The sequence below is a fragment of the Strongylocentrotus purpuratus genome, unplaced genomic scaffold (genome assembly GCF_000002235.5).
Source record: "Strongylocentrotus purpuratus isolate Spur 01 unplaced genomic scaffold, Spur_5.0 spur5_scaffold_2, whole genome shotgun sequence".
NCBI classification, from domain to species: domain Eukaryota; kingdom Metazoa; phylum Echinodermata; class Echinoidea; order Camarodonta; family Strongylocentrotidae; genus Strongylocentrotus; species Strongylocentrotus purpuratus.
Genome location: NW_022145605.1, coordinates 42,093,863 through 42,145,887, shown reverse-complemented (window position 1 = coordinate 42,145,887; position 52,025 = coordinate 42,093,863). Strand labels below are relative to the sequence as shown.

The following is a 52,025-nucleotide window of genomic DNA, read 5'->3' as shown; positions in this document are numbered from 1 at the left end:
TTCCCCCTCCCGCTTGAAGCGCGGAAGTTTTGACGTTTCCTCATATTATTAGAGAAAGAACACGATTCGTCGTACCGTTTTCGACTCTAAATAAGCCCTATTAATTTTGTCTGAATTCAGTTTCCCCCCTCTCGCGCGAAGCGCGGAAGCTTTGACGTTTCCTTAAATTATTAGAGAAAGAAGACGATTCGTTGTACCGTTCTCGACTCGTCTAAATGAAGTTTTCCCCTTCCGCGCGAAGCGCGGAATTTTTGGCGTTTCATCACAATATAGAGAAAGGAAGACGATTCATCGTACCGTTTTCGACTCTTATTAAGCCCTATTCATCTGAATTCAGTTTCCCCATCTCGCGCAAAGCGCGAAAGCTTTGACGTTTCCTCAAATTATTAGAGAAAGAACACGATTCGTTGTACCGTTCTCGACTCGTCTAAATGAAGTTTTCCCCTTCCGGGCGAAGCACGGAATTTTTGGCGTTTCTTCACAATATAGAGAAAGGAAGACGATTCATCGTACCGTTTTCGACTCTTATTAAGCCCTATTCATCTGAATTCAGTTTCCCCAGCTTGCGCGAAGCGCGAAAGCTTTGACGTTTCCTCAAATTATTAGAGAAAGAACACGATTCGTTGTACTGTTCTCGACTCTTAATCCTTGTCTGAATTCAGTTTCTCCCCCACCCGCGCGAAGCGCGGAAGCTTTGACGTTTCATTAAATTATGAGAATTAAAAGCAGACAATTCGGTGTACTGTTCTCGACTCTTAATCCTTATCTGAATGAAGCTTCCCCCTCCCGCTTGAAGCGCGGAAGTTTTGACGTTTCCTCATATTATTAGAGAAAGAACACGATTCGTCGTACCGTTTTCGACTCTAAATAAGCCCTATTAATTTTGTCTGAATTCAGTTTCCCCCCTCTCGCGCGAAGCGCGGAAGCTTTGACGTTTCCTTAAATTATTAGAGAAAGAAGACGATTCGTTGTACCGTTCTCGACTCGTCTAAATGAAGTTTTCCCCTTCCGCGCGAAGCGCGGAATTTTTGGCGTTTCATCACAATATAGAGAAAGGAAGACGATTCATCGTACCGTTTTCGACTCTTATTAAGCCCTATTCATCTGAATTCAGTTTCCCCATCTCGCGCAAAGCGCGAAAGCTTTGACGTTTCCTCAAATTATTAGAGAAAGAACACGATTCGTTGTACCGTTCTCGACTCGTCTAAATGAAGTTTTCCCCTTCCGGGCGAAGCGCGGAATTTTTGGCGTTTCTTCACAATATAGAGAAAGGAAGACGATTCATCGTACCGTTTTCGACTCTTATTAAGCCCTATTCATCTGAATTCAGTTTCCCCAGCTTGCGCGAAGCGCGAAAGCTTTGACGTTTCCTCAAATTATTAGAGAAAGAACACGATTCGTTGTACCGTTTTCGACTCTAAATAAGCCCTATTAATTTTGTCTGAATTCAGTTTCCCCCTCTCGCGCGAAGCGCGGAAGCTTTGACGTTTCCTTAAATTATTAGAGAAAGAAGACGATTCGTTGTACCGTTTTCGACTCGTCTAAATGAAGTTTCCCCTTCCGCGCGAAGCGCGGAATTTTTGGCGTTTCATCACAATATAAAGAAAGGAAGACGATTCGTCGTACCGTTGTTGACTCTTAAACCTTGTTTGAATTTAGTTTCCCCGAAAATTTTAGGCCTCTGATTTCTTTAGCTGATATTATAGGAAAGTGAAACTTCGAGAAAATACAAGTATTGTAGTCACTCTCGAAGTCTTCACAGCGGATAAGAAGTCACAGTTCGTAGGGAAAAAAACTTGTCGGCCGACCGACAATATACATCTCACCGACTTCAAACTTCTGCATTGATATAGTACACGAGGATCGAGCAAGAATACCGACACAGCTGACCCGACACAACAACATATTTACCTGTGTCTTTCTTGCTCCCTCGACGAGACGACTCCACCTAACAACCCCCTTTTCTCTTTTACTCCCACTCCTCCTCTCTCAGACTCTTACCTCCCCTCTCTCTCCTCTCTTTCATCCCCCGTTTCTTTTGTTTCCCTCTCACTCTTTTTTCTTCTTTTTTCCTTTTCTTCCTTTTCTTTCTTTTCCTTTCTTTCCTCTCCTCCCTCTTCTTCTTTTTTCTCTTTCTTTCTGCTCTTTTCTTTCCTTTCTTTTCCTTTCTTTCCTTTCTTTCTTTTCTTTTCCTTTTCTTTTTTTCTTTTCTTTCCCTTTCCCTCTCTTTTTTTCCCTCTCTTTTTTTCCCTCTCTTTTTTTCCCTCTCTTTTTTTCCCTCCCCCTTTTCTCTTTTTCCCGACGGCAGCGCAATTTTACCGACAATATCCTGACAGGTGGGGGGGTGTCGCACCCCCCCACACCCCCCCCCCCCTTTGGCGACGCCCCTGCGTGGGTGTGGGGAGGGGGATACTGTGCCCTTTTAACTGTACCTTTCGGGTATTTGCGGGCTGGCATTTATCCGATTAACGATTGATTTTCAACAAGTTTTCAGCGTTGATGGACAATCTGTAATTACACATTCTATAGGTCAAAAGGACTAAAAAGTGATAAATACAAACAAAATTTGCCCAATGCATTGTTACTCTTTATAGAGAAAAGAACGACAGACAAATAGACACAAAACTCGCTGTTTGTTTTGTATTGGGTCTACTTGGTTTCATGGCCATGTAGTGTGCATGTATTTGAAACAGAAATCTATTTTCCTATAAGCTCCCGAGAATAGCTACCGCATCGCCTTCCTCATTATAGTCCTTCCTCTCAAATCTCCGATTTAGAATGATGATTTGTCATGTGAAATACTCTCCGGTGCTTCTATGCCATAAATCCTCGATTTAAAGGTACTATTTCAACATTTGCTATATATTATGCACTGTCGATGAAGGCTATTCGGAAGCTTATTGGGAAAATGATCTCGTTAGTGCTTTATAATCCCTGTTAGAGAGTTAAGTTTTTTTGTCAACAGATTTCTTCCTTTCTACAGGAATAAATTGTTTTTCACTCGGGGCTGTTTTTTTAATGTCTGTATAACCAGTTGAATTAGTTTGGATGATGCTGTTAAGTTGTTAGTTGTAGACGTCGTACCTTGACAGAAAAAAATAAATCCAAAAGTGGTCTTTGATAAACTATGTCACAGATCCTTGTTCTCAATGAACCTGTGTTGCACCACCTCTCGAATAGATATACTAGTCCCCGATATGCATGTCTTTCCAGAGATTAGTTTACTTAGAGCATGGCCTTACGGCTCAGAGTCACATCAGCCCAAGTTTTGTTAGAGGCTTAGAGCACAATTTTTTTTTTATTCCGTTTAGGCCTGGTGATAATGGATAACACGTATAGTTTCATGGACCAACCTGACCGATGAACGATTTAAAATAACCAGTGGCCATGTATATAGTATATGCTTCAAATTACAAATAGTTTCAACTATAGACGTATCAAATTAATGACCGATTTTAGTCTGATCGAGAGATCGAGAGAGTGAAGCATCCAGTGACATCGTGGGGTCAAACGAGAGCTCATCCTCCTCTGATGATGGACTTATGCATGTATAGAATAGAATTATAATGCAGGCTAATGATAAATGTATAATATCATCAACTGTTCATTTGATAATCACTAAATATAAGGTTCCGGTGACTGAATAATAATGTACCCGAAAGGGAAGGAGGGGCTTATTTTTGTTTACAGATTGACACACTTCGTACCAATTTCCTTTCGGTTAATCGTTTCGCGGCTAATCCTAAGACAGAGCAGTTCTAAATTAATAGCCAAGTTTAGATTAATAATTAAAATAGATGATGGTGAATGCTTATCATGCAGCTACTTTGCAAAATTATTCTGAATATTTGGTTACGCTTTAAAGATGACAATGGTAACATGAACGTTTTTGGATTCATCACAATTTAGAACACTTAGACACTTAAAAATGTGGTATCAGAATTTGAACTATTTATATTCAGGAATTGTTTCGTATTTGAAATATGGGCCTTATACAAGCAACCTTCTTTCAAAGGAAATGGCTATTTTGATATCCATTTTCATTGGAAATCAGAATCATATCACTCATTATTATTATTATTATTATTATTATTATTATTATTATTATTATTATTATTATTATTAACAATTTTGCCTTCAACCCGGCTTTACCAGAAGGCAACTTTCTATAAAAAGGACACACCGCGATGTGCCGTTGTAAAATGATAAAAAACATTCCTATGTAAGTATTCAACTGACAATCTGGCATCTGCATTTTGAAAGGCAGAATAAATATTGATTTATCATCATCCCATTATCAGGCCAAGTTGTCACGTGACAAAGCCCATTGGCGTCTGACCTTATATTGACTTCTAACCCTATGGTGTTTGTGAAGAGTCTTTCTTGACAGTAATGGATGCTATGATACGATGTTGTTCTTGTTTGACCTATATTTCGCACTCTTTCTCTCACTCTCTCTCTCTCTCTCTCTCTCCAACTCTCTCTCTCTCTCTCTCTCTCACTCTCATTTGTTGCAAAAAGCTGAAGTTATTCACGTCAAAGCCAGAAATGAGCATGGTGGTATAATATTCAACTAGCAATAACTTTTCACATATTTGGTCGTCAGAAAGTTATGTGGCTTTAATCAAATGACTGCGTCGAAAATCGATTTCATTTAAGGTCCAAACATATTAAGATTTTGGGAACCTATAGTGATTTATCGATGGTGGCACGTTTTCTGCACCCTCACTTGTATCATGAATAGCATTCATGAATAGGAGAAAATTAATAATGAAATGGTCTGATTGCTATGACATTGCGTTTATTTAATATTTCCTTTAAACAATTTGAAATTCAAAAGAGAATAGTGAATGGATATTTTTTCCGGATTCTGTATGTGTAAATTGGTATCCCTATTCTCCCGTTTGTAGTCTTTGTAGAGACATAAATATTACACATCACTCAGCCGAGAAACTAGGTTAGTACTGAGAAGCCGAATATGATAGGGCCAAAATCAGCTCTTTCTTCATCGATGTGTGAGCTTGGTGGGTTGAGTTTATCTTTCAAACACTCTTTTGTGCAATCTATTTCTTTGATATGCCAGGCATTTCTTCTGAGATCATAAATATATCATCGGTTGGCAGATTGATCGGTTCCCAGTCCCTGTTCGACATTAGGCACGGACTTGAACTGTTTGCAGGTCATGATCTCTAATAAAATGATACGGTAATTGAAAATTTATAGTTCCCCAGACATCAGGCTCTCAGAATGATATGACGATGCCCTGGTTCCACCTCGGATGCTGATAATGACCCGAAAGATAACATTATTACAAATACTCCAGTTCAAAAAGCTTCAGATGATAGTTTGAGGAAAAAGGATCAAATAAAGGCATGTAAAATTGGGTCGTAATGTGTAGGTTTCGATGTAATTCACGTTTATTTTGTCTTTAAAAAAAAAAAAAACCGTATTTATATGTACATTCTTATGTTGATTGATGTAGGTTTCTTGTAAGTTGTCAACTGTTATTGTTTGGCTCGCCTGCTCTCCTGATATACCACTAAAGAAATCACTGATTCGAGATTTGAAATGGAAGTCTTATAAGGTTTGTCCTCCTTAATTATTATGTTGATGTTTATTAGGCTGAAAGGCTGAAAGTTTTTCAAAATAAATTGATTCCAATTTTTAGAAAAAATCATGGTAAAACTATACTGTAATCATTGCAGGGTTACAGTTAACGTTTTAGCTGCCTCAAATCTCAAGAATTATCTGGCTATAAGCTGAATCTTTAAACTTAAATATCTGATTCTTTTTTATAATGATCATAATAATAGTGGATTCTTGTCTGTCAAACTTGACACTCCTGGGCGTCCTGGCGATCCACATGATTTCTTTACGCCATAAAAATATGTAAAAAAGAAGAGAGATTTCTTTAACGATGGTTCTTTAACCTGTAATGCAGCTAGTGAGCCATTTATCATCCATGCTGTCAGGTGCATGTGATTGTTGAGCTTTTGATGGTCGCAATCCTTACTGGGGTCATTACATATCATTCAGTGAATTCACAACTGAATAGTGTAGAAACCTTGCGGAGGAGGATATAAAACTCTTTAAATTTTTTATCTTCATCTCGCTGATTTAGTAAGCGTTTATTTTCTGTGTATCTCCTATCGGGAAGAAATGGCACCTAGTTAACGTGATCAATGGATACCTGAAATATTTGCAAACGAATGTAATATAATTTAGAACATACAGCTAGAATATTATGTATAGCGAACAGACAAGTTTACTTTTAGGGGACGGAGTTCATGGAATCCCTTAATCAAATCATTCGTGCACCAATTAAATCGCTATGTATCACTAAATTATAATCTACTATTATCCTAGTTCTTGCGGAGGTCTGTAAACAGTGAAATTTCCCCTGACATGTATTCTGTTTGCGATTAAATTTAGGACTGCTCGATGTTCCGTGACAGGAGAATGGAAAAGAGGAAGTCACGATCCCGACACACACGTCAACCAGTGATTGATGTCATGAACATTGCGTTAATTGATATCTGAATAGTCCGCGCCACATACCTTTTATTTTCTCTCTCCTTGTAACAATTAATGTAGTATTTATCTACCTCTGTCTCTCTTCCTCTCTCCGGCACCGTTCTTCATATCTTTTTCCAACATAATTTGTTCAGTGAGATCAATTAGTTTTTAAATTGTTAAATTAAAAGGGGTTTGATTACAGAAGCAAAAGTAGCGTTAGTTTTGTCTCCATTGTCAGAGCACTGCCTACAGGAGGCGTATGGACACCACAGACCAAAACGTGTAATGTATATATATATATGGACAATTTATTAAATTTTGTTTTAATTTCCTTTTCCTGTAAAGAATATCTGAATGTAAGTATACGATTTAATGAAATAATCTCCGGCAGTGCTGACAAATATTTTATCTTGATTAAAAGTTTTATTTTCCATCGATATATAACTCTTGGAGCGTTTGCTCCCTATCATAACTTTCCTAATGATTGATGGTAATTGTGTTCATGTAATACTAAACTTATAATTAACTAATAATGGTAAGCCGAAAAGCTTCGAACAAATTGAAGTAGTTTGATTTGTTTGTCAGAACTAGACATTACCTTTAATGTATACACCACCGTGAAGATGTACCCGTTCCTTTCCAGATGAGCCAACCAAGCAAGTATCTTTATCCACTCCTAATTGTTTTCAAATGTGCCATCTTGGATTGCCTGGAATCCCAGCAATGATGGATGCATTATGGATTGTACACATGTTCATCTCGTATTATTTTGATCTCATTTCACACTCCATCTGGACTCTAAGACTGTGGGTGTGCGTGTGTGTGAGGACTCAATCTGAACTCTAAGACTGTGTGCGTGTGTGTGACGATCCATCTGGACTCTTAGAGTGTGGGTGTGCGTTGTGTGACGACTCTATCTGAACTCTAAGACTGTGGGTGCGTGTGTGTGTGTGTGTGCGTGTGACGATCCATCTGGACTCTAATACTGTGTGTGTGTGTGTGTGTGTGACGGTGTGAGTGAGATTATCCTACTTCGATCTCATATCACACTCCATCTTGATTCTAAGACTGTAGGCATATTGTGTGTGTGACGATCCATTTGAACTATAATACTGTTGGTGTGTGTGTGTGTGTGTGACGATCCATCTGGACTCTTTGACTGTGGATGTGCGTGTGTGTGACGACTCAATCTGAACTCTAAGACTGTGGGTGTGTGTCTGTGTGTGACGGTGTGAGTGAGATTATCCTATTTCGATCTCATATCACACTCCATCTTGATTCTAAGACTGTGGGTTTGCGTGTGTGTGACGATTTATCTGGACTCTTGGACTGTGGATGTGCGTGTGTGTGTGTGTGTGTGTGTGACGATCCATCTGGACTCTTTGACTGTGGATTTTCGTGTGTGTGACGACTCAATCTGAACTCTAAGACTGTGGGTGTGTGTGTGCTTGTGACGATGTCAGTGAGAAGATCCTATTCGTGTTTACAGAGAGCACCAGAAAGGCTTGTAACAAAAGTACACAAACGATTTTCTTTAGCTTAAATGTCATAACCTTGATCTCAGCTGTAGGCCTATCTATATATATATATATATATATATATAAAACTTTCAAATACAATTAGCAGCATAGGTTTGTCTACATTTAAGTGTTTGCACAAAGTCAAGCGACACAAATGATAATACAATTCTCCCTTACGGTGCTAAACAGACGGTATTGTCTACATATTGAACAAATAGAGGTGAGAATTGGACGACTAGTCACCTAATTTCACAGTCACGGGTCATTCAAAACAATTTACGATTACTCCATAATCTCTCGATGTAGGTAGATAAAAAAAAATAAAAAAAGAATCGAGTGCAGTGTCTGTATGTTTCTTACCAGTATTATTCTTAATTAATGTACTTTCGATCTAGGCCTCTAAGGTAACCGATGCCTATTTCTGAAAAGAAAGAAGCTCCAATAGCTTTGTCTTAAAATGTGGCTCGATGAACATTATTTAGGTAGGCCTACCATGGATGATCCAAGGATGCCTTTAATCGTCTTAACTGTGTAGCGTCGCGTGACAAGACTTTGTCGTCTGAAACATTGTAAGGTGAAGCAAAGTACAATGAGGGTCGTAGTAGTAATCATCTGGTGATATTCCTTCTGACGAAGAATCATACAAGTAAATAATTCCATTGTCCTTTCATTTAAATTATAGTTTATCACTAGTATCATATTCACATTTGGCTCTGATCTCAATGACAAGGGCCTTGCCATAATTTTCTCTCGATTTCAATCATAATATCAACCTTTATTTTCTTTAATCTCTGTGCACAAACACCAAATAAACCAAACAATTAATTAAATCTCTCTGTGACGAACGCAGAGTCCTCCGTGGTCTTATACATTTTTTTAAACAGGTATACTTTTAAAAGAATTGGGGGTAAATTTTACCCATACTGTCCAAAAAATGTCATGTAATATTTCACCAAACTCTTAAAAAAAAAGTGTATGGTATAATGAAAAGTATATAGTATTTATAGGTAGATGACCTATATCATTATAATAGGTAGGAGCTGAGGTGTACAGTATCAGCAGGTCATCTATTTGCCAAAAAAGACACGCTATTATTAGGTACAGTAGATACACACACCTAATGCACGAAAGGGTACCGGAAGGGTATTCACTTTAGCAGACATAACATAAGTGACTTGCAGTCATGAATTAAGCATGGGCTGGATAAAGGTGTAATCTTCAGGACCTACATCTGAAGTTCAAAACTAGTTTTAGGTTTTAGCCTTTTAGGTATAGATACTGGCGAGTAAGCTTTACTGTGCAGGTGATATTAGCTTATTACAAGGTTTATTTGGATTTTTATGATATTGTGGATAACAAGGTTTGCAACCTAGGATTATTAGCGATAGACAAACACATCCGTGTATTTTACTTTTGTGACGAGGGAGTGCGGACGACTAAATGGGTCTACTAACACTCATAGGCCTCTTTATTATAACTCACTCATCAAAACAGTGAGAGAGACACATTTATTTGTTATCAACATGATCAAAGAATGTTCGAATAAAGATTTTGTTTTGACTATATCATTCCTCTTGTTGTTTTTCGAATGTCCTGAATAGTTTCTAGCTCTGATAGCATTTGAATTCATGTTTCATGACTAGGCTTTATACGGTAGAGATGAAAGTGGATTTGTTGACTTCGTCTTCGCCTTTGAGGCTAGACATTTATAAATCCTTTCTAAGTGCCCCTTGTTTTCTCTCAATCCCTAATCCATGTTCCACATAGACCCAGACGTTCATTCCTCTGTTAGGTTTCTGACCTAGTTAAATAGCCGCCGCCTTTTCGCGATGCTACTGATTGACACCTCCCCATGTGGGAACCACGAACCCCCTTAATATGGAGGATAGCCGGCACATCTAACAGCTAGTAGATTACTCATGGGGAGGTATCACAAGTCAAAACGAGCTTAATGCTTTAAGAACGTTTCAGGGTGGGGGTTATGTTATTTTGAAATTTAGGAGAATTCATTGGAAGTTACAATTCTCCAGAATCGAGTCTGGACGCGACAATTCATGCATGGATTTAAAAAATGTACAAAAATGCTCGAGCTCATATTAGCCCTCCTGAGAGGCTTCAGTATATTATGAGCATGAATATCTGTTAAGTGTGTCTACAAACATTTACTTCGATATCATCAGTATGAATTCTAACTGGATATTTATTGAATTAGTCCTAAAAGCAAGACATTGTCCTTTTTTCTTCAAAACTAAATTATCAAACCAATCATATGAATAATGATTTTAGAAGACTAATGTCAGGTTACAACAGATCGTTTAATCCTTCATTAAACTAACTGATTAGATTGAATTGAAAGTATGGATTATCGAAGGTGAGATACGAAGACGTTCGTGCGCCACGATATATGTAAAAACACAATGGCAAACAAAATCTGTATAAGGTTATCTGCACAAACAAAACGGTAAAATAAGGCTTTCATATCTATATTTATATAAATTCATGTTTAGATTGATATGATGCTTTCATGCTTCAATGGCTCATTTTTGCCTAAGGAAGTAGGCAGTATATATTAACCCTTCAACGATAAGCAGTAGCTGCTTGTCGCATTGGTCGGAGTATTCGTCCAGAGTCCATGTAGACAGCTTGATAGAGTGATCACATTTTACTCAATAACGCGTGAGGAAGTGCTGAAAATTCAATTCATTACAATTTAGATGCTATAATATGAATCGGTGCGAAATGCCAGTAATGCCAGACTGATCCTACCTCATAGTATGTCCGTCCAAGATACGAAGGGATGTTATTCTATAATAGTCTGGTGGTTGTTGCTCATCGATCCTTGGATATCACTAGTTAGGATGACCAATGCGTTGCTAAGGAAGTCCAATCGAAATACTCTATAGAAATGCAAGTGTATCGTGATTGAAATTAGTCGAGGGAATACTGGCGAAGCTGGTATGCATTTAGTGTAGTAAATGCTTTTAAAACGTGACCTGTAGTTTAAACTTGAGCAAAGAAAACCACGAAGGGCACTTCGGAGAGATTAGATGCTGTTTGGATTGAATTCAAACTGAAATATAGAGATCAATGATTAAACGAATGACAAAAATGAGAGTGGATATATCTATCTATTACAATACTCTTAATGAGAAATATCGAAATAATGACGGGTACATGACTTAGCAAGGGCAAATAAATAGACCAAAAGGACAAAATCTTTCAGGAAATAAAGGATAAATGAGCATCATAGGTAAAGCCCCAAGGGGACACTTCGGGGAAATTAAATAAACACTTAGCTATTCCACAAACTTATTACTTAAAAATGGTGTAATGTGGTTAATGAACATAAGTTTTAGAGAAGAGAACGCTTTTTTAATACTTTGATGTTTAATACAGTAGCTCTATAACGTACACTAATTACACAATATCGTAACTATACTATAGTAAATATGTGAAAATTCCTTGACAATAATCAAATACCTGGGAGATGGCGAAATCACAAATTTGAAGCAGTGATACTTTGGTCAATCGGTTCCAAATAAAAATTGCAAGCAGCAGGAGAGGTAATCTACTTATTTAATACCATGAAACTTTGACATACCACAATCTCGTTATTGGGGTGATCATCCTGTTATATGTATAGGTTATTATCCTCCAAAGTTGTGTCTCTGCTTGATGTCTCATTGTCTGATGATTATGTTTTCTTTGCCCAAAAGCTTTGAAACTGGAGATGAGGTTGTCAGACGGTTGGACAAGGCGGACGGGTTTAATGTCCTCTCTGAGATCCCTAAAACATTTCACAAGCCATTTGGTTTGGCAAAATCATATATACTTTTTTTGAACGAGTTGTTGATTTACTTTATAATCATGTTTACAGAGAGAACATAATCACTTTCCATATAAACTTCGATTGCTTTCTTTCTCTTTTTTCATGAAGGAATGTGATGAGGTAAATAATATTCTATACCATTTTGAACATGGGAATGATGGCATTAAACTGCAGGAAACGTGTGTTCATGGATTCACGACTTATTTGTTAAAATGCGACTGAAGGGGAAATAGGCGGGAAATACTGAATAAGAAAGGGGAACATTCCGGATGAAACACAAAGGAAGGAGACATGGGACAAGAAGGATTGACTGAAGAAGCCGTTGAAGAGGAAGAACGAGGTGATGTTGATGAATCTGTCATAATCCCTCAGACAGAGACCTATATAACATAGTTAATAATGATACAGGTGGACTTGTTTAGTGGATAAGTAACCGGGCTGTAAACTACTGGTATGGGTTCGAATCCCTGTCACAGGGATAACGTCCTTTGCAAGACATTAATCTACATTTGCCACACTCCACCCAGGTGAGGTAAATGGGTACCTGGCAGGGATTCTTGAATTGCTAGAGCGCTTTATTGGCAGGTGATATTAAGCCGGTGTTACCTTTTGTGGAGCGCCAGGAATGTGTCCGACAGACACGAGCGCTATACAAGAACCCACTATCATTATTATTAATACACAGTAGTTTGAACTATAAATAGGTTGGCACCCATACTTGTCCATCAACCCTTCGGCAATCATTGTCTATACCGTTTCTATTTCATGATCTCTATTTTTACTTTTTTAGTCATGTGGTATAATAACTGGGTCCATACATATCTTACGACGTCTTGTACATGATATCATGTAGACCTACAATTAGTCTAGGCTTGGGACCCACCAAGATGGGCAGAGCTGGATTCCTGACATTTTATTAATACAGGTGTCCCCAGTGGGATTCAATTCCATGGGAGATGAAAATATCCCTCCAATAACAGGGGGAGAAGACAAGACAAATATGACCCCTCTGCTCTGGGTCTAGAAGGCTTCTTGGGTGTCGAAAGAAAACAACTAATCCATCCTCCGATGGGAAATTGGCAGCGGCCGAAACGAGTTCAAAGACAGACAGACGACATCGTCCATACAACGGGAATGAAAATTAGTGGTCAATTATGTATGGAATTTTGTATTGTATGAGTTAATCCATTCAGTTCTTGAGGGGATTGGGTGGGACTGAGTGAGGAATAAGGAAACGGAGAGACAGGACGGCTGTATGTTGTAGTAAATGGAGGCTCATAAAAAGGTCTAGTACTGAAGTAAAGCGTCGTTGCAGTTAAATATAGATGAATACAATAATGCGGTGGTATGAATACTAACATTTTTACATTCGATTTGTTATGCTTTTCAAGATGTGGCTCACAAATGTTGAAAATTTTAGCAATACATGACATCTGGCTTGCTAAAATCATCACTGATCATATTTCTGTGGTGGAACTTACCTTGAGTTTTTTTTCAATCATCTGACTTTATTTTAAGACAGATCAACATCATGAAAACTTAATATACAAATACTACAAAATGATAAACGAAGAAGATAAGTTCAGAAGACAGACTTGCCGTGAGCACGACATTCTTGTCTACCATGCCATGACGACATGAATACCTACGGGTGGGCCTAGTAGATGACAGTGCCAATCATGAAGCAAAGAATGCATTTATATCAGCTATAATATTAGACAAGATAGAGACGAACATCCACGATTTGCTATAAAAAGAAGTACTCTACTAGCATCACATTCGCACATTTTTCTTCTTTGGTTACATATCGAAAATATGCTGACATTTGTCACTGTGACCCACGCATAATAAAGAACGGCATATTTCTCAGACTGCACACTTTCACTATATATTCCTTGATACAGTAACATTATTGTTACAAATAAATAGATCAGTTGAGTGAACTTGTTGAATCGCATTTTCTATGTTATCGTCTGAAATATAGTAGCAGATAGCTTATGCATTCTTTATATACCAAGTGGAAATTGTATCGGCACAGCAAGTCGTCTTCACAATCGACACCCTTTTAATTGAAGGAACGTGTTCTTATCATATAGGCATTATAAATTCTTGCCCTATTCTTATGTACTCACGTAGGAATATATCCGGCGAATTCTGATAAAAGTGATTATAATTGGACATAATTTAACAGCCCCAAAATGCCTAGGGTTATGAAGGAATGTAGGATGAATAATTAGTTTATATTGGGCGCTTGTTAATAAGTCATTCTAAAAGTACACACTGTGTCCTTTGAGGTTAACAGCCAAACAGAACTAAATGCCTGCTTTGACAAATTATTAAAAAATAGTTTTTTAAAGATTTAATAGATGCCCAGGAGCAGATTGTGTACTTAGCCCTGCGGTGTATTAACATTTTACCGTCTTCTGAAGATAGCTAGAGGTTGGAACTCGAAACACTATAAGGTAAATAAACAAAAACAAGTTTACTCCGGTGACGGACTTGTTATGCTCGAGGCAGAAACAGGAGGCGGTCAGCGATAATATTTGGTGATTTGGGGAGTTGTGGTTGTCGTTTTAGGGATTTCTCCTTGCAGCGACAGGTTGGTGTCTAAAGGTTACCCCTAGCAACAACAGAGCAGACAAAAGGCCAACACGAAAGTAAAAACATGCATTGGGAAACGATGAAAACTCGACAAGTAAGCGGTTCTACTCCCGAATAGTAGTTTCGCGATTTAGGTCATCCAGATTATGTAGTAAAAGATGTGCAAGTAATGTGAGAGTCATGTATGTGTGAGATGGTCACTCATTGTGACATTGATGCTGCAGTTATTCTTTAAATATTCATATTATTCTTTATATATTCCTCATGTTTAGATTATCTTTAGAGGGATGCTTTATTTAAAGTTTCTTTTGTATTGTCAAACATGTCAAATGGATGTACATGACTATGTATAACACGTTAAGATCACTGCTCACTCCCCATTAAAGGTTCTCCAAAAGTACACGTAACTTTATTAAAAGAATTCCTCCATTTTAGAAAAACTAACTTGAAGACGATCTTGAAAACTTTCGGGAAATCCACTGAAAGGCAATTTGAATTCCCTGTCGTATAACTCGTAGCATTACAAATTACAGCATTGTGATGTTCGCACGTTTTGAAAGGTGATGGATGAAGGCTGTTGAATTCGCCTTAGGTTGATTTTTCTCCGGTCTTTTCGATCTGGTTCAAGTTGGATTCAAGTGCGATGGTATCTCATAAGAGTAATTAGTTTAAACATGTTGAATTAATGATTAGAAGTAAACGATGGTGCAAATAAAAATATTAGCATATTAATTATTATGAGGTCTGGTTTGTATCTATTACCATGTTTCACACTTCGATCGTATAAGCAGAAAGTCTGTAAATATTTCGCTTGGCTGACCTTTAATACTAGTTTACTCGTTAAGGCTGTCACGTTGTAGCCCTTAAATTTACCATGGCAACCTACAACCAAAATTTCGTTCAATATTTTAACGCAAGCCCTCTTACAGATGCAATCATACATTATTACGCTTAATCACTTTGCTAATGGCTGCAATATCATATTATGTGCATCAATTTAAATTATTGGACGGTCATTAATACTGTTGAACTTATAACTGACATTCATTTTCGATTAAGCTGTATTTAAAAAAAAAATCCTGTTTCTTTTCTTTTATGTTTTTTATCATCTTCTCTTTTTCCTTTTTCCTTTTGTCTGCTATTTCATCTAGGGTTAATCCTTCTTCTTTTCTTTTCTATTTTTTATGATCTTCTCTTTTTCTTTTGTTTCCTTTTGTCTGCTATTTCATCTATTTAAAAGGCGTGTAATGTAATTGCGATGCAGTGAAAAGTGAAAACCTCAATGTGTCTATTATCTCAACTGGTGTCGCTGTGATATAGTGCCTATTACATTTGAGCGTGCTATCATGTGGTGTTTGGTGAGAGGGAGAATGAGACCACATCGTGGCCCAGATGTGGGATGACACAATTTGGGAAATTTTGTTACATTAAACATGTTATAAGTATGAGTACCTTGAATAAACTTGGGATAATTTAACTGATATCGCCAGGTATAAGTGGCAAATCGACGTATACGCATCAGGCTTTTCGCTTGAGGTTTCTGTTCCCTGAATACAATATCTAGGCTTCCAGACAGTGTTCATATTTTTTTTACAAAGATGACCTCGTTATTGGTTTGAAAACCATTAGGCTTACTTTCCACTTTTACTTTGCCTTTTGCTGATATTTTTAGGCTCAGAAAAATGTGTTAATTATTTTAAACAAGAATTTGTGAATTGAATTGTATCTGAACATGCCTCCAAGTTAAATGGATTTCACATTATTGTACTTTTAGACTTTATCAAAACGTTGACATGGATTTACCATGAGTTTACTGCAATTCTACCAATTGTTTGCAACATTATAAGGAACTACACATTTAAGAATATGTTGGTTTTTATGACTACTACTGTCGGTTATTTTGACATTACCGAAAAAAATTACCAACTGAGACTTAATGGTTTGCAGGTTTTGATTGGAATGCATCACAGTTGACGGTTGTCTGACGTATTTTTCACCAATACTCGTTGCACACGTGGCGTTAATTACATTATTTACATCATTTTGCATTAAAACAAATAGGCCAGTAAATCAACGCAATGTTAACACAGTCTGTACATTCACGTCTGGAAAGATGCCATTCTCACGTGACGTGTCAACGACTGCGCCAGCCGCTGCCACAGTCCGACGTCAGATAAAGAATGATATGTTGAATTTTGACGGACTATTTGAGCGTAAGATCGTCCAAAAATGATTGCAAAATGACCACTGCGCCCACTGTTAGGCATTACTGGCGTATGAGGTCATTCCCTTAGCAGACTTTATTAGCGCATATAATAGCGCAATCAAATGACGCTCGCCACGGGAAAGAAGATTTGTATTATACCTATTTATATGCTTGTGTATTTATCTATGCTGTTTTTGCTGCTGTTATTTGTTTTATTTGTTTTATTCTTACCAAACAGGGCCTCATGATAGACCACCAAATATAAGTTATAAATATGAGAAAGAAATAAAGATAGAAAAAATTAAATAAATAATAATGTTTAGATGTACCTTTAAAAACATGGTGTTCCTGATCGGATACCTGAGACGATGTAGAAAGGGAGGTCATGATCCTTGTCGCCTGAAATAATGACTTCCGGCTTGGGGGAGGCATGTTGGGACGGTATGAAGGCCAAGCGTAGCTGTCACATCACAACAGGTGTGTCAAGAGTCAATGGCATCACAAGGGCTTCAAATCACGACGTGGGGGGGGGGGGGGGGGGTCAGCTCGTGTTCTCCTTGTATAGCAGATGAAATTGGGCGTGTGATCGGGAGAGTGAGGATTATTGTTATTAAAATTGAAATTTAGCAATTAAGTCAAATTGATAATAATAATAAAAAAATTCGATTGAAATCACGCTTTTGTTATAATCTCTTTGTATTTTTAATAAATCAATATTATGTTCATAAAATCCTATCTTATGTCACTTAATTATGATGAATGCTTTATGTTGCTCTCAAATTGGTGCCTGAAATAAAACTCAAAATCCCGTTGTAGTGATTTCTGATCCAATGCTGAAAACATGGGCTTTAACCTTGATTGATGAACTTTAGAGTCTCGAGACGCGTCCTCCTTCTCTTCCTCTTCATCCTATTTCTAGTATATAGGATGCAAGGTGTTTGATGTTGATTGAGATGCTACCGTGCTACACGTGTTCAATGGTGGACATGTCAGGATCAAAATCGGAAACAAGGATCAATATCACTTGCTCGCTTCCCCCTTCCATTGCATTCTTTTCATTGAAGCCAAGGATGTGGTGCAACTGTTCAGCGAAAACAGATATCATTATACGAGTCTGAAGATAGCTTGACAATAATCCAATCATTTTTTATTTTAAACGGACGTTTATATAATACGGAAAATAAAAGAAATCTGTGTCAAATTGAAGAGACGAAAATCCGAGCAGATCTATAAACTTGAACTTAATATGTTAAGTTATTTCTTAGAAAAAAAATGTTGAAGGAATCATCCCAACCTTGAAGCTACATACATGTTTATTCCAACATTAATCATTCCTCATGTCTTTCTAGCATTTGCCCTGTAAATATTTAACTGATTTAGTAATAAATTTATTGACACCATTTTATGAAAAGCTGAAATAACTGAATTTCTTTTGGAAACTGCTCTTTTCTTCATATCTACATTCATCTCTGTTTCTACGTATGGGTTTGTTGGGAATTATGTATTGTCTTTGTTGGTTATAAGTTGTTAACAACTGAAATGTAACCGATTGTTTCCAAATCTTTATCTTTTTAACAGGACTGGAAATTGGTGTGAATTTAAGAGAACGAAACAAATCACATGTAATGTTCGCAATGGCACAGAAATGTATATACAACGCACAGTAGCACCATGGTGTAACTATCAGCTTCGTACTCTATACGGTCAATTACAGCATAAAGATTGTACCAAATCAGCTTATCGGTAAGTATTTTTTTTATTTTATTTATTTATTCTCCACTCATGGGATGGATTGCTCTTGTCAGCTATAAGCTGTTTTTCAAAGGGGTAATGGGTATTCTCATTTATTCACCGTTGATTCATGAAACCTTGATAACGTTGTTATATTAACCATGGGTAATTTGTTAAGAGTTCGATTTATACGGAATATTAAATCACTTTCTGTTCCCATATATATATATTTGAGGTCCATTTTTTGGATCTTTTGCTTTTTGTCTTTTTTGTATCATATATATATTTCGTATTTGTTTATTTTGGTTTGCTTGTTTGTTTCTGTGTTTGTTTCTATTTTGTTTAAGTTAGGAAAATATCCTGTCTACATATTCTTTATTTCCTAAATATTTTTTCCTGATTTCTGACGAATTTGCTTTTTAGCCGGCAAGTCTGTGATATACCTTCTTTATTATAATTTTTTTGAAAGATAATATTTTTCTTTTAGATATCTAACCTGATAAATGTTGACATATATTAGGTGAAAGGGTTTTATAGACCGACTACGAAAGATCGAAAGACAGCGAGAGAGACAGAAGATATAAGGATAGAAAGGCAGAAAGTAAATGTGACCCACGTCACCCACCAAAACAAAAAGTATGCTTCGGAGAAAGTGGGCTTTGAAATAGAATAACAAGATTGTCCTACTTCTAACATTATCACCAATGTCAATTTGAACAAAGTTTTAGCCTAATAAAAAATTCAGGGAAACGTTCAAAGTTTAACGCCATTGATTCAAAGGATGGGCCGACCTAGTTTGTGATATGAAAATCAGTCTCACAAAAGTCACAATGGCCTTGGACTGTAATAATGAAAGTGCTGTTGTCATGTGAAACTAATTAATGTATAACACAGGAGCGGTTCTATACGTAGAATTCTGGGGGCTGGGGGAATAGGTGTTTTGTTGCATGTTTTTTGTTCATGTGCCTCGCAAAAAAACACCAAAAAGCCCTCTAGAAAGCCTACTGGCCTACTGGCCTACTCCCCCTCCCCTGTCTTTGATATTTTTCTCCCTCTTCCTTCTCGTTATTGGTACCACCTCATCATTCTACCTTATACTTACTTTTAAGTTTTAATTGTATAATTTTTTTTATTATTGGGGGTAGTCCTCAACAAATTATTTTTGATTTTTTACTACCCCTTTGACCTACCACATTTGCTATTTTTTCTTTTTAAAACATACATTGCTCCAACTGGAGTCGTTTTATATATGATGTACATGTTCTATTATTGTATTGTATGTATGTATTATATTTTATGTAGCTCCCTATTTTTTGCATTTGTGGAGAAATAAATTGAACTTGAATTGAACTTGATAAACAGCGAACGGAAAATTGTGTGCATCATATGCGATTTTTTTTTTTTTAAAGCAAATTTTTGAAAATAATTTCCGTAACCCTGGTAACTAATTATCCTTGAAAGTGAAAAGGGATATTGTATAAAAATTATAAAAAGATCTCTCAAACTTTCAGATCAAAGTTAAAACTTTATAATCACAAATATCTGAAAAATACAGATTACAAATTACAGATTATAAGAGGTGTCAAATTTAATATATTTTATAACCTTATGACCCATTTTTGGTGCGCAGGTTCGTGTATTTTCTATTTTTCAAAGTCATTGACCAAAATCTGTTTTGAACAACTTTGCTTTTATTGTGCTGTCATAACATAGATGGCCATAGTTTGACACTACTCAGACGTTTCGCTGACGCCCCGACTGATTCATCCTTCCGTGCAATGAATACATCGGAAGGAACCTACTTAGTAAAGCGATGTAAGACGCAGCGAAATGTCAACACCAGTAGCGAGCGCGGTAATGCGCGCTCCGCTCTCCTCCTCTCTGCATGTCACTACATTAAGACAAATCCAAATAACACGCAGGTGGTACCGGCTTGTATTAGCCTCTCTTTAAAGGGCTTGACTAGGTGAAAGAACTTTGCTTATTCGGGGTATGACAAATCGAATTTTAAATTTTGGGTGAGACATTTAAATGAAGAATAGCTATAGGGCCTTCATATTTGGAGAGATAGTTTTTGTTTTTACTTTTTCAAAAGTTTGTTAGCAATCCAGCATCAAGCCGATGAAATTTAGGATGATTTAGTATAGGCCTTAATAATCCTTTAAGGTGGGGAGGAATAAATTACATTTTGAGATGGTGAACTCACAATATTTGGCTCGATGCCAAGATCCAAATATATATATATCGAAGCGATAAGCGGTTAAAGTGATTTTACCATTATTGTTTTAATGGTTTGGGAAATTGAATGATAGATGCTTAGCGAGTGTGAGAGTCTTGTTATGATAGTGAGAGGATTCGTGAAGTGCTTTTGAATATCTGTCAATCATTTCTTTCAAAAACAATGAATTATGCTTTATAGACTTTGAATGAGAACAGCTGCTCACGCGCAATTACCCCACGGTGACACTATAGGAGAAATAGAGAATAAATGCTGCCTACCATTATATTATATTAATGTAGGAAGCGCAAGCAATCACAGCTTTACCATATTTTTCATTCACTTTTTGCTTTAATAATACTGCACTGATCATTAAAAGTACATCAATTAATACACATGTACTTGTATAACAAAAGTAATGAAAATAAAACATAGAAAGTCAGAATAGTTAACCACATCGGTTGGGGATTGCGTCTTGGTGTTATCACCATCATCGTAAAGGCTAAAGCAGCCTTTAATCTTGTAACGCCTGAATAATTATAAAGTGTTACTGAAAAACATCATACACAGCATGAAAAAATATATTCCGATATGTTGGAGTATTTACAGCTGTGTTTTATTTCATGTTTTGTTCTCTTATTCTCGTTTAAAGGTTTTATCTTACTATTTGGTTTTACAAAGTGGTAGTTAATTTAGGGTCAAAACAATCTCGGTAGGTAAGGGTGGACCTGTCAGATTTCATATCAGGTCTAGAGACGTGAGGTGTTCCATGTTTTGTTACAATTTATTTCTGTTTCATCATAATTGCTGGAAGCCCAAATATTGATCAACATGACAAAGGGAGAAGTAGAAGTAAAACAGTGATGTTTTCTATTTATCTTATGTCTTTCATGTTCGGTCGATTGTTTAAGGTAGAAACTGAGCAAAATGATCAAGAAGCTTTATGAGTAGTATGCGCTCTAATCTTCATAGACTGGTATTTCCATCATGCAAAATATAATGATTTAAAACAAAGTCTAGGTTGTCTTTGGAAGTACTTTCACACAACGCGGAAAGTAAGTGTGTTGCTAAGATATAAATGGAGCATGTAATATCTTGTCATACAATGAACTTTCTGATTGGATCAGGGGTTCTCTTCACGGCTCTCTGATTGGATGATGTTGGGTGTCCTCGAGTGACCTCTATCTTTGTTCAGAGACATCTCTCACTGAGCGTCCAAAGTGGACACGGTTTGTTTACATTTCACCAAATTAGCGGGAAGTCGCGTTCAGTTTTTCGCGATTTGGTCTGATTTCAAATCACCAAGAACCCCCACCGCACACCCTTTGCTAGCTTATACTCCATGCTCAATACCCCTATCTTTATTTGTTGTAAAACCTTAAATTTACTATAACCTACCAGCAAATTACTTATTTGTTCAAAGAGTTCTTTAGGAGATTTCCTATGGCTCTCACTGTCTATAATCCCTCATCTAGGCTATATTCTAAGTTTAAGAGGAATCCGAAGGTTTTTTTTTTTAATGTAACCATTTTCATAAAGATGAGGTAAAAATTGGGTTGTCCTGGATCCTAGCCTAAATTTTTCTGTCAAGAGACAGTCCTCATTATCTTTCTTCCCGCAGACAACCGTTAAGAGCTTCTTGACGTCTTTCAGCTTTCACTAACCTTTTACCCTCACCTCTCCTCCCAACCCCCCCCCCCCCACCCCAATTCCAAAATCAGGGCAATCCTTTGCACATATCTTTAATTATCTCCGTGAACAAAACAAGAATATATATATATAGGGTAATTAACTTCTCCACGTCTTGCAAATATTGTAAACTATTTCCTTGAAGATAAGACAAATTGGAACCTTTTTAATGATGTATCGCAACACTCGGAACTCATTAAAATATGATTGAGTAATGTAGAGTATATCTTACTCAACCATGAACCTGATAATTTATCATGGTTTGTACATCGTTATTCTCAATAAATCGTATCAAGAAACAGTTTTCAACTTCTTCAACTGCTCTTCGATAAATCTTTAAATACTTGGTTTTGTGTAGGCCTAACGAATAACCAACATAAATATCTACATAATTAGACATGTTAAGCCGCCTAGTATGTTTCTTTTAACCTCTTTGATAGTTTTTGTTATCGTGCAAAGGTTTAATCTATCACTATATCGTTAAACCATATCTCTCCTGCTCTAGCTCCCTCTCTCCTTGTCGAAATACACTCAATTCCGACCCCCACCCCGACCATTATCTACGAAGTCCCTCTGACCAGGCTAACTGACCTCCTGATGGGATTTGAACTGACATAGATTCGCATTGTTTTTTGGCTCTTCCGTCCGTCTGAGGTAGCCACTTCACAAAGACAGTAGATAATTATCGAAAGTCAATCGTAGGAGACAGTCATAAATCTTCACATTTCCGACCCTCGGGGATTGATTAGCAAGAAAAGAATTGTTTAATACTTTTAATTTTGTCAATAATGCTGGGAAATTTGAATAACCATTCGCAATTTTTGGGAACCAGGCCGAAGCTGACCCTATCCTGCCAATTCTTTTCTAGGAGACGTCAAAACATTTGCAGCCAAAGTATTTCCCTATTCCCGTTTCCAAAGTTAAGTATTACAAATATATTATTGTAAATGATTATTTAGATTAATGTCAAACCTATTAAGAGATTTGTTTGCGTCTAGTTTGAAATGAAATTTGTATGGACCACATATCGGTTTGTGTAGGCCAATCCGTTTGATACCGATAATGGCGAAAGAGTCTCTTTTTGTAGTAAAATTTTATAAAGTGCTTGACATACAAGTTCAGTGAAGATAATCAAGTTAAGTCGGATCCCAATGAAGAAACCGGTTATAGTATAACTGATTTGATTTATTGGTTTCTGCATTTTTTGGTGATCATACATTTTCATGAACATAATATGGTTTGATACAATATTTCATTTGTATATAAAAAGAAAATATACGAAATTGAACATTAAATATTCTTTTAAAGTCAATATTTCTTCATGTTATAAGTTCAGTTGCACCCGCAAGCCTACTGTAAACAGAATATTGTTTTGAAGCACACCCACACCCGCAAGCAGCTTTAATGTTCATCTTATTTAATTCATGTTATTGTTCATCTGTTGTTATTTGAATCTTGTACTATAAGGCCTTTGGAATGGAACGGCATTGATAATATATGAAGTTAACAGCATAGATGTGTATAGCTTAAGTAATGTTCAAGACTGTGGATATGACGAGCAAGGAATAATGATGGGCGTAAATGTTTGATTGACTTGATCTTTCTCACTCATCTCCACAAGGAATAGAAACACTCTGGGTGGGATGACATTAGAGCAACCACGAAGGAACATTGCCAGCTAGCTATGTGAATCCAACCAAGTGTGACAGGCGGAAAGGCATTAGTTCCGATCAAATTGGGGAAATTTATCCACCTCCGGTATGTCTTATACAGTATGCACAGTGGGACGTATGCCATTTACTTAAGGAAAAGCTGGGAAAAGTAAGGTATTAAAATCCTTACGATCATATTATATACGTATTTGTATCTCTTTCTCTTTCTTTTTTTACTTTGCGTAAATGGTAGGTGCTACAAAAAGGGTCTGAATAGTAGTTGAGAAAACTGTATCTGGGAAAACTCGATTATCGTAATTAAAAATAACGTTTATTTATCAGTGTTTTGCTACCTGAATAGAAACATAGTATGTTATCATTTGTTTTTAACTTGTTCTCAAGAACAAAACACTTTCTACACTAATATTTGATCACTTTTAGTCATTATTCAGAATGGTATTTTCTATATAAAACATGTAAATCATCATTTAAAAATGATGTGTTGATGCGTACTAAAAACTATTTCCGCAGTCAGTGAATTCGCTTGATGCTATCCTAAAAATAAAAACTGTCATGGAAGAACGCACGTGGAAGAGGCATGCTGTGAACGAGTAATGAGTTGTGTATTTTTGTGATTATTGGTATATAACAGTCCCGTAGTGCTATAATGCCAGTCCGGTAGCTGGGCGGTTATTGGATCTTACCGGGAGGGATGCCGAACCCTCAACGCATTGTGAGAGGATCATTAAAGACCTAGTTCATATATATACACGATCTTCTCCATGATCTTCATTGATATAGTATGCTCCAAACTGACTCATAATCATTCTGTAAGAAAGATGAGGTGATAGAAAGGAACGCTACTGCATTGGGCAAAAAAGGATGGGGATCTTGTGAAACTTACAAGGAGAATTAGGGGAATACCATCATATAAATACAAGTGATAGTGTATCTTTTTAAAGTTATGAAATGTGTCAGTTACACGACAGTAATAATGGGAACGGGTCCAAAATGTGTTGTACTTCCTCAGTAGAAAGGGAACACATTTTAACACGCCCAAACTCACCAAGGGATGTCAGGCTTCTTACAAAAGGAAATTAGGCCTGATTTGCACCCTACCCATCATCAGCAACCTTTCAGATTACTTTTCAAATGAAAAGGATAGTGTGTATACAGAAGTCTATTGAGAAAATATTATATTCTTTGTAGATATAGTATCATGGTTATCCTAAATTGGAATACCGTTAATACTTTGGTTTGGATCTTCGAGATTGATTTTTGAAATTAACATAATATCTTAAACCCAAAGGAGTCGAGAAGACTGATCATGGTAGAGCTGTTTGATACATTTATAGGCAGAAGACCGGGGTGTATATAGTGAAACAGACTGATATAATCGAGTCTCAGGCATGCACAGAGGCATCATAGAACAGACTCCTAATGAATAGAATATACTTTCAATTAGAAAATTGAACTACTATTACAATATTAAAATTGAATTACAATATTGTAATTTACTATGTCTAGGAGAATTGCGAATTTCGTTTTTCGATTTATCGTTTTTTCTTTCTGATATCTGTTACATGTACTTTTCTCTAAGCGCCATGAGCACCGAAAGGTGGACCTGTGCGCTATACAAGTAACCACTATTAGTATTATTACCGTCAGTACAATGAAGGTAGTATCCACATTTCATAGCCTTGGGAGAATTTTGATTTTGTAGTTTTGGCAATAGGCTATCTTTATCATTACCATGTAATCGATGTGTCGACATGTTAACTTAAAATATTCAATCAAAAGTATAATGTTTAGTTTACGCTGAATTAAATTCTATTTGAACATTCGAAGTACGCCTCCTACAATAATTAAGATCTGTATATAATGCATTCGATGGGATGCATGCGAACTTAGCCATTTTAAAAAAAAATGTATTTTAAAATATCATTATTTATCGTGCTTTATCTGTTCCAAACAAAGAAAATTCGCAGTTTTTCGGGAGCCTTTAAATGGCATGCCTTCTGTCTAAACACGGACACCCCATAGTCATCGAAACATTGGAAGTATCATGTTCACAGCAGATCACAGCACCCCCAATATCAACCTCCTCACCTTTTAGGTAATTTGTGAATTACTCAAGCTGTTTCTCCTCACACCTACTCGTCTTGAAGAGATTTCAACCCTAAATTATGACTGACAGATGATTTAGCCAGGGGGACCTTCTGTGCAATAAACGGAAGATATGAATTTGTATTCTGAAAAGATTGAGAGAAGAGGGGGTCAGCACGTAGAAGGAAATTCACATTTTTTGTTTCCTCTGCTTTGATTTTGTATGTTCGATATCGATTGAAATGAAAACAAGGTGAGTTATCATAGGATATTAATAGCACTTTAATAATGTAAGTCATTCAAGTGGCACCATTTTACGCAAAAAAATTGTCCTAATGCTCTTATTGTTTAATCATCTTTAAATGATTATGAATTGTAAGATGCGAAAAAAGTTGTATAAGAATAGCCGTTTTAATACTGAAATAACTTGATGCTCGAGTGTACTGTCTATAGTATGTCTTTAGGCAGCTCGTACTCATCTGAAAATGCACAACCTCTCCACATCCCACCCCACACACACACAGCCTCTCCACGTCTTCCAAACCTTCTACCCCCTCCAATTTTACATTATTTCACACAAGTTCATGTAATTGTTTGTCTTTATATCGTGTTTATCGCTGTTTTTTGTGATATCTTTAACTAATATATACTCAGTAATATAAATTATGATATTTAGGGGAACTTAAAAAAAAGAGGCCACCATGGGCTTTTCCTTTGTTCTCCTTTTTCATTTGAACTTATCGTATAAACTGTACATTCTCTGCCTTGGTACGTATATATACTTGTATGTCAATTTGCTTTTGCTGTGTGTTTTATGAAAATGAAATGAATAAACGAACGAACGAACGAACATCCCATCATACACACACGCATACCTCTCCATATCCAACCGTACACATACCCACACCTTTCCACATCCCACCATACACACACGCACACCCTCTCCACATCCCACCCCACACACGCACACCCTCTGTACATCCCACCATACACACACGCACACCCTCTCCACATCCCATCATACATACACGCACACCTTCTCCACATCCAACTTCTCCACATCCCACCCCACACACGCACACCCTCTTTACATCCCATCATACACACACGCACACCCTCTCCACATCCCATCATACACACACGCACATCCTCTTTACATCCCACCATACACACACGCACTCCTCTCCATATCCAAACCCACACACACGCACACCACGACTCTGATAGTACACGCACACACACACAATCACACAACACCTATGACAAATGTTTGAAATATGCATATTATTTCAATACTTCGGTTAACAACATGAAATGCTTGGAATTTTCTTTAAACCTAATTATGTTTGTTTGTCTGTTTCATATCGATGTGAAAACATCAAACAAAATCACAGTTTGTGGCCATTATCTGTACGTACATCTGGAGCTCAAGATGCTGTCTCTTTGAAGTAGTTCATATTAAAAAGCATATACAGGCGGGGTCACATTTTATTTCCTTGTTATCGTGACCTTTGGCATTCATTTACATGGCCTTTATAACAAGAAGTAATGCTCAGAGATACACCACAGCTGGTAAAAATGAAGGCGATGATTTACAGCTAGACGCGTGTTTGAAGACCTTCAAGTTGATCATAACTTGCGCGGTAATTGTAACGACTTCCAAACCAGTGGGAATTTATGACACGGGGATGACACCGAGATATCTTAAATTGATGCCGCTGATGATACCACACGTTCTTGTCACCTGCTTTACTTGACGCGAAAAGACACTCGTGGGACAAGTCTTGTCATTCGAATATTGAAAAATGATAGCCATCGATATAGATTAAATTATATTTATTGAAGTCTGTGTTTATATACCGATCAAATACTTCTAACTGTCATCAAAATCCATCCCATTTGCTGTTTGTTGTTTGTTTGTTTTTCAAAAAGGAAAAACCGTCACACTGAACATAGTGGTGATAAGGTGTTACAGTTCTAAGGAAATAAACAAAATAAGTAATAGCGGTTGAATGCAATGGTACGAAAAAGAGTGGGATTCTATTCTTCTCTTTCGTTATTTATGGATTTCATAGTGAATTTTAATATATCATTTTAAACACGGAATCAAAATAGTATATTTTTAATGGCATAAGTGATTGTTGCTCCCACTTTCAGCGTTTCTTTCCTCAGCCGCCATCAAAAGCCTCACATTCCTATATAAAAAATGTTAGAGTAAGATGAAAAAACAAACCTGAACATGATATTGTTTATAACGTTACGACTATTTATTTTGAAACGAGACCGTATCCCATTTAGAAGTTCGAAGCGGCATTCTATTCGGATCAGTAGTTTTCAATAAACATAAGAAGAGATCGCAAACATATTTCTGAGACAGGCCATGACAGACTGAAAATGATACTATAAACTGTGAAGTTTTATTGTCATCCCTACATATGCATCGTACCCTCCATAAAAAAGACAAAAATAGAAAGAAAACAAAACAAAAACGTGACCATGACATGATATTGAGGGGAACTAGGTAAAGAAAGAATGCCAGAATAGATTTAATTCCTCTTTTTAAGATACTGTGTTTATTGACTGAAGGTTTGAAACCCTTACCATGAAGTTCATTATTCCTACCGCCCCCGTCCCTCCCATTTCTCTGTATCACTTTCCCGCATACCTTTTTAGGTACGGAAAGGTTTAATTTAACAAATTTAACTCTAATGGATATCTGTACATCTTTTGCAATCATACAATCAATGTTCATATGCATAATGTCACACTTGATCGTTAAAGAGTAAGGAACGGTCATAAAATCCACTAGTGTAAGTGAAAAATTGTTGATTAAAGAATCGTATGGACTTGAAGAATCGGATTTGCACTCTATCCACAATTTCTGTAAAACTAAAAGGGTGACAAATTCTTATAAATCTCTGACAAGCAACCAAAAAATAATTTTCTAGCCTAAAATTTGGCAAATTCAATACTAAAACGCCCCGCCCCCCGAAGAAAATACACCCTGATTAGTGATTTCAATTTCCTCGCCTCTCTCTCTGTCTGTAGTGTGGGTCAGCTTCACGACCAGATCAAGCATCATACTTTCATAGCGTAGTACTAATGATTAGAGACGGTCCCTGGTTTCATGGCACGCATTTCAAGAATCCAGAATACCAATCCATTGGACTGCTAGCTTTCATTTACACGTGCGTGGCCAGTGATGAAGAACACATGGATTATAGATTGATATCATTAGGATGATCTATCAATCCATTCACTCACATTCTCAAGATTAAGACGTATGATGTCATTCACAATCATCCTGACGATGATATATAGTCTTCATATGTTTTCTCTCTCGGATGTGTTGCTGAGTGTTTGGTTCTCTTGCATAAAATATTACCCAGTTTTAATACAGACCAAGCAGATGGGTTTATCCACAGACTTGCCCTGGATGATGTGTTTAATGTTGGGTTTGCCTACAAAACGATTTTGGTTTGAATTCAAACCATGTTGTCGTAAATGTAAATGTCACTCTGTGGTAACAGTGTGATACGTGTTTCATATCAAACAGATATAGGAAACCCGTTTCAAAACATTTAGACAGGGTAATTAAAGATGAAGTTGAGTTCTGGTCATGCGATTGCATTGTGAAAGAAACGGTGTGGAACCGACCAGAAAAGGTTGATCATCTAGTATATAAGAATTTGTGTGTATTGCAAGGTTCTGGAATCATCAAAATGATAAGAAATGTGGCCAAGTCTTGGTAAAGTTACAAACACTTGCACAGAAAGGTGTATATGGGACTACACGAACACGTGGCGTAAAAAGCCGGCCCCCGATTTTTACGATGTTACATGCATATTTAGAATATGAAGGCATTTGAAGAGCCATGCTTTTCAGGGAACATTGTCTTAACTGATGTTCTTCCACACTTGCATAATAAGAATGAGTATGCTCACAAATTATTTTTCACCTCTTCCCAGAACTCAACTTTCTCTTTAAGATGGATAATGAAATAGTGTTTCTGGTAGAGACACACAATTAGCCTATATAGTGCTTCAAAACTGTAAGAAACGTGCATAATGCTAATACACACTGATCCAAACACTATGTTTAATAATGCGATTCTAAATTGAGGGAAAAATCAACCCCACGTTGATATAGGGCACGATATTTAAGATGACATAGAATATAGGCCTCCATCTTGATTTTGAGATTACGATCGTATCACTGGTCTGTATCTCTTTCCTTTTCACGCCTTAGCAATTATTGGCTAAGACTATTACTGATGTCAACAGAGTCAAAACAATAACATAACGCTATCATACACATTATACACTACCACATTTTATTATAGGAAAATTTATATCTATCAATCGTTTTCGTAGGTACACCATCGTGTAGCTGACGTCTATTTCATATTTTGAGAGAAACGTAGCTATCCGTAAAACATCAAAGTTTAGGGTATTGATGATAAAGAAAATATTGACAACGAACCGATATTGCAAGTCTAACGGCCACGCCACGCCGTCTTCTATTATGATGAAATAATAGAATCAAGCTCCGAGTGAAATCAGGTTTTTGTATTGGTCCGCTAGCTATCTGACTTTCACTCAGGGGTGGGGTTAGTCTCAAATAGACCACTGTATCAGTGTATGATATTATATTATTAAAATATAAAATACAAAGAGACAAATCCTGAAATAAAGTGCTTGGACACGATTTGAATTACGATGTCACTTGGTAATTATTTAATTAATATGAATGACAAATCTCATCCATCAAATCAGAATAATAGAAATAATACAATTTATATATCAATGTTGCAATAAATATAATTGCAAAGTATTCTTAAGAGTTAAAGGGCGACTTAATTCTTACTTAATTAGTTACAGTCTAATGGGGAAGGGAAGGGATAGGTTAATGGAAATGAAGTTAGTAATTATGGCCACTTAGCTCGCTGATATTTCGATCGAGGACTTGACTTGGAACGGGATGCGACTGGGACGAACTTGGACGAAACTTGGAGGAACTTGACTTGGAGGAACTTGACTTGGCGGGAACGAAGCTGGACAGGATATGGCAGGAACGAAGCTGGACGTGACTTGGCGGGACTGGAACTTGACGGGTACGGGAACGAAGCTGGACGTGACTTTGTACTAAACTGGATACAGTTCTTTTATAGCGTGGAACAGACACTTTCCCAAATGACTTGAGCCGAAGTTGACATCGAGTTGACTTTAAAATACGGAAGGTGTATTTCAGAATTTACTCAGCTTCTCGAAGTGTCTACACTGTTGCTCGCTGATATTTCTCCAAAGTCCAAATCTTGAAGTATGTTGTATACTGGATATTTGAAGCACTGATGATTATTAAAAATGTATTAGCAGGAGAAGGGTTTCGGATGAGGAGGTTCCAGGTGGGGGTTTCCAAGTGAGGGGTTCCAAGTGAGGGGGTTCCAAGTGAGGATTTCATGCAGGGGACGGGGGTTTTATACCTAATTACATATTCACAATCTCGATTCTGAGATCTCCTCCTACAAAATATTCTTACCCTAAACTTAACTATTTCATTATTATTACTGTAGGTGACTGGGCGGTCATAATACTTGATGGACACTCAAACAGTGTTCCTGAACCATTAATCCTAACATTCTGATTGGGCGAAAGTAAAAATAAGGGGAAGGAGTAGAAAATACAAATGCTCATTGGTCAGTTGGGGATATTCCTGCTACTACTTTCTTTGGTGACTCAGCTCCTTTACCAAGAAAACAAATGTCTTGTCTTCCAACCCAAACTGGTATTTGTAGAGGGATAATTTATTTGCCTGTTTCCCACTATTTGTCTGTTCATAATCAGTCAACACAAACACTGGTTGAATATGGGCTTTGTCTACTAACATCCTATTCTTGGAATCTTTGGACCAGTGGAAAATGACCAGGTATCATCTCACTGTAGTTCGCTGACCTCAAGGAGGAAGAAAGATGATGAAATAGGAGAGGGAAAGAGAGAGAGAGAGAGAGAGAGAGAGGGTATCGTCTCACTGTAGTTTGCTGACCTCCAGTAGAGAGGATGATGCAATCAAAGAGAGAGAGATGCAATAAAAGAGAGGGAGAGGTGCAATAAAAGAGAGAGAGAGAGAGAGAGAGGGGGGGGGGGTTACCTGCTTTAAAGGGAGATATCTCTGCTTCGCTACATCTTCCCCTGGGCCACTTGAATGGCGACCTCGCCATTCCCCAAATAGGAAAATAAAAAAATACACCACAATTTATCTCAGGACTAATAAGTACAATTGTCTTTCCTAGAAACTTAGGGTTTACCAAATGACATCTAAACTACTACTACAACACTTAATTGATGCCTACTGCGCTCATATACAAGATATGAAGGCAATAGCATAAAACACAATTATACTTTATGACCAAAGTATCCTACGTACACAAGTCATGTCCTATTACATAACAACAGAGATTAAACTCCATCTCTAGTTCTCTACAAATCCATCTACAAAACGTCGGTGCAAACTTAAAATAAATCAAATGCATAGCTAGAATGCAAATAATTACACAAAATAATATCATGTCGGTATATCCTCAGATTCCCAAACAAATTTAAATCAAGCGATATTGTATCAAAGTACAATATATCATAGTATACATCATTTATGACTGTATCTATTAGTGCAAAGATACACAATGTATAATAAGAACTAAATCTATTTTACTACTTCTTCCCTACCAATCGACCAAATGTCTCAAATGATTAACCAAATCCACAACTGTCGCCTCAGTCCTGGTACAACTGTTTAATATTCCTTTAATTAATACACCGCTTAGCTACGTAAAACATAAACTACAAAAAGAGGAGAAGGATAGTAGAAGAAAGAGAAAAAGGTGATACACTTAACTTCATAGCTTTCCGAACGCACTGTGGTCAATGTAAATAACATTACCCCGATCCAATTACTATGGAATACAAACATAAAACTAAAATGATCAAGCTGTCGGGTGTCTGTTGAACTCCCAACCATAAACAATATTATGCAATCCCCAATTGGGCACACCATGACGGCGTCTAGAGCTCGCGCGAAGCCAAGCCAATGACCACCGGCAATGTTATCAACAAAAATTATACTCATTTAATTAATTGTACATGTACTCCAATACATGACTTCTCGACATACTAGGTTGCATGCACAAGCGATTAAGTGCGAGTGACGCTTCCCTCCGAACTATCCCTAATGATGCTCCGACATCCTATCTTTCCTTCAATAATAATAAAATTAAAATCATTTTCTACATTTACTACAAACAAAATTTAAAAAATTAAGCAACTCGTGTCAGGCAATTTCCACAAACACTATAGGGTTCCATCATGCATTCCGATCCGATGCATAAATGTCAGTTCAGTGCCTAGAGCTTGCAATAAAGCCAAGCTAATGGTCACTAACCATGAAATACAAAATAAACAAATTATGTCCCAATAAACCTCATATTTAATGGAAACATCTTAACCTTCACATAAAATTAAAGTGATAACCTCTTGGCACACACTATAATCTAAGTAAGTGGGGACAATAACAACAACGCCTTTTTCACCCAAAGCAGCAACACAATTCTACACAAAACATAACGCCTAAACACAATTTGTTGCACAATTTGACTTTGATAGATAAGTTTATCCGGTGGGCGCGGGCATCTTTGTGACTGTCTCGGGGGGCAGTCCTCCTCTTCAATTGAGGCGGCCTATTGCTACTCACACGGACGGGTAGGGGATGGGGTAACATCACCTTCCACTTCATCATCATTAACAAAAAAACACCATCAACAAAAATTATCACCACTCATCCTCATCATCTAGTTCAAGTTGCTAAATAATACCTAACCTCGGGATCACGTCATCTACCTTATCATTTTTTCTCTATGGGACAGTCCTTACAATTTCTTCACAATCATCGCTATTCATTATAGGGCCTGGGTTAGACATCTCCAACCTTTCAAAAAAAAAATCAAAATCCGAACACTCTGATATTTAACAGTTGCATATGCTGAAGTAACAAAATGGCAAATTAAATCTATTCTCTATCAAAAAATTCTCTTATCCCTACCAAAATTCATATCTAACTATTTTCTTTAAAACAAAAATACTTTTAGTTTTACTCGTAAAAAAATAATCTCTAAAAAGTGATATCAGCAACTAGCAGGCTAGAAACTTAAGCACAAAAGGCAAAGCAACGGTGGACCAATTTAAAAAATCCGATCAGACTTCCAACTACACATAAAAAATATATACGATCTGGATGCTCCTACAAAGGCAGCATCTTAATATTTTCCTCAAGAAAATACTAACAAAACAAAAAACTCATCCATGCGCAAGGTTATCTTTCTTTTAGACTAACCGCAACATGATGATCTCCAATACTAAACTACTTTAAAACAGTCTACTCCTACCTTATCTGCATCATGCCTATTTACGACTTATTTCGGTTCAGAAACTAAGCCAGCAATGAGCTCTTGATAAGGGGAATACGTGGCAGTTCCCTGAACTCCACCCTAACTGGAACTTAAATGCTACATCTAATTTAATGAAAATCTTCTCGCACATCTTTATTAGGTCCACTTTTCTCAGCCTTCTTATACTTTCTGTCTCATTACCTATGATTACCTCAATCACAACAATACCCAAAATCTTTAATTTGGTAGTAGCAAACTATCATGTGTTCACTAAAAATATTTCTTCCTATCAACTTAAAATATAAATCGGAGCGAGTGCCCTCATGCACTCCTCGAAACAAAATTAATTTGCGCAACTTTAAACAATAATTCCTTCTCCCTGACACAATTAAAAATCCCTGATTTCTGACAATACTATAATAAATTACTCGGGTTTAAAGAAAAAAAACTTACATGTTACTTACAGGAAGAAAAAAATATCATTGTACTTGAAAACTTTTGGAATTGCCATAATGTTACTACAACATATTTAAATTACCTTAAATAAATCAAAAGCAAAAAAATATAGGTCAGTGCTGGTTGAAATCTAACCGAATGGGGACATCTCAAATCTTAATTTTGGCTCTGCTTGGAAATACAGAACGTTTTAAATTCTTCGAAATACACCTGTCAACTATTATGTCGTCTTGTTCATTGTCATCATCTCCTCCACACTCACACAGCTGACAACAAAGTTTATCAACCAGAGGCATGCCAAACAGATTCACAGAAACCAACATAATCACAAAAATGCAACTCATTATGCTCATGGCTACTTTACAAACAAGGAAAAAGTGTGAAATTGGTCAACTCTCTACAAAACTAAAACACTACATATACAAGCACTTTTACTGACAGGGACTTGGCATCAAACCTGTCTTTTATAAAACTATTTTGGGAGCGTTACAGCGTTTTGAAATATTTAAAACCAAAATCCTACTAGAGCAGTCGTGCTGATAACGCGAAGGTCGTGGGTTCCGTCTAACGGCCACGCCACGCCGTCTTCTATTATGATGAAATAATAGAATCAAGCTCCGAGTGAAATCAGGTTTTTGTATTGGTCCGCTAGCTATCTGACTTTCACTCAGGGGTGGGGTTAGTCTCAAATAGACCACTGTATCAGTGTATGATATTATATTATTAAAATATAAAATACAAAGAGACAAATCCTGAAATAAAGTGCTTGGACACGATTTGAATTACGATGTCACTTGGTAATTATTTAATTAATATGAATGACAAATCTCATCCATCAAATCAGAATAATAGAAATAATACAATTTATATATCAATGTTGCAATAAATATAATTGCAAAGTATTCTTAAGAGTTAAAGGGCGACTTAATTCTTACTTAATTAGTTACAGTCTAATGGGGAAGGGAAGGGATAGGTTAATGGAAATGAAGTTAGTAATTATGGCCACTTAGCTCGCTGATATTTCGATCGAGGACTTGACTTGGAACGGGATGCGACTGGGACGAACTTGGACGAAACTTGGAGGAACTTGACTTGGAGGAACTTGACTTGGCGGGAACGAAGCTGGACAGGATATGGCAGGAACGAAGCTGGACGTGACTTGGCGGGACTGGAACTTGACGGGTACGGGAACGAAGCTGGACGTGACTTTGTACTAAACTGGATACAGTTCTTTTATAGCGTGGAACAGACACTTTCCCAAATGACTTGAGCCGAAGTTGACATCGAGTTGACTTTAAAATACGGAAGGTGTATTTCAGAATTTACTCAGCTTCTCGAAGTGTCTACACTGTTGCTCGCTGATATTTCTCCAAAGTCCAAATCTTGAAGTATGTTGTATACTGGATATTTGAAGCACTGATGATTATTAAAAATGTATTAGCAGGAGAAGGGTTTCGGATGAGGAGGTTCCAGGTGGGGGTTTCCAAGTGAGGGGGTTCCAAGTGAGGGGGTTCCAAGTGAGGATTTCATGCAGGGGACGGGGGTTTTATACCTAATTACATATTCACAATCTCGATTCTGAGATCTCCTCCTACAAAATATTCTTACCCTAAACTTAACTATTTCATTATTATTACTGTAGGTGACTGGGCGGTCATAATACTTGATGGACACTCAAACAGTGTTCCTGAACCATTAATCCTAACATTCTGATTGGGCGAAAGTAAAAATAAGGGGAAGGAGTAGAAAATACAAATGCTCATTGGTCAGTTGGGGATATTCCTGCTACTACTTTCTTTGGTGACTCAGCTCCTTTACCAAGAAAACAAATGTCTTGTCTTCCAACCCAAACTGGTATTTGTAGAGGGATAATTTATTTGCCTGTTTCCCACTATTTGTCTGTTCATAATCAGTCAACACAAACACTGGTTGAATATGGGCTTTGTCTACTAACATCCTATTCTTGGAATCTTTGGACCAGTGGAAAATGACCAGGTATCATCTCACTGTAGTTCGCTGACCTCAAGGAGGAAGAAAGATGATGAAATAGGAGAGGGAAAGAGAGAGAGAGAGAGAGAGAGAGAGAGGGTATCGTCTCACTGTAGTTTGCTGACCTCCAGTAGAGAGGATGATGCAATCAAAGAGAGAGAGATGCAATAAAAGAGAGGGAGAGGTGCAATAAAAGAGAGAGAGAGAGAGAGAGAGGGGGGGGGGGTTACCTGCTTTAAAGGGAGATATCTCTGCTTCGCTACATCAGCATTCTTACTGTTTTCAGGATTTGGATAAGTGTCATCTTCATTAACTACATTTTAGTAAAAGGGCATAATCTTTTAAAATATATGGTTGTTATAGATATGAACGAGGATATCGTCAGTTAAGGCCTACACGCTAATAGGGACTTTTAGATTTGCACAACGACAACGTGGATTGCTACGATCGACGTCCTTTTAATGCACTGCCTTGAATGGACGTCACACGTATCAGTTCACGCAAATCTAAAAGTACCTATTGATTGAATTTTGTCTAGAGGAGATGACGATGGTTGGTTTTGAAGACTATCAATTTCCAACAATTTCCATGTGCCTTTAATAATAACAATACATACGATTTCTTCGTTGTCAATGTTTTTGAATCTCCTGTTATTGTTTGAAGAAGTGGGTGATATATAACGCTGATTGATGTCAATGAATGATTTTGAATTCCAAACATAATGAATATTATACTAACCCAATTACGGAAGTTATTTAGTACCTGTTTTTATTACCATGATTAAGTTTGTATTACAATTACCCTTTCCTAAGTAAATCCCAAAACACACGACATAAAGAATATGAGGACAGGAAGGTCAAACAATTTCATGTCATAACCTAGGAATTATCGCAAAGATTAATTTTGACAAAGCCAGACGCCAGGTTTTACTACCCATCGTCCCTGCGGTGATATATTATCCAATAAACTTGGGCAGTAATAGATAAAAACCGGAGTTTTTCATTTACTGCTTCCGAAATATCTAGGTCAGACTCAAACTTTTGCTCCATAAATGCATTAAGTTGTCAGGCCTTAGCGTTCGTCATATAAGGTAGTGCTAGATGATGTTTTTGGTCTGTTTGCCCAACAGATTCTGTCTATACGTTTGTCAGTATGTTTATTGGGGTCCCTCTCCTCCTCCCCCCCCCCCAAAAAAGGCACCGAGAATCTTATACCAAGCGCGTAGCCAGGATTTGATTTCAGGGGGGCGGTAGTGAGCATGCGAAGCGTTCGAATCACTTAAAGAGCGCGCGAAGCGCGCTCCCTAGGGGGGGTGGGTGCAGGGAGGGGGGACTTTCCCCCCTCCCTCGCGAAGCGCGGAAGCTTTGAAAGAAGACGATTCGTTGTACCTTTCTCGACTCATAATCCTTGTCTGAATTCAGTCCCCCCTCCTGCGCAAAGCGCGGAAGCTTTGACGTATTATTAGACAAAGAAAACGATTCGTTGTACCTTTCCTGACTCTTAATCCTTATCTGTATTCAGTCCCCCTCCCGCGCGAAGCGCGGAAGCTTTGACGTTTCATTAATTTATTGGAGAAAGAAGACGATTCGATGTACCATTCTCGACTCTTAATCCTTATCTGAATTCAGTTTCCTCCCGTCCCGCGCAAAGCGCGGAGACTTTGAAGTTTCATTACATTATTAGAGAAAGCTAGACGACTGAAAGTACCGCTCTCGACTCTTAATCCTTGTCTGAATTCCGCCCCCCCCCCCCTCTCGCGCTAAACTTTGACATTTCATTAAATTATTAGAGAAGAAGACGATTGGTTGTACATTTCTCGACTCTTAATCCTTGTCTGAATTCAGTCCCCTCCCCCCTCCTCCTGCGCGAAGCTTTGACGTATTATTAGGCAAAGAAGACGATTCGTTGTACCTTTCCCGACTCTTAATCCATATCTGTATTCAGTTTTCCCCTTTCCGCGCGAAGCGCGGAAGCTTTGACGTTTCATTAAATTATTAGAGAAAGAAGACGATTCGTTGTACCTTTCCCGACTCTTAATCCATATCTGTATTCAGTTTTCCCCTTTCCGCGCGAAGCGCGGAAGCTTTGACGTTTCATTAAATTATTAGAGAAAGAAGACGATTCGTTGTACCGTTCTCGACTCCTTTTCCCTTTTTCTTCCTACGTCCTCTTACTTTTTTCTTCTCTTTCTCTCTCTTTTTTTTTTGGGGGGGGGGCCGGCGTTTTTTTTGGGGGGCGACCGCCCCCAACGCCCCCCCCCTGGCTACGCGCCTGTCTTATACTGCTATATTTTCTGTAGTTCCGTCAAAATTTAGCGGTTTTCCAAGTACAAGGTTCTTTTTTTAGTCATTAGGCCTTTAACGTTAGGACAAACCTTCCCATCCATCACTGCAAGACTTACTTCCGTGACATTCATGACAATGATAGTCCCATAAACCTTGCTGTTATTGACTTCTCGGTCGCAGTTCAGCGCGGACAAAAAGTATAATTGCCGTCTTGTATACGTCTAGCCTTTTCTGACACAAAGTTCCAAGTCATATTTCATGATATGCAATTACAAGCTTCTATCTGAAATTCAAGGAAACCATGTGATTCTTAAGGTTCAAAACCTTTTTTGGTCATAGCAGAAACCCCTAAGGGCTTCAGAAAGAAGGTTAAACAATGTATGATAGATTTAAATACAATCATCAACAAATTGACGACATAGCCACTCAACAAATGATAAAGGCTATTTATTCAATTAATTTTTTTTGTTAAAGGCAAAAAACAAATATATCCGTTGATATGTGTAAGTTTGCTTTGTATACCATGATGATATGAATATATCTGTTCTTTGTGTCAACATTTTTTATTATTTACATCACGCTGTGTATATTCCGACAAGCAATAAGACTACGTATATATCGTAAGTTTTATGGAGTAACTTGAAATGAGCAGTGTTGCATAAAATCGAATGGTTTAAGCACAATTCTCTTCAAATATAAAGGTCATGGGTTCGATCCCCGACACGGCACTTATGTCCTATGGCAGGGCATTAATCTGCACTTGCCACTCCATACCGATACATCCAGATTGATATTATTATTATTATTATATTTGTTGTCAAAGGTTTGGGAAGAATTGGATCTTGACATGTGTGTTTCTTTCTTTTTTTCTTTATTACAGGGTAATGTTTCGACCAAAATATACGATAGGATACAGAACAGTAGAAACTACAGAAAGACGGTGTTGTCCGGGTTTTAGTGGCACAAATTGTAATGATGGTGAGTATAGCTATAGCATAATTGTAATATCTTCTCTGTTTCTATGGTAAGATTGACAAAAATTACAAATTTGGTATCAAGTTTCCAGTATGTTGTATATTGTTGATATTAATCCCACATGTCTTAGGTCATAGCTTGTCTTAGCAATAACTTAGATTTAAGTTTTATGGTACATGTTAAATCATACAATGAATTTTGAAAATGCTTTTTAGAAAGTCGCCTGGCTACGGCATTTTTCCAAATTCAAGCTCAGTGATTTTAAAATATTCCCTCAGAGGTGACATAGTTCATGTTAATTTCAAACAATCCCATTTTACGGGGGCATGTTTGGAACTAGACCTAGGGTGGAGGAATTATTCCCTCTATGTTTTACCAGGATTTCTTAACGGTTACTATGTTTCAGTGTAATTCAGGAGGAATCCTGTCTTCTACTTGGACCATGATCTAGAAGACCACCGTGGACTATCAACCTGTGTACCTCCCTTTATAGTCTCAAGAGAAGGAGCTATTTCTTGGCTTCCGCTCGAGTCTGCATTTTTCTTCCGCTTTTTGAAGGATGAATATGATCTTAAAGTCTGCATTGATTTTCAAGAGAAAGATAGATGGAGGAGTCTCGATGAAATCGCCTCATTAATCAACCTCATACTTGTTACTGTTTATTGCCTTGGGTTGGTGTTCCCTTGTGTCTGCATTGAGTACAAAATAAAACATTTTTTCTCAAGTCGAATACATATTATTTTTCTCTTCTGTAATGTTTGAAGAATTTTGATCTCATCTCTCCCGAGTACCTACTTTCTCTTTCATATCGTGTTGTTTTATTTTTCTTTATTTGAATCTTCTTTTAAATCTGTATTTATCTTAATTTGCTCCATAATGTTTACAGTTTTTCTCATTTGCTCTTTTTAAAAATTATTTGTCTCATTCGCCATGTACAATCAAATTCAGAAAGTATTATTTATCCGTATTGTTATTCCACGTGTATTTCAACAAAGAGCATTAATGTAGGCCACAAAACCAATATCATTTTCAGTCTTTTTCTCTATAACATTTATTATCAATCAAAGTAATCAAAGCAAAACTTTAAATGGCAGTTATTGTGCTTTAAGGCATTTACGAATAGCCTTTATAAAAGGAAATGGCATCCACACGTAATCATTTCTGAGTAGGACCTAGATGTAAATAAAAACAAGCAACAAGATACGATTGAAACATAAGCAGTCTTGACTTACAAGAATAAGATTCATTTGCATAATTCCCTGTTCGAGTGATTAAAATATAACGAGAAGATATATACTAATTAGGAAGTTGTTCCTTCGTTTGTTAAGGGAATGAGAACAGCAATTCACTTCCTCTAATTAAGAAGGTCCTGTCTCTGCATGGTCATTTAGTAAGAGCTGCAATTTCCAGGCCTTTTTCATATACACATTAATGATCACCATTCACACTTATCGGTGTGAAATATATGTAGGTCTACTACATTCAGAGTCTGTCAGTAACACAGGAAACATCTTAACAGAAATGGAATGGCCCATGTTATTGATGAAGGTCCTCTGTCTTCCTTCAACTAAATAACACATATTAGTTCCATTTTGTGTCACCGTCGCGAGGATTCAGTATTTATGTTTTTCTGTCCTGTCTCCTTTCCCCTTTCCCTATCTGCTCTTTTATCTAAAGATTTCATTATCGATATTTCCGTCAACCTGTCACGTCTGCTTCGCGTCCATGAGATGTAACAGACCATGTTCTGTCCCAACTATACATCACGCCTTGTATGTGTTTGTCAACGAAAGTCTCATACAGATCTACATTCATAACGGCTAGATATGCATAAGGTTAAAGCTGTTGTCTTGTGATGATTGAGAAATAAAAGTTTATAAATTATAGAATATATATTATTTCATATTATTGATAGAAGGAGAATCCCACGTTAACTCCAGAATAGGTATCTCCCCATCCTACTATCTCTTTCTTTCTCTGTATGTCGAGTTCTCTCTCTCTATCACACACACACAAACACACGCACACACGCACACGCGCACACATACACACACCCTCTCTCTCTCTCTCTCTCCTCTATTTTCTCTGTCTCAGTCTTTTGTAAGTCCCTTTCCTCACTCCCTTTTTATCTCTATCCCTCCTTTCAATTCACTTTGATTCTATCCCGTTTCTCCCTCTCCGTCCCTATTTGTCCTTCCTTCCTTTTGTCCTGTTATGTGCAGTCTAATGAGCTTTTGTAGAATTTAATTTAACCTTTTAAGGGATCGGGTAACCTGTCTTAGATTCTGAAACAAAATCCTTGATTTAGCTCATGCTGTAATGATAATTGTAAACCTTTAGGTCAGTCAGGAATCCCATGACTTTTACAAGCCGATCGCCTTTCCGATTATCAAGATATTAATGACTTAAAATCGAATTTTTATTTTTCGTTTTCCAAACGGTTTTGATAGCACTACCGTCTACTGGGGAAAATGAGTATGTTAAAACCAGTCACTCAAGGATTTTTTTACGTTTTTGAGGCACTTCATGATCATTTTGAAGCGCAATTTTTTTAGGGCTTCAATATCACACCATATCACAGACACTGATAATATGTAGGGCCATGCATCACAGATTTAACATTGTTAAACGATGCCTTTAAAGTCTATTAGAAATTGGTCCTTGCTGCCAAAACTGTCCTGATCCGATTAATAGCAGACAACTCTAAAAGAAAGCAGAAAAATCAGAAAGCAGACTGATGAAAGTTTGAACAAAATCTGGAAGAAAAAAAGTTAAGTTGTTATTACTATACATATGGGTACATCAAATTGCCTGAATCGGAAATGTTACCGTGATGTAGTGCCAGTCAACTTTCTCATTTGTTCCAACTCACAAAATTACTAAAAACGTTTTTGTTTTTTTACAATATGTATGAGTCGGGATGTTTTTTTGTTTGTTTTAAAGAGGACCTGCAATAATGTACTCTCCATAGTAAATGTCGAGTAGTGCCCCAAGGGTTAAGGCACTTGGGAGAAAAACAGAAATTAGAAAACTGGATTTATATTAAAGCCTCACTAGACTAATTATAGCTACTTGCGCCCTCTATATAGAAAACAGTGCCTAAGCGGTGACCTGCGGTCTCCCATGGTCCCCTTTTTTCTTATGTTAATTGAGAGCTGATTTGATGAGATAACCACCAGCCAGTGAACAAGCAGTGAAGTCTAATCCCCCTGGCCAAAATAGTGCAGATAGGCTTTAACTGCTTACATTTTTAATCTATTCCAAAGAGATAATGATATATGTATGTCTTTGTCACGTTTTTCTTAATTGAAACAAACATATAATAGTGTTCTATTTCATATATTTCTTTAAGTCTTCTATTAAGGACCGGCACATGAAAGCAATTTCGATTATTTTTCTTTGAAGGACTGTCGTTCCGAATATATAGTATAACACTAACATGTATTAATGTTGTACTTGACGAAGATAAGTATGAGATTATTTTTGAAAGATTACGTTTGCTTCCCTTTAACATAGTACACGTAATACCTGTCATCATGACACAAACTTGCGGTTTATCAAAAAAAAGCTGTGCCAAACTTTTATGAAGGACAAATATAATGCTATACTCTCCTGATCTCGTAGACCCGGTGCAAAACGTGAATGATACTAATGAAGTAACAAGTCTAGGCTTTTGATGAAGGAATATTTTAGTTCTTATTTATTTAATTTCCAAGATATAAAACAGAATAAACAAAAAATACTTATTTTGAATGGCACGGATTGGGACAAGTTTTTTGCATTAAGTTAGCAAGATAAATCCAACACACAATAAAAAGCGTATTTCTGATTGGCTGACGTATCTAGATTTGATTCAGATTTGCCTATAAAATGGATAAACGTTTTGCATCCCCCCCCCTCCCCCGGTTACTGCTTCTAGCGACACCCTTGATAAATTATCATTGTGGTGTTTTTGTTTTAAAAAATATAACTACTTGGGCAAAGGCAATAGTGAATGATTATCGGTTGAGGACTTGAAGTCCTCTGTGCATTGGTTTTTTAACAAGTTAAATCGTGGATGAAATTATCTTTATGTTTTGGTGTTAACAAAGTCTTTTTATTTACTTGAAAAAATATCATACGTGAAATTAAATCTTATTTGCACCGAGGATGCTTCCATACAAGTACGCCACATTAGGAATGATGTAATAAAAATGTCTATTTTTGATTTAAATGTATTAAGTAGATAGTTGTTTCCAAATCTGCGCTAAATTGGTATCATGAATTATTCTGTTTCCCCATTAAAAGTAATCATAAGTTAGTCTTTACGCTACCAATTCCATCCTAATAATGTTATGATTTCTTTGTTTCTCCTTTTATTTTACAGCTTGTATGAATTGTTCGACGTTAAATGAATTACAACAAAAAGTAGACGAATTGGTAAGTTCAAAATGAGCATAGTATACTCATTCATATTGTTTTTGTTTCTATTCAACTGTCCATCCTAATGGTCAAAGAAGAAAGGCAAAATACTTTGGCCACATCAGAAGACATCAGAGTCTCTTGAAAGAGTTATTAGTAGGAAAAGTCGAAGGTACCAGGCCAAGAGTGAAACCAAGAAGTATCTCGGAGGGAAACCTTAAGGTATTGAGAGGAAAGACACGGTTACAGAAAACAGAGATTTGTGGAAAATGTTGCAATCAATCGAGCTTGGAGAAAATACCTTGATAAATCGATAGATTCTTCCAACTAGCCTCCCCCTCACATACCATCTCTCGCACTCTCTCCATATCTCTATTTCTTTCTCTCTCTTTAATGCACACTCGTTACGTTAATATTTCGGTCTCTCTCGAAGTTACGGCGGTCAAAAATAGGGTTTTATCTAAATTTACAGTAAGCCATAGGAAAGGCATTAAGATACACTTTTATGTGGATTTGTAATTCTCTCTCTCTCGCTGTCACTCACTCACTTCTTCCCCTGGCCACCTCTAGCTTAGCCGCTCACGAGGCACCTCTATTAGACCTGTGAACAACGACGTTAACCTGGTGAACCCGGGGTATAATAGTGCTGGTGATCGCGGAACGACCACACTAAGAGGGCCTCAAGGCCCACAGGGGCCCGGTGGACCCACTGGTTCAGTAGGGTCTCCTGGAGCTGTGGGTGCTAGTGGACCACCAGGACCCGTAGGACCAAAAGGAGATCCTGGTTCTAGAGGGCCTGCAGGACCATCAGGACCTGCCGGGCCACAGGGACCACCGGGAATTCAAGGTCTTCCTGGGAAGTCCGCACCAGGTAGGCCAATCCAGTATACTCGTATCATTAAAATAATTGGGAAATCAGTTCTCATCTTGATAAATGATTAGATAATGTTGCTATACTTGTATGTCTTAAGACGTATAAAACCGGTAAGCTTCATAAACTACTCTCTGTTAAATTACTTCAAAAAAAATAACATCAATGTTTTTTGTTTGGGGGGGGGGGTTGGGGGTGGGAAGGGGTCACCCTGTCCGTCAGATATAAATGAAGCATCATTCCTCTTATCATTTAAGTGTGCTTTAATAAGATTCCATTCCTACTTCATTGAGTGTCCTTATTACTTGCTTTCTCATGTCAGGAATCGTTGGTCCACCGGGTCCACCTGGTTCCCCCGGTTCGATTGAATCACTAGGAATGGTTGTTACGGTAAGTCAAACACTATTGTAGTAAGATCATTAGAACATAAGAACATACGATTGTAAAGACTTTCGAACAACAGCGTGATCGAGGCAATTTGCAATAGCCTTGTCTATCTCTCATTGAAATGTGCGACCATCAAATTACGTAGTACGTAACTCGCACATCATTTCTATGGAATACAATTACTAAACAACAAGATGTTTGAATTGTTGAGTGCTCAAAAAGTCTTGGCGATCATGTTATAATGTTGTATACAAATTACAGCATTATCGTTTTCTAATTTTAGGGTCACCAAACAAGAATTATTTATCGGGCATGTTAGGCTTACCACGATGTGTTGCGAGTTGGATTCAATAAAGATATAAAAATGATTCTTTTCGAAGTTATCATAGCATAGTAATCTTGTCTAGAGACCATGTAAAGGGGCTCGTTAATCTCGGTGAAAAGGCGCTCTACTCGTAGAGTATAGTATACATACTACCAATCAAATCACATCGCTAACCACACTTAATATATATTGCATTAAGTGCCACAACTGTTTGGGATTTTTATTTTCATTTTATCTTCAAATCATACTCGGAAGATTACGAAGATTGCGCATCAACTTATGGTAACCCATCCGAAGGTGTCCTAAGATTACTGTCATCTGTATTAATTGACAATTTTTAGCGACTGATATTAATGCAGTTTTTTAATATTTTTGTTTGTTCATTTGTTTGTTCGTTTGTTTGTGAAATATATTGCCAGCTCGTTGTGTTCTATGGTCTATCTCGGCTGTGGTACCAGGCTGTCGGAATAAACCTATTTCTGTCACAAGTTATTTACACCGATTGAGATCATGTGATCACACTTGTTTCCGTTCTGTGTATAAGAATGATACCAAATAACACAAACCATGTGTTCTTATTTGTTGCAACAGTATTGAAGAACGACCTTGTCAAAGGCCATACGTCAATATTGAGATATAATATCAATGGGGAATTAAGGATGGATCCGGATGCATAAAAAAAAAATTCCACAGGGGAGGATCTGCCCCTCCCCCCCCCCCCCTTCCCGAAATATCAAGTTATGTAGCCGCTTTACGTCTCTCTGCCTGCAAATCGCTCTGTTCACGTTATTTCACCCCGCTTTAGCACCCTTTACCTTGGGGATCCTGCATCCCATTCAATTAGTGATTATTCGATGGGGGAGGGAGTAAGGGGAGGGGGGGGGGGGTAGTCCATGTGTATGTTCCGGCCTGCAGAGGAATGATGCGTAATGTTAATGTCACTCTTTCATAATCCACACTTATACATTTCCTATTTTGTACCCAAAAATATTTTGAGCAAAATTATGAATAGCTGGAAAAAGATCTCATTAAGTTGAGGCACTGTGTCGGCTGCCAGTTTTTTCCCATGTATTTTAACTTAAATGTGATTACGATGATTATGTGCGAATGATAGTTGCACAAACCTGTAAATCTCAATATGTTATGTCAGACAGACATTAATCAGTTGAAAGGGGGGCGGTAGAATTCCTCTTATCGCACCCCTCCATCTTCCTGTTTTACATTCTGCACTCCTGTCTAGGAATTAAAAGGAATTCTCTTGAATCCTGTTTAACGTCACCTGATCTTATAGGTTTAAATCTCCGCGTTTTTAGCGGTTTTCTCTTCCCTCAAAGTCAAGTTTATCTCAAAAATCCTATCAGATAGTTTGAGCTTCTGACGTTTGATCGTTATGAAAGCCCCATCTACTTCTCATAGCTTAAAGGAAATCCTGAGAGCAAAACTGTCACATGATGTAACGGTATCGCCACTCATACCTTATGAATCATATCGCTTTTTTATTATCTAGATTCTGATCTCAAGAAAATCTCTCAAGGTGTAGCACTCAACTAGTAAGATTGTGTTAACATAAGACAGCCCAAACCATGATGCTAGCGCAAACACCAACATTTTAAACATCATCTTTATGTATAGAAACATCAAATTTATTTGCAACACAAAATCTCTTATATGCTCTTTTCCATGTCAAATAACATAATGTTTTCGAGAAACTATTTTTGTAGCTCATGTTACAATAAAAATGCTATCGTCTTTGATGAATTCGATGCGTGAGATGTTTTTGGTCGGCACATTTTGCTTAATTTAGACATAAAAATAGATCCAATAGTTTCTTAGTTTGTTCCATGTAATGATGATGTAGAGTGACGACGTACAGAGAGCAGGTCCAGGAGCAGGTTGTTACACTGAGCTGTCTTGCTTGAAGCGTGAGGTTCACTCTCAAGGGGCATGCTCCCATTTTAGTTTGGACGTAATGGGCGCCACATGGCATATGAATACAGGAGGAGTCAAAAGGTCCCTTGTAAAAAGCCGTTTTAGCCACGCTTGCTGTCAAGACGAAATACACCGACTTTCTATCTTTCAAGAGTGATTGATAAATACACAGCGATGTTAAGAAGCATGTCTGTTGGCAGCGGCTAGGGATGGGGTTAAGGAAGATAGATTGGTATGTGGGTAGTGTGTGCTCTGACTATACTCCATCTCATAAGCTCACTCTTTGGTACATTTCTGTCTACAAAATCCTTCTTCCTCATTTTGATTAAAGCTGATCTGGAGCTCCTGCATGGGAATCGTATGTCGAGAGAACATGGGTATATTTCATTCTGGATTGTTTATCCTGCAGTAGATTGATTGTTCGAATCATTAGAATAAAAATAAAATCACAAAAACTTGCTGGAAATCATTCCGTAACAAAAACCACAACTCTCATTTTCACATAGGAACATGGTGTCGGACCTCCTTACCTCGGTTTCCTTATCTCTCTCTCTAGACTATTATGCTCATTACTCAGCCCATATACTTAATCGTTTGGCACATTTTAATTGTAATCTCGAACATTCAGTGTGTATTTTGTTGGATTATGTGAGAATTTATTCTATATCATTACCAAAACTCAAGCTTATCTTTCAACCTACGTACATTCTGCGTTACACCCTACCCCACAACTTCTCTGTAAATCAATTAGGCATTGATTGTTTTGTAACTAAATGATACCACAAATGTGTGATATGAAAATGATCGATCTGAAACCGAAACTGTTGTTTCTTCTCAGTCGAAGCATTTATTGAGGCTGAGGTTTCACTTCGTGTACACACGAGGCCATCCTAATTGTATAGATTATTATCTATAAGGCCTATATTAAATCTGAGTCGTAAACAATTCACTTTCCTCCTGCTTCTCTTTCTCCTGCTTTTCTTCCTCTTTTCTTCTTCTTCTTTTTTTTTGTGTGTATATTTTACTGAGAAGGTAAACAAACTATACATGTACGTTCTCAGGAACTTACGCTTCTTGTCGTGTGAGCGATTGGAATCCATAAAATTTAATTTCCCGGTCAGTTGACGGTCATCCAGGGATAGCAAAACGAAAAACCCCGACAAATCTAAAAAGCTGACATCACTTTATTTGTCAAAACTTTTGTTCAAAATCGTAGATTATGAATTTGAATTTAGATGCTGATAAAACCTCAGAGTAGGTATTATGCAACCGCTCTTTGTCTGTATAGGTTTCCTTGTTAGTGATGGATAAGGAGGATGGTTAACAAAAAATAGAATTATTTAATGTCAGAATGGCATCTGAATCAGGCTTTTAAAACTAAAGTTAAAAAATCCCCATACTCATATCGAACATCACTCCAACTAAGTGGATAATTATATCTGGATGTTGACCTGTCGTTCATACAGACCTTGATAGAAATATGTTTCAATCCACCACAACAAGTTTTGAAGTGGACCAGAAGTTATCCAAAAATCCACGCTATTTTGACCTAATCGGATTGAGCGTGTGCAATTCCCCATGGTTTGCCAATTAAAAGGGCTTCAGCGAACATGAGTTTTCATGTTTTCAATTAGGACACATTTCTAACCAATTTGAAGTACTTATTAAAGTCGGACCGGTCTCTATTTTAGTACGTCCTGTAATAGATTTGAAGGGTTGCCCTTAAGAGCACACATGGTGCAGAGTAGACAGTTTTACGACTTTCTCCTCCGTTGCCTCTGAAACCATTGTTCCACATTTTTTGCCCAATATCAATGTATTTGGTACAAACGTTTTACTAAATATTCTTCATGAATAGATCCATTAAAGCATTACATTTTTAACCCGATAGGAAACCTTTTTATTCTTATAATTATGCAGTGTTGTTGCATGATGACTGGTGTCCTGCTGCGCCGCGTTTCCGATGGGAAGTTATTAAAGTAGGCCTACTCCAGTTTGCAAAAAAAAATAATGACTGTAACTCGTTATAGGGCCTTTTCTGACCAAGGAGATATGAGACGAGCATCGCACCTCCTTGCTCTAACTTAAAGACATATCATGACTATAATTCCAACAGTTCTTGTAACATTTTTCTCTGGTGTATCAGTTTTATGTCCATTCTGGAGTCGGGTTACTTGCACTTTCTACTTTAGGTCTTGTTACTTTCATGACTTTAAATTTTTATCATTTTAATTGGATAGGGATTTAAAAGCTCGATGACATCTTGAGTGTCATTATTATCTATTTCCATGAACAAGTTACCGAGTCAGATAGGTCTTTTGTTTCATCGAGTATCCAGGAATCAACCATTAACTTCTACTGTAAATCTAGTAATAGTTTTTATATCGTATTTGTATTTTGAATGATTTTGAGCTTACTATAGCTTCTGGGTGTTTCACCAAGACTAAGAGCGACTTTAAGTTGGACTTAAATATTGCAGGCCATTCATGCCACTGTTTGCTCTCACCATTTACTGGCATTGGTCTCTCAAAAGACGTACAAATCATGGTCACAAATCTACAGAATATATATTTTTTGATGAGATATTATTGAAGGAAAAAATATTATCTAAAGATCCTATAATGGTGAGAACAACCAGTGGCATTAATAGCCTACCATAGTTAAGTCCAACTTAAATTCAATCTTAGTGTTTGTGAAACACCCCCCTGATATGTTTGTTATCTCTTCATGTTCACAGGCTGCAGAGTTAGAAGGACTCCTTCTAGAAATGGCTAAACTCAAGGATCGTGTGGACATGCTCGATGAATTCATCAAGTTTGGACAGGGTGAGATTTTTTTAATTGCTTTTTCTTGCAAATATGCTTCAATAGTTGGCTGTTAAATCCTCTTTAATCATATGCCTACTGTGGATGATCATTATCATTATATCTTTGATTTATGAATATATAATTTATATTCAAAGTTCTGATGATGTGAGACGATCCCACAAGACTGTCATGAACACCGGGATTAATGAGGAACAACATAGGCAAAGGCACATTGAATGGCTACAACATTGTTTGGGGCCAAACTAAGGTACAAAATCCTTGAGAGGTTCTACGATCTGTGATTCGACTGTTCATATGAATTTAAATTAAACATATTTCTCCCCCTCTTTTTTCCCCCACCGTCATTGAAAGCCTGTTATAGGCAAAATAGACATGCGTATTCGATGCAAATCATAAATGAACGAAAGCATTGTTAATCCATCAAATTTCTACCCTCTATGTGACACTGTACAGGTGGAGCCGAATCAATGAGCGATCAGTTCTTCCCTATGTCAGTCGGTAGTAGTGTAGACATCGAAACACCCAGAACACCCGGTTACTCCATACCCAACCAAGGTACAAACGGGTTCCCGGGTACCGTGGACGTCGGACCACCGCAGGGTAATACTCTGATAGGAGAGGAAGTAGCATCGGGTGCTGGACCAACCGACTCGGCGGCTCTACTCCAAACCGAATCCGATCCCATCCCGTCGGTCTTACTCCGCGGGGATGGTCTTCTTCCTCCTGACGTCATCACCAGGGGGATACCCCTCTCAATGTGCCCTTTGACAGGGATGTAGAAGCTGCTTTGCATGAAGCACCACAGACACAAATCGAATCATCCTCCATTCACGTCACATCGACAAAACAGAAAAGTAGCAGCAGCAGCTTAGTCTAATGAACATCTGTACTTTCATCAATAAACTTTTATAAACAAAATTGAAGGACTTTCATGAACTATGGCCATCAGTTCTTCTTCTTTTTTTCTTCAAATTATTATTGTTTAAATATTTTTCATATTTGGTTTTGACTCGTTTTGGAATAAACAACAAAAACAACACACCAGCACATGGACCTCGGTTCAACGATGATTTT

At 37.3% G+C, this 52,025-nt stretch overlaps 1 protein-coding gene across 1 annotated transcript; it reads left to right on the top strand.

Annotated features, from left to right (window-relative positions):
- The first annotated feature begins 18,253 nt into the window (after positions 1–18,253).
- LOC115918802 (EMI domain-containing protein 1-like) lies at positions 18,254–51,730 on the top strand. Its single transcript, XM_030991319.1, has 7 exons — positions 18,254–18,415; positions 40,116–40,213; positions 44,577–44,629; positions 45,182–45,482; positions 45,805–45,872; positions 50,861–50,948; positions 51,405–51,730. Exons 1-7 carry the CDS (start codon positions 18,318–18,320, stop codon positions 51,728–51,730), a joined length of 1,032 nt encoding a protein of 343 aa, XP_030847179.1. The 5' UTR covers positions 18,254–18,317.
- The last annotated feature ends 295 nt before the right edge of the window (positions 51,731–52,025 follow it).

Excerpts from the sequence above, each read along its gene's own strand:
- LOC115918802 (XM_030991319.1), top strand. The coding sequence starts at position 18,318 with ATGTATATACAACGCACAGTAGCACCATGGTGTAACTATCAGCTTCGT. Across the intron at positions 45,483-45,804 it reads TCCTGGGAAGTCCGCACCAG|GAATCGTTGGTCCACCGGGT; the intron begins GTAGGCCAATCC and ends TTCTCATGTCAG. Across the intron at positions 45,873-50,860 it reads CACTAGGAATGGTTGTTACG|GCTGCAGAGTTAGAAGGACT; the intron begins GTAAGTCAAACA and ends TCATGTTCACAG.